The sequence below is a fragment of the Callorhinchus milii genome, unplaced genomic scaffold (assembly GCF_018977255.1).
Source record: "Callorhinchus milii isolate IMCB2004 unplaced genomic scaffold, IMCB_Cmil_1.0 Scaffold1, whole genome shotgun sequence".
Lineage (NCBI taxonomy): Eukaryota > Metazoa > Chordata > Chondrichthyes > Chimaeriformes > Callorhinchidae > Callorhinchus > Callorhinchus milii.
The window spans coordinates 94285092-94346039 of record NW_024704742.1 but is presented as its reverse complement, the minus strand read 5'-3'; the positions used below and the strand labels follow the sequence as shown (position 1 = coordinate 94346039).

Genomic DNA, 60948 nt, shown 5'->3' with positions numbered 1-60948 from the left:
AGATGGAATTTAATGTGGGGAAGTGTGAAGTTATTCACCTAGGTAGAAAAAATAGAAAAACAGATTATTTTCTAGAGGGGGAGAGATTAGATAGTGTTAGTGTGCAGAGGGATTTGGGTGTCCTTGTACACCAGTCTCAAAAAGTTAGTTTGCAGGTGCAGCAAGCAACTAAGAAGGCGAACGGCATGTTAGCGTTCATTGCAAAAGGTTTAGAGTACAAGAGTAGGGAAGTCTTGCTGCAACTGTATAGGGCCTTGGTGAGACCGCACCTAGAGTATTGTGTGCAGTTTTGGTCTCCTTATTTAAAAAAGGACATACTTGCCCTAGAGGGGGTGCAGCGTAGATTCACTCGGTTAGTTCCTGGGATGAGGGGACTGACCTATGAGGATAGGCTGAATAAACTAGGGCTATATTCTCTAGAGTACAGAAGAATTAGGGGAGATCTTATTGAAACATATAAGATTCTTAAAGGGCTGGATAAAGTAGACACTGAGGGTCTGTTTCCCCTGGTAGGAGAATCTATAACCAGGGGTCACAGTCTTAAAATTAAGGGTCAGCCTTTTAGAACAGAGTTGAGGAAACATTTCTTCACTCAGAGGGAAGTGAATTTATGGAATTCACTACCCCAGAAGGCTGTAGATGTTCAGTCCTTGAACATCTTTGAGGCTGAGACTGATAGATTTTTAAAAAACAGGGATTAGGGGATGTGGGGATAGGGCAGGTAATTAGAGTTAGGTTTGAAGATCAGCCATGATCTTATCGAATGGCGCGGCAGGCTCGAGGGGCCAAATGGCCTACTCCTGCTCCTAATTCTTATGTTCTTATGTTCTTACATAGCGCTTCTCATGTCTTCTCGACATCTCAAAGTGCTTCACAAAATATACTGTGAAGTGAATTGACCGTATATTTGTGGGCAAAACACGGCAGCCAATTGCGCACAGCAATGGCCCACAAACAGTCGTGGATTGAAATGACCAATTTATTATGGTTTTTTGTTTTTGGAGGGATTATTATTAGGAGTGTGGAGTAAGAAAACTTGCCCAAAGTTTCACCCTGCCTGGAATTGAACCCAGGTGTCTCGCTTGCAAGGCTCTCTCCAGTGTTTCTCTCCAGTATCCCACCCACAACAATACATAGAATGGAAATCAATAAATGGAACTTCAAGTGCAAACCCTGCATCCTGCACACATTCCTCACCACAGCACTACTCTAGTATATTTCGTCTGAACCTACCAGCAAGTCGCAGCCTGATGTCACTTCCTGGTTGTCCATTCTTCTTGTTCAGATGTGAGCTGTTCTCATGTTTGATCAGATCTTTTTCTGTCTTAGGGAAGAAAAGACTCACACCTCATGGACGATGAGCTTCACCGTGATTTATTCCATCAAGCTGCGAGAAGACAAGCAAGGAGGTTGCAATGTGAAATTCTTTGCCACAAACCATCGTTGAAGTACTGTTGAAGTCTATAAATTCTGTTAAAAGGTAATGAGATAGATGTGTGAATAAGAGGAATGTTAAAGGTTGAAAGGGAAGTGAGCAGGAGAGTAGGAAAGCTAGATGGGACATATACAACAACAACTTGCATTTATATAGCACCCTTCACATGGGCTAGTGTCCCAGAGTGCTTAATATAGAGAAAAACACCAATGCAGATTTAATAATAATTTAATAATAATCTTTGATATAATGGCTTATTGTTCTTCAGAATGTAATAAAGTGCTCCACAGGGATGTTACAATAAAGTGTAGTGCTTGTGTATTTACAGATGAACAAAATGGCCAATTTGCGCACATCAATGTCCCACAAACAATCATGAAGTGAAATAACCAATTTCATCTGGAGGATTATGATCGGTCAGAATGTCGGAGAAACTGCCTTCTCTTTTCAAATAGATCTGTGGTTTCTTTCATGGTTCCCCTGAACATGCAGATGTTCATTTTAACATCTCATCCAAAGGAGAGAAATGAAGCAAATGGTCTATTCTGTGCTGTATCATTCTATGATTCTATAAATGTGAAACTTCTTCAACGCTGCTTTAGTATGAGCCAGGAATTTGCCTTATAATCTAATGTTAAAAAGCCAATCTTACGTGCTTATTCGTGGCAAAAATCTCCAAGAGCACGTAATGGACACAAGCAGTCAGCCAGCTGATCTGATTTATTCAGGACAATAACATAATCAGTATTCAAAAGAACAGTTACGCAACTCTAAAATACAGTGGGCAGGTGACTTCACCATTAAAAACAGCTTCACAAAGGTGCTTTTCAAAAGATTTAACTGGTGACTCTCTCAAACTGTGACTTGTGCCTGGGTCAGACTGTCCCCACCATTCCCAGCAAGTCATCCAGAAGCAAGCCAATAACAACAACAAATTACATTTACATAGCACTCCTCATGCAGGGTGAGGGCTGTGTTGGAGAGAGTGAGGGCTATGTTGGAGAGGGTGAGGGCTATGTTGGAGAGGGTGAGAGCTAATGTTGGAGCGGGTGTGGGCTATGTTGGAGAGGGTGAGGGCTATGTTGGAGAAGGTGGGCTATGTTGGAGAGGGTGAGGGCTATGTTGGAGAAGGTGAGGTCTATGTTGTAGAGGGTGAGGGCTATGTTGGAGCGGGCTATGTTGGAGAAGGTAAGGGCTATGTTGGAGAGGGTGAGGGCTATGTTGGAGAGGGTGAGGGCTATGTTGGAGAGGGTGAGGGCTATGTTGGAGAGGGTGAGGGCTAAGTTGGAGAAGGTGAGGACTATGTTGGAGATGGTGAGGGCTATGTTGGAGAGGGTGAGGGCTATGTTGGAGAGGGTGAGGGCTAAGTTGGAGAAGGTGAGGACTATGTTGGAGATGGTGAGGGCTATGTTGGAGAGGGTGAGGGCTATGTTGGAGAGGGTGAGGGCTATGTTGGAGAGGGTGAGGGCTATGTTGGAGAGGTGAGGCCTATGTTGGAGCGGGTGAGGGCTATGTTGAAGAAGGTGAGGGCTATGTTATGGAGGGTGAGGGCTATGTTGGAGAAGTTGAGGGCTAAGTTAGAGAAGTTGAGGGCTAAGTTAGAGATGGTGAGGGCTATGTTGGAGAAGGTGAGGGCTATGTTGGAGATGGTGAGGGCTATGTTGGAGAGGGTGAGGGCTATGTTGGAGAGGGTGAGAGCTATGTTGGAGAGGGTGAGGGCTATGTTGGAGCAGGTGAGGGCTATGTTGGAGAGGGTGAGGGCTATGTTGGAGAGGGTGAGGGGTATGTTGGAGAGGGTGAGGGCTATGTTGGAGAGGGTGAGGGCTATGTTGGAGAAGGTGAGGGCTATGTTGGAGAGGGTGAGAGCTAATGTTGGAGCGGGTGTGGGCTATGTTGGAGAGGGTGAGGGCTATGTTGGAGCGGGTGAGGGCTATGTTGGAGCGGGTGAGGGCTATGTTGGAGAGGGTGAGGGCTATGTTGGAGAGGGTGAGGGTTATGTTGGAGAGGGTAAGGGCTATGTTGGAGAGGGTGAGGGCTATGTTGGAGAGGGTGAGGGCTATGTTGGAGAGGGTGAGGGCTAAGTTGGAGATGTTGAGGGGTATGTTGGAGAGGGTGAGGGCTATGTTGGAGCGGGTGAGGGCTATGTTGGCGAGAGTGCAGATATTTTGCAGGCTATGTGGAGGGAACAAGCAGCAGAAAAGTTTGCAAGACGAGGGGAGGAGAGGAGGAGGAATAAGAGGAAGGGTGGGGATGTGGATGAAAGAAGAGAGGTTTGCCCCCGGTGGCTGGGAGCAGTGCGCTTTGTTATGGAAATTGGGGATTGGTCGGCAGGATGGCTGCTGTCTCAAACCCGGCAACATGTGTCATGTTGAGCCCATCAGAAGATTCCCAGGCTGGAACAGAGGGAGGCTGTGGGATGGTTCAGGAGGTGAGGGGTGCGGGTGTGGGGGGGCCTGGGGGTAAGAAAGGAGTACCAGGTGAGAGTAATGGAACATGGGGGACAGAAACGGGGAACTGGGGGGCGGGGGGTAGGTGACAGCTCGGGTCAAGGGTTCAGCCGGGCATGGTCAGCCCAATGGTAATGGGGGGAGGGGGTTAGGAGAGCATTGCAGGAGGGTGAAATAAACTGCATCCTTGGGAACTCATTATTCAAAACAAACCAAACAAAAAACTTGTGGTTAGTGGGATTGTGGACAAGTTAGCAACCAACATACAAACATTAGAATAAAAAATTATTAAAAATTAGTGCTTATGTCCTGGTTTGAGATTGCGAGGCATGAAAAAATCAAAGTCATTCCAACAGAGGTAATGACAGCAGAACTATTCACAACAGCCTTACCACCTTCATAGGAATAAGGAGTATTAGACTGAGGCTATTAATAATAGTAATAATAATCCTTGCATTTGATATAGCACCTTATCACTTTGTTGAGATGTCTTAAAGCGCTTCACAGAATATACTGTAAAGTGAATTGACCGTCTATTTTGTGGACGAGACGTGGCAGCTAATTGCACACAGAAGTGTCCCACGAACAGTCGTGGATTGAGTGACATTGAAGTGGATTAATATACATTTAATTAATTAATTAATTAATTAATTAATTAGTTTGTTTGTTTGTTTGTTTGTTTATTTACTTATTTGAAGAGATTATTATCCCCCGGGAAAAGCAATCCGTCAATCGACTAACAACTGTGTTCCCTCTTAAAGTCAATTCACTTTACAATTTATTCTGTGAAGCGCTTTGAGACGTCTTGAAGAAGTGAAAAAGCACTATATCAAATGCAAGGATTATTATTATTATTATAATTATTACTGCTAGGCTGTAAGTGGGTTGGCGGATTGCTTTTCCGAGGGGTAATAATTTCTTTAAATAAAATAAATAATTTATAATAATTTGTTTATTAATCCACTTAATGTCCACGACTTTAAGGAAAATTGCCCAACATTCCGCTCTCCTGGGAATCAAACCCAGATCCTCTTGCTTGCAAGATGAGTGCTCTAACTACTATGCGACAGGGCTCCACAACAAATGTGATGGAAATCATTGTAGAAACAACACTAAAAAGTATTTTTAAGTTCTGATTTTCACACCATTTCAGATTCTCTGCCTAGTTCCAAACTCTAAGAACAATTTACATTTATATAGCGCTTTTATATCCGACGGATCACAAGAGGTCACAAAGGCCTCGGAGGCATTTCAAAGCGAGGGCAAAATGTTGGATTCAGTCTGTTAAGGGGTGGGAAGTCAGTGAGGCTGAGCGAGGGTGGGGGGTAACGGGGAATGGGGAGGCTGGAGCGAGGGAACAGAACACCCCGCATATAGGCTAAAAAATGAAGAAAGTGACCCGTGTTAGGTTTAAAATGTATTCGAAAGTCACAACTTGACAAATGCGTAGCACTGATCTAGACATGAGTCTTTGAACAGTTCCTGGCAGCGTTTACTGCAATGAGAAAAAAGCATGTGACCTGTTAATCAATGCCAGCTCACACGACCAGCTCTGCGGTTGCATCATATCTGACAGACTGAGGAAACCTGCCCATTGTTTCCGTCATTAGTTGCAAATTCCTTGTTTCGTCTCCGTAAGCTATAAATGAAATCTGCCCCAAATCAAATATTGTAGCTTTCATGCAACTTAATACTAAAACTAATTACTTGAACACTCAAATGTAGATTTGTCACAAACGGGGCAGCCTGTTGTTTCTCATTTTCTCTGCTGCAAGGATTATTCTTTTATTCCCTCCAACAACAACAACAAGATTACATTTGTATAGCGCCGTTCACGTTGGGAGGACGTCCCAAGGCGCTGGACAGTGTACAGCATTTCAGACCCTAGCTGGGGTCAGAGGGGAGAAGGGAGGGGAGGGGAATGGGGGTGGCCAATGGAATGGTCAAAGAGGAGGGTTTTGAGGTGGGACTTGAAGGAGGCTAAGGAGGGGGTGAGGTGGAGTGATTGTCGGATGGAATTCCAGAGATTGGGGGAAGAGTGGCTGAAGGCTCACCCGCCAATGGTGGGGAGGGTGGGTCGGGGGACATGGAGCAGGCCAGAGCCGGCTGAGTGGAGGGAGCAGGCGGGTTGATAGCGGGTTAGGAGGTCGCAGAGGTAGGGTGGGGCGAAGCCATGGAGGGCTTTGTATGTGAGGACCAGGATCTTGAACTGGATCCTCTGAAGGATAGTGAGCCAATGGAGAATGGGGGAGATGGGATCACGGATTTTGGTGCGGGAGAGGGCACAGGCTGCAGAGTTCTGGATTATCTGCAGCCCTGTAGAGAGAGGAATTGGGAAGGCCGACAAGAAGGTTATTTGCATATTTGAGCCTGGAGGTGATGAAGGCATGAACAAGAGTTTCAGTGGCCTGAGGCAGTGGCGGAGTCCGGCGATGTTATGGAGGTGAGGGAAGGCAGAGTGGGTCATGGCTTGGATGTGGGGAAGAAAAGACAGTTGAGGGTCGAACAAGACACCTGGGTTCCTGACTGGTTTGGTGAGTTGAAGTGTGCAACCATGGAGGCTGATGCTGCCAGAGCCTGAGGTGCTGAGGCGCTGGTGTGAGCCAATCAGGAGGGCCTCAGTCTTGTTCACATTCAACTGTAGGACATTTGCCCTCATCCAGGACTTGATGTCCGACAGGCAGTCTGTCAGGACACAGTGGTCCTGGAGTTAGGGTGGAGGCAGAAAGATAGAGTTGGGTGTCATCTGCGTACATATGGAAGTTGACCCCATGTCTGCGGATGATGTCACCAAGGGGGAGCATGTAGATATTAAAGAGGAGAGGGCCAAGGACAGAGCCCTGGGGGACACTGGACATGACAGTGCAGGGGCTGGAGGAGAAACCGTTAGAGGCAACAAAGTGGAGACGGTGAGAGAGATAGGATTGAATCCAGGCAAGAGCAGCCACCTTCAACGCATTTTCCATTACTTTGTCTCATCTTTACACCCCTGTATCACACACAGTTCCAAAGACAAAAGATAACTTGTCACCAAGCCTCTTCCAATGCTGCTATTCATCCAAATGCTAGGATTTCTGTAGGAAAGTCACTTGGCCTTTGCCTTCTCATTGCTACATCTGAAATCAAAATGTTCCAGCGTGCACAGTGAAGGGCTCACAAGTACATGTTGTTTGAATATTCAACTATGATCTCTTAAGAGACAGGGAGCAGGTGAGTTTACGATTTAATATTTGTGAGCAGTTTTTACTAGTTTTATGTTGAGCACGAGACAAAGTGCAATAAGGAGGAAAAACTCCAATAGTCAGCCGGCCCAGTTGAAAGGGTGTTTCCTGTTGACTAATTTTGGAAAGACTTGCCTACAGTCATGGGACTCAGCATTCTATTATTCTGCTCACCTTCCTGAAGCAAATAGTCATGTGGTAACAAGTATTTTAACAAGAGGAAAAAGCTGAAGAGGCACATTTTCGAATGTTATTTTGAATTTAAGTTCAAAATTGTTCAAGAAAAATATTATTCAATATGCCAGGTTTCATTTGGTCTGTGTAGTAACACAATTATAGAATTTGCTTGGGTTTGGAAAATTAATGGGTTTGGACAGTTTGTTAGACCAAAATTCTCCACTTTGATAAGTTTTGTAAAATGAAAAATATTCTGATAAACTGAATATATTCTGGGTTTCTGAATATGTCAGAAAGCACGCTGAACAAAAAGCATAATCCTTCATTGGAAACAAATAATCTGAAACTTCATGCCAAGAAGGTATAATTTATGACATCTCATGAATATGAAGCATTGTGATGTAACTAAAATCAGTAGGTGTTTACAGTGAAAGCATTCCTATTTTAAACCATGTCAGGAATTATTGCAAATACTGTTTTAGCACATTGTAAAAGCTGTAAATGTTTCAACTAGGTTTTCTTAGGTCAGAAAATGCTCTACAAAATAAATAAATTTGAATCATTTGTTTACAATAAACTTGCAAAATTGCATTAAGCATTCGTTGTGCACCATCCACAAGTGAAAAGACAAATTGCAGAAGGATTTGAGAACCCCTGGCAAAGGTGCTATCCAATGTAGAACTCAGACATTCTCTATAAGTAAGTGTTACAAAAAACTCAGTGAAAAAAAACGGTTTGATTCATTTGCTATTTCCTATGAATCGTAGACTAACTTGTTTGATAAATTTATCATTCATGATGTAGCACTTTTTTGTTGAAAAGAACATGATTGATCTTGTAACAAACCTTTTAGAGCCATAGAAAAATATATATTTAAGAATCAATGCTAGTATAATGTTGTCTTTACTTATTTCAGATCTAGGTTTGTTACTGTTCAAGTTTGAAAAGGATGTAGCTTCAGATATTGCAAATGAAGGAATGGAGTCCCAATGCATCAACTGTGCAACCTGTACATATGTATTGATTATTTGTGTTTTGGTTATGAACTTAATAACAATTTCATACTTTTACACAAATATTCATTTCAATTAGTTCAGTCGAGAGTAAAAACAATTCAGCAGACTGAGACTGAAGCATATTGTGCAACTCTAATCTGAGACAATGTCTTTGTGAAAAATGGCAACCTTTTACGTTTATATACATATACACAATAGGGTCAAATTTATAGCATTTATGAAGTATTTCTTAATAGATTTCCTGAATAAGAAATCCAAGTTACCCAAATGGGGGCTCCCACTGGTATCTATTGACCCACAGAGGTCATTGAATAATGATTAAGAGTGGGGACACTGGATGATTGCTTCATCTCCCTGGCTCAGAGACACTTAATAATAATAATCCTTGAATTTGATATAGTGCCTTATCACGTCTTTGAGATGTCTCAAAGTGCTTCACAGAAAATAATGTAAAGTGAATTGACTGTATATTTTGTGGGCGAAACGCAGCAGCCAATTGCATGCAGCAGTGTCTCACAAATAGTCGTGGATTGAGTGACTAAATTATTATCACTTGACTAATTATGGCACCGCATTTGCTATCCCAACTACTGAGGTCATTTAACTTAATACAGATTGGAAATCAAATCTTGAACCTTCTGGGCTTCATGGTTTGATGTTGCAGCACAGTCTTTATTCAATAGATCATTAAGAAAAGATGATAAATGCTTTTAATTGGCCCTCCTTTAATGTGAATTACCAACAATTCATTGATTAATTGAAACTTGTTGTTGGAACCTGTGGTTGAAAAAGAAAGCACCAATGCATACAAGAGGAAACATGAAGTGTATGTGAGGGAGAAGGGAATAGAGGGGTCTGGCAAAGAAATTAGGAGGGGTAAAGAAACAATGGTATGGTCTACGTGGCTGAATGGCCTCTTTCTGTACTGTAATTACGTCTTTTATGTAACCGCAATAAAGCAATCAGCAATTGTTATTTGAAACACAATTTACTTAGTAAATGGATACTTATATTGTATCTAATAGGATAATATCAACTCTGCCAATGGCTGACTAAATAACCTAGTGTGGTACATAGCCTCACATAGCCTTAGAAGGTCCCAGTTTCCATTCCTGTTCTGCATTGAATCAGTTAATCTCTTCTTCAGGCAGCAGTAGAGCATTGCAATTCACAATGACCCCTTATGAAAAGTAAAAATAGTCATAGCTCCACCTCTATCAACTTTTACACATGGACTGGAAAGTAGGTGAATAATGGACACTCATTCCATTATCTGTTCAAGGACAAATTTGGGTTTGGCTGTGATGCCCCTAACTTGGAGACGCTCAGTGTCTGGATTCACACAAGAACATTGACTGAAATGGTGTAGCAGAGATGTAAGCTCCTGTCCCTCCGTTAGAAAAATGGGAAAAAAGGAGATGGTAAAGTAATGCCCAATTTGTTTTCTTTCATATAAAGCTAATAATTGGTGTCAGCCTGGTTCAGTTGATAGTACTCTGGCTCTAAGAAAAAGGGCTATTAACAAATCTGCAGCTTTGCTTTGCTGAAAATTTGCTACTTTATTTTCTTCTGCAGACTGGCAGGTATGCGTCCTTCAGATGTGATGTTAAACCGAAGTCCTTCTGCCTGTTCAGGTGGAAGTTAAAAATCCCACGGCACAATTTGAAAAGAGAAGGTTGTCCTGACCAGGAAACCCCAGATAAAATTGCTCGCTCACTTCACGGCTGTATGTAAACTTTGTGACTGTAATGCGTATTTACTTACATGCAATTTGCATAGGACATCGCTGTGTGCAAATTGCGTGTAAGTAATCCCTACAAGTACTTTTGAGATATCTTGGTGATGTGATTTATGAAACGCAAAGTCAATTAATCAATGAATTAATTTACGACGTATTTCCTTGAGCGCTGGGGTACAAAATGGAAGCATCTCAGTCGAAAATGTTCTTGGGGTGGGGCAAAACACACCGGTGACATGAATTGATTAATTGCTGAATTGATTATTCGCCCAACGGTGGGTGATTCATTACATTGGTCAATTAACAAATTGAATTATCACCTAAATTCATTGCATTTTGGGGGTCCGGGTAAACAAAAGCAGTGGGAAATATTAAATCTTAAAAAAAAAAGAGAAACACATTGACTCTGAAGAAGACTCTTATCCGTATGTTAATCATTATTAGGAGGAGGGGGAGGGGGTGGGGTGGGGGTGGTCAGGGGGGTCGCAATGCAACCTTTGGGAGTCTGGATGGTATGTCAGTCACTCTCACGGGAGGGGACTGTCAGCTGAGCGCCGGTCACGTGCGGGAGGGCGGGACGGGGGGAGGGACGGGGGAGGGACGGGGGAGGGACGGGGGGGCGGTGGCAAACCAATGGGAAGAGGCGAGAGGCGCTGTTGCCTATAAAGGCAGTGGGTGTGCGGGTCCGCACAGAGCTCAGTCCAGAGCCCGGACAGCGGAGTGAGTGGCACTGACCAATACTGACCCACAGGACAGCGGAGTGAGTGGCACTGACCAATACTGACCCACAGGGCAGCGGAGTGAGTGGCACTGACCAATACTGACCCACAGGGCAGCGGCGCTTTGTTTACTGCGGTATAGAGCTGAGACAGGTGAGGAGAGCCTTCAGTCACCCACTCCCCCCCACACCCCCCGGGAAGGTCCTGTATCTGTGGGCGGCTGTGCCGGGCTCCCCCCCGGGGAGGGGAGGGGGAGGGGGGGAGGGGGGGAATTGCATACCACCGCGACCAGCGGCATCGTGAATGTTGTTTTATTTTGGGGCGGAATTGTAATCCTCGTTTTCCTCACTTCTGTTTTCCTATTGTGTGTATATATATATATATATATATATATATCTCTGTATTAGTAAAGTGGGTTAGAAATGCTTCGGCTTTCTTTGCATTATGCAAAGGATCTGTTTTTCTCCTCTCTCTCTCTCTCTCTCTCTCCCTCTCTCTCTCTCTCTCCCTCTCTCTCTCTCTCTCCCTCTCTTCTCTCTCTCCCTCTCTTCTCTCTCTCCTCTCTCTCCTCTCTGTCCCTCTCTCCCTCCTTCTCCTCTCTCTCTCCCTCTCCTCTCTCTCTCTCCCTCTCTCCTCTCTCCTCTCTCTTCTCTCCCTCTCCTCTCTCTCTCTCTCTCTCTCCCTCTCCTCTCTCTCTCCCTCTCTCCCTCTCTCCTCTCTCTCCCTCTCTTCTCTCTCTCTCTCTCTCCTCTCTCTCCTCTCTGTCCCTCTCTCCCTCCTTCTCCTCTCTCTCTCCCTCTCTCTCCCTCTCTCCTCTCTCTTCTCTCCTCCCTCTCTCTCTCTCTCTCTCCTCTCCTCTCTCTCTCCCTCTCTCTCTCTCTCTCTCTCCCTCTCTCTCTCTCTTCTCTCTCCCTCTCTCTCCTCTCTCTCTCTCTCTCTCCTCTCTCTCTCCTCTCTCTCTCTCTCTCCTCTCTCTCCTCCTCCTCTCTCTCTCTCCTCCTCTCTCTCTCTCTCCTCTCTCTCTCCCTCTCCTCTCTCTCTCCCTCTCTCCTCTCTCTCCCTCTCTCCTCTCCTCTCTCTCTCCCTCTCTCTCTCTCTCTCTCTCTCTCTCTCCTCTCTCTCTCCCTCTCTCCTCTCTCTCCTCCTCTCTCTCTCTCCCTCCCTCTCTCTCTCTCTCTCTCTCCCTCTCCTCTCTCTCTCCTCTCTCTCCTCTCTCTCTCTCTCTCTCCTCTCCTCTCTCTCTCCTCTCTCTCTCTCCTCTCTCTCTCTCTCCTCTCTCTCTCTCTCTCTCCCTCTCCCTCTCTCTCTCTCCCTCTCCTGGTAACTCGGTCGTTAGGAAAACCAGGATGTTGTTGTTGAGGGTGTGGGGACAATTCTCTCGTTTGCGGGAATCGGGGAGTGTGTGTGTGTGTGTGGTGTGTGTGTGTGTGTCCGGGAATGATATGCCATGGCTTGTGGTCAGCCCCGGGGCCGCTTTAGTTGGTGGTGGTGATGGGGAAAAAATGATGTAAACTTAAAACATTCCAATCAATGGGACTCCTACTCCACGTCTGTGGCACTGACTCAGCAAAGCCCGGGACCCGACAGCCTGATCTCTGATCCGACCTCGCGGGGACCCCCCCCAAACCCCCCCACACACACACACCCACACGCACCCCCACACACAGCCCACCCCCCCACACAGCCCCCCCCACACACCACCCCCCCCCCACACCCCCCCACACACACGCCCACACACCCCCCCCCCCCCCCACACCACCCCCCCCCACACCCCCCCACACCCACACCCCCCCCACAACCCCCCCCCACACCCACACCCCCCCACCCACACCCACACCCCCCCCACACCCCCCCCCACCCCCCCACACCCCCACACACACTGCCCACACAGCCCCCCCCCACACACACCCCCCACACACCCCACCCCCCCCCACACACACACACCACACACTCACACACCCCACACCCCCCCACACACACCACACTCACACACTCACACCACCCCACACCCCCCCACACACACTCACACTCACACACACCCCCACACAGCCCCACACACACCCCCCCCACACCCCCACCCCCCCACACACACCACCCCCACACACCCCACACCCCCACACACACCCACACACACACCCCCCACCCCCCCCACACACACTCACACTCACACACACACCCCCCCACCCCCCCACCACACACACACCCCCACACACACACTCACACTCACACAGCAATGCAACTTCATCGATCCTCCGAAACACTTCATTCTTTTCTTCTTCTTCTTCTTCTTCAAAAGATGCGACTGTCTGATTCCGGACCGCCTTTTGAGTTTTGCTGTGGGTTTTGACGTGGGGGGTGGGGGGGAGTGTGGGGGGTGGGGGGGGTGTGGGGGGTGGGGGGGGTGTGGGGGGTGTTGGGGGGTGGGGGGGAGTGTGGGGGGTTGCGAGACTGTCCCATGTTTACAGTCAGTGGTGAGTCAGCTCTGCTCTCGGTGCCCTCCCACTGCTGCTCTCTCCTACAGCTGTTTTGTTTTCCTTACGACTGTTCAGCGGGATGTGGGGGCGCCAGTGGGAAAGAAACCCTTTCGCTCCCCGATTGAAGTTGCTTAAGACGTTTGCTTTGACGCGAGAGCCGCCTTGTCTTCCGCAGGTTCACCACCGCCATGAGGCTGCCCTTCGTGGTGTTGTCTTTGTGCCTGGCTGGAGGCCTGGCGGCACCAAGCTTGGATCCCGGTTTAGATACGCACTGGGAGCAGTGGAAGAGCTGGCACGGCAAGAGTTACGAGCAGGTAACGAACTGGATAAGCCGCTATCGTTTAGAATCGGTCCTCGCCTGAAGGAGATTTTCATGTTCAGCAGCTGTGTGGAACCTGAAGGCTGCCTTCTCTTTTCAGAAGGAAGAAACCTGGCGGAGGATGGTTTGGGAGAAGCATCTCCGCGTAATCGAAATTCACAATTTGGAACATTCCCTCGGGAAGCATTCTTTCAGACTGGGAATGAACCACTTTGGAGACATGGTGAGGATGGATAACTTTTGAGGTCATAACACTTTGAAATTTGTTCCTTCAAAGTGTAGACTTGTCAACAATAGCGATGTACTGTAAACAGCAATGCGATGAATATGGCCTTTTTATCTGTTTGTGAATTTCTGAATAAGAATGGTGTCCCCGGATGATGTGGAGTTTGCTTGACTGACAGCTGCCGTTCTGTATAGTTTGGTACTGACACGCTTTTGTCATGTCTGCCCTGTTTGCCAGACTCTTCCCTAACCAAGCTGTAAACTATCCCCTGCCAGCCTCTGTGAGCCTATCGCCCCATCCTCCCTCGACTTCACTGGCTCCCCATCCCCAGGGGATCGAGTTCAGGATTCTTGCTTTTGTGTTCAAATTCTTCCATGGTCCCACCCTATTCCATATGTGACTCACTTCAGCCACAGTGACTGGCCATTCCCTTGGTTCAGCAACCACTGGCCTAGGTCAAGTCCCCTGCCATGTCTACCTCACCAGTGGCAGATGGGCATTTTGCCATTCTCCGTTGGCCTCTGGAACTCCATCCCAATGTCCCTCTATCTTGCTCTCTCCCTTGCCCAAAGCATCAGGAACCCACTGCAAAGGGACTTTGGCAAATAGATGTGCTTGTTGTGAAGCCAATTCTGCCTCCAGGGTGCTCAGCTATAGGTCAGTGCAAGTCGGCACCCTCCCTCCCTGCAGCTGTTTCCCATGTTTGCCACAAATCCAAATCGTTATTTGATCCTAGACTTTGCAAATGGGCTGGAGGAAACCTTTCTTTCCAGTGCATCTCCAGAACTCAGATCCATGAAGAAGAACTGCACCTTGGTCTTGTAAATCACAAGCTTGACCTGCATTGGGACCTTGCTGGCCTAGAAGAGAGATGAGCAGAATGCCCCATGTCCCTTCTCTGGGTAGGCTTTTTGAAGTCTACCAACATTTTACAAGAAATGTTCCTGTCCCTCATGGTAAATAATGACTTGCACTGGTGGAGATATGGTTTTACTGTTAAAAGGAAAGTAACTGAGATATCCCAATCTGGTTTGAAATTTATATTCTGAGGTGAGAACAATGAAGTTACTAATGTCATGATGCACCTGGCAATCCTGGTGTAAAATAGCTGTTCTTGTGAGTGTCATCAAGATCTCTCCATGACTTGATTGCTATTGGAAAATGTAGACTTTGATGTTTGCGAAAACAGCATCAACTTGCATTATACATTGCTCTTCATGTGGGTAGTATCTACCTAAGTAACAGGGTCCTGGAAATTAATGGATTTGCAAGAATTATTGAAGACTGAGCAAAATCCTTGATTCTGGCATGTATCCTAGGCTTCAGTCATCTTTCTGTTTCCAACCCTACCTTGAGTGTTAAGTCCTTTGGTCCTCCTGATGTGAAAGGTGCAAAATAAATATAAATTGTATTCTTTGCTGCTGTTATTGTGGCATGCTCTAAACCTGAGGGAAATGAAGGATATAATGGTTGACTAATGTAATTTCTATTTGACAACTCAAGTAATGTATTTGTTCATGCTTGTGAATGTCTGTCTAGTGATCTGAAAGTTGAGACTAACAATCTGCAGAGATCAGTGGCATATCTTACTTGGAGGTATGACGAAAAGGCTGGTAAATGGGACTGAATGGATTACTCTTTCAAAGAGCCAGCACACGTGATGGGCCAAATGACTGCCATTTGTGCTGTACATTGTTATAGTTTCTAAAAGTACTGCAAACGTGTAAAACAAAGCTTGTGTTTAACTTGCAGCCAAATGAAGAATTCCGTCAATTGATGAACGGGTACAAGTACAAACAAACACACAAGAAACTTCAAGGCTCTCATTTCCTGGAGCCTAACTTTCTAGAAGTGCCCAAACATGTAGATTGGCGTGATGAGGGATATGTCACTCCAGTTAAAGACCAGGTATGCTTTTGTTTTACGAAGAGTAAATTGGAACTAATTTGCGGTAAGTGCTCAGTGTAATGCTCAACCCTTTTTATTTCCAGGGACAATGTGGTTCATGCTGGGCATTTAGTACTACTGGAGCCCTGGAAGGTCAACACTTCAGGAGAACTGGCCAACTTGTCTCGCTCAGTGAACAGAACCTTGTGGAATGCTCTAAGCCTGAGGGAAATGAAGGATGTAATGGTGGACTAATGGACCAAGCATTCCAGTATGTGAAGGATAACGGTGGCATTGATTCAGAAGATTCATATCCATATGTTGGAACGGTAACTGTTCAATTTAAAACTTATTTTAAACACTCGAGGTATAAAGAGTAAGAACAATGCCAGAATGAACATTCGAGCAATGTTCACTAACAATAATAATTTTAATAATAAAGCCCGAAATGCTTAATAGTCATATTTTTTATGCAGTTTGCTTGTGAACTTGCACGTTTAATGATTAAGCATTATTTTGTCAAATAACTTTCCTAAACAACAACAACAAGATTCCATTTATAAAGCGCCTTTCACGTCAGGAGGACGTCCCAAGGCGCTGCACAGTTGGGTCATGACCCGAGCAGGGGGGAAATGGTCAGGGTGAGGGGAGGGAGCGAGGAGGGGGGAAATGGTCAGGGTGAGGGGAGGGATGGGAGGGAGCGAGAAGGGGGAAGAGAGTCGAGAGGGGAGCTGAAGGCTCGGTCAAAGAGAACTAAGTATTGTTAAGAGTAAATTATTGGCTTGATGACTATCGGTAAGTAAACCTCCCTGGTTGGTGGTGCCTTTTTTTCAGATGGGGAGAGACTGGCTTATGCAATCCATTGTGCAGACTACTACATCAGGTCTAATGTAACCAAGATGTCTGTTGCATGCTTGTTGCTTTATTAAAGTAAATGGTTGCCACAACAGTTGTAGTTTAGCATGTGTGACATTTGTATCCCATCCCTCCTTGTGGAGATGTTTTGGGTGTGGCTTCGATACCATGAGGTAAGCAGTCATTTGTCTCCTTTAGTTGGATATGGAATAGTGGTGAGCTGGTTGGTTGACTGGAGGAGTTGCGTCTGAACTAAACCTGATGTCCAATTGCCTTTCCAGCAGGGATTCAGTAGGGGTTAATTGAGTTGCCCAGGGATAGGGAGATTTTGTTGCTTGGTGTATAAATGTCTGTCTGATGTTAACTTAAAAACATCTAGTCATTTAGGGAGGGATTCAGTTTATTTATTTTGTAGTTCCTGTGACTCAAGTTAGTGTTGTATGAGGAAAGATGAGTCACATTCTATAGGCCATGTAATCTAGAAATAGTTGGTGGTCGTACTCTTGGAATTGGTTCAAATTTGAGGTGGGCTTGAATGTTTTTGGCACTTAGATTGTGTTCCTTACACTTTTGGATACTTTTTTCCAGGATGATACCCCCTGTCATTATAATCCCCAATACAATGCTGCGAATGACACTGGGTTTGTGGATATTCCCAGTGGGAAGGAAAGAGCCCTGATGAAAGCTATTGCTGCTGTTGGACCAGTTTCTGTTGCAATTGATGCTGGCCATACCTCATTTCAATTCTACCAATCAGGTAAGATACATTGAATATTCATTGCCTTGAATCATTATAGACTGTTGCCACGCATTTGTTTTCCTGTGTCATGCTGCGGAAGCAATAGGCAAATATTTTTTCACAAAGCAGTAAGATTCCAGGATTTCTTTTCACTCCCAAGAGGATAACCAAACCGACCATGTGACCTGGTCCAGTACATTTTCATCACTTGTTAGCGGGGAACCAAATTTGCTTGCAGATTGCCAGTTCTTAAGTCCCTAGCAGCACTAAGTCTTAAAAGATGAGCAAGATTGTGTATCTGAAGTGAAGAATGTATTGAATGAAGAAATCTGTGGTTCTGCTCACCACAGGCTGAGGGCTCTAATGTATTCTCTAAAATGGGGTACCAAAACATGATTACTTTATAATAGTCACTTTCCCAACATCTTGTAAAATATCCGTTCCTTGCTTTATTTCTCATTGAGGGGGAGGGAGTTTGGAATTATAAGAAGGGTGTCCAGTCTGCCCAAGTTATGAGCGATAGAATTAAATATTTCAACCATCTTGTGTCAATTTGTTGACTTGTACTTTTACTGCTTAATGCAGGGCAATATTCAAAGCATTTTTTATTGTGAATTAAACCAGGAATCTGCCAGTTACTTCAATTCTCTGAGGTCAAATATTCCTTGTGAATTTCACTGTCCTCGCTATTGATGTTCTGTTTAGCCTTTCTGTGGAAAAGGATTTTGCACCCTTTTGCTGGGAAGTGTGGTGAACTATCTTTACGAAAAGGGAACTTGTGGTTCCTGTCTATCTTGGGCTCTATGTGGTCAAATGCGTGCACACAAGTGAAAGGCGTATTCCGGTTTCCTTTGGTCTCATTTGCAAAGCAATATGAAATCTGGTCTGCTGTAGCAACTTGATGCCATCTTGCCTTCCAGGTATTTATTTTGAAGCAGAATGCAGCTCCACGGACCTGGACCATGGTGTTCTCGTTGTTGGTTATGGTGTTGAAAAGCGAGACACAGATGGAAAGAAATACTGGATTGTTAAGAACAGGTACTTTCAGCTTTGACATATTCTAAGCCTCTCAATTTAAGTTACCAGTATTTGACCAGTTTTCATGTTTTTTACTTTTTGTTTTACAGCTGGAGTGAAAAGTGGGGTCAGAACGGATACATCTTGATGGCCAAAGACAAAGACAATCACTGTGGAATTGCCACTGCAGCAAGCTACCCTCTAGAATAAATGGTGAACTGCCTTAACCACTGAGAACTTAGAGGTGGGCCAAGGCAAAGTGGTCGATGGTTTTCATTAAAAGTGACTGTCGGGAGTGGAGGTCTTCTTAAATGGGCTCAACTGTTTATCGAGAACCTATTCTGTTTGGTGCAAAATGCATGTCAAGCAACACTGGCTAGTCATTGTTAAACCTGAATACTGTGAGGTGGAAAGGTTCATTTGTAAATCTTTTGTGATCCCAAATATTAATATAAAAAGTCATTAGCATTTTGCTAAGGTACTGTAACCATGTCAATAGATCATAGAAACACATTTTGTGTTTTAAATGTTTTGAACTGAATTATCTTCAATGTTAGGAAATATGTTTTCCACTTGCTCAATAAGCCCTGCTTGACCAAATTAACTGTTTAATTGCTGTGCAATGCACAACAGTGTTATTTTATCGGCTTCTGTTTTGTAATGAGTTTGTTCAATAAAGTTTTGCCTCTTAAACATGGGTCTCCATTGTGAGTAATGTGTTGGCTGACACCAGAAAAGGTGGCGTTAAATATACAAACCTGGTTTGCTTTCTGGTGTAGCAGTTAGGTGACCACCATAGTTATGGGATGCTATAATTGGTATCTACTGCTGAATGTGGGAAATTGCAACCTTTCTTAGGTTGCTGGCACTTCCTGCATTCCTGTGAAGCCCATTGCACCAACACACTAATTTATCTCCCAAGTAATTTTTTCTGTGTTGAGTGTCTAGGTTGAATAAGTGGTCTTTCACCAGGGAAATCAATGAAGATGCTACAATTCACCTTGGAATACTCAGGCAACTCGAAAGGGAAATGTGCGGTTTTATCTTAGTCAGTCAAATGTCTGACCTACAGAAACCTGTGCTCATCACCTTGCTAAATAAACCAGACAGAATTTTACATTTGCATGCCGGCTACACATAGAAATTTTCCTGTATGGAATAGAATGTGCATTCTCTCTGAGGAGAAAATGCACCCTTTTTACCTAATTTACCCCATTCTGGAGGATAGTCAGTATGTATTTTTTGTGTATTTTACTAGCTTTCAGTTAATTAAATTGGAGCATTGTAAACTAAATAAACATATGCATTATTGTTGCCTCCCTTTTCTCTGGTCAACAACATGCACTTCATGTCTTTCACTGGAATAAGTATCTGGGATGATGTGGAGCTATAAATATTGAAAAGGGGCAGCAGAATTGAGATGGTGAATTGGCAGATTTTTGTGAAAAAGTTCCAAAGGATACCTTGACTTAGTGAGTTAAATAAATAAGCAAAAGCTCATGATTTTCCCATTGATGCGTGTTAAGTTCATTTCTGTGGGTGTGTAGTGAATAATAATCCTTGCATTTGATGTAGTATCTGATCACATCTTCAAGATGTCTCAAAGCGCTTCAATGAATATACTGTAAAGTGAATTGACTATATTTTGTGGGCAAACACAGCAGCCAATTGTGCACAGTAGTGTCCCACAAACAGTCGTGGACTGAGTGACTATTTTTTAAAAATTTGGAAGAATTATTACCATGTTTGTATTACTGGCATGGATATACAGAATTCATCTGAAGTCCCTTTGAGTTCCCCACCAACATGTACAGAGAGGTGAGGAAGAGTGAGGGTGGTAAGTGTGGCAGCACTGTGATGCTCCTTCAGGTTTTCACATGTCACATCTGGCTGACCAAATCCTAATACCTAATAACATCACTTTGTCCCCCCAAATGACTGAGGAAGTGAGAAAATTGAGGGTAAAACTATAACAAGCTTTTACAATGTATTGAATTTGAAACTTTTCAATGTTTTTGTATGTTGTGCTCTTCATGAATATATTGTGTGAGGGAGGGGAAGCTACTTTTTTTTTGAAACCCTGCCACACAATGTTGAAACAGCACTTTATTGTGCTGTGGGTTCTGTCAAATAAACTAGCAGTTGTGTAGACTACTGCACCAAGGGAGTTGAATGCACAATTAAGCTTCATTTTATTACTGCTTGAAGTTGTATTCTGTAAGATTTAGAACATTTCTTTACACTTGACTGAACAACTGTTACCATTATTACAAAATCCTGCATGGCATGCTTGTTGTTGTTATGGGTGGGTGATCTCTAGACTTTTGCAAAAAGCAAGGTGCACCCTTAGCAGTAGTGAGTGTCAAAGAAGTTCATTGTTAATTGTTCACCATTCATTCTGTTGAGTGTATGCCTTGGATTCCTTGGTTAAAGAGTTTTATTGTTTGACATTCTGTATCTGCAGCCTTAATACCCAGTCTTTACCAACTAGAAGCTGCATTAATGTTTAGTTTTACTGGAATATCATTATAAATACACATGTAGAAATAAACTTGGAGAAATAAGCAATTGATGCATCTCTTAAGGCTTATGTGGTCCAGGCAGTATTCAAACATCACTTTGAACCCTGCTGAACTGATTTTCTATTCTGTTGAACCAATGTAAACAAACCAAAGTACAATCAAATCATAACTACAAAGAATATTATGGTACATATTGCTGCTGTTGAGCTGATTTTTGTGCTCTTTATACTATTTTTTGAGCAACAGGCACTGTATATTCATTTTTGTTTCAATCCTTTATTGCTTTCTGAACATTGCTTTCTGAAACCCAAATTTTACAAGGCTAACATAGTGGGGTCGGCCCTGTGAGAATTCAGGCCCCAGTTTGGTGTTTCTTTACAATGGCAATGAATTCCTGAACATCATCGTGGGATCCCATGATGAGGGGAACTCGCTGGTGGATTGATTCTGGCTGTACATCGAGGATAGACTGGGTTCCTGTGGTAGACAGTCCGCCAGCCTGCTCAATGATGAAGGCCATTGGGTTGCACTCGTACAGAAGACGAAGCTATGTTTAAAAGAAAATATATATATATATATACACACAACACAAATTTAAGGCAATATCTGGGTTTTGTTCGATCGACCTGCAGACTGATTCATATCACTTGAGAACTAGCAGCGAGATTGTTTCTAAGACCTTCCTGGTCCATTTGCCACTCACGTACATCATTTCTGATAACTATCTGACAGTGGTAGCAACTGTAGTTTTTTGCAAAGTAACAACAAGCTTTACACTTTTTATTACACCAGAAGTAGTTGTTATCTGTTTAACCTCACTTGACTGTCATTGTGGTCCATGGAAGAACATTGGGGATTTCAGGCTTTTTTTTCAATGATTCCTGTCAGCCAACTGACAGAAGCTGCACTAACCAGGCGACAATGGGAGACTAATAGATGATACAGTAATCACAAGCTGGATTTGTTGCATTTGTTCCAATTTCCAGTTCACAAATATCAGATGTTGTTTGATGTGCTAGATTTGCAAGTCAGAGAGTCCCAGTGAATGTGCCATTTCTGTTTGTTTAGTTTGTAATAACTGCTAGCGTTCAACTCTGAGTAAACCACACAGTCTCATGAGTGTCTGCCAGTTAATAGGTGAGGAAAACATACCTTTCCCTTTGGATTTTTCTTGTTGGCAGGATACATGAAGATTCCTCCATACATCAATGTACGATGAATATCTGCCACCATAGAGCCAACGTATCTTGAACCATATGGAGCGGAGCCATCCTGAATACAGAAATAGGTATAATATGGAAACACTGGGTTTGACATAAGCTGCTAATTCCATATTAGTGAATGCCTGTCCTCTAAATACTCCTTTCCGTTCCAATCTCTCCCTCGTCTCTCGAAGGCAGTGACCTCTAGAGGGCAATAATCATACTTGCGTTTAATATAGCGCCTTATCAAGTCGTTGAGACGTCTCAAAGCGTTTCACAGAATATACTGTAAAGTGAATTGATTGTATCTTTTGTGGGTGGGTGAAATGCAGCAGCCAATCGCTCATAAACAGTCATGTCCAAATTATTTTGTGGGATTATATAATAAAGGCATAGCTCATTGTTCCCAGCAACTCTCCAGTGTCTTAACCAGGTGATCAGCAGCCTATGTTAGTCCAGGCTGAACATCCCAGCAGGTTATTCAGCTGTAGGTCTTTCACAGCTAAGCCTGCTTCTGTCCTCATTTGGGCTTCAGTCATGTACATTTCCCATTGCCGAAGAGCAGCACATTTGCATTTTCCCTTCTACAGCAAAGATCAGTCCTGTAGCTGGAGTCCTGTAGCTCAGTGGTTAGAGCACTCGTTTTGCAAGTGAGAGACCTGAGTTCAATTCCAGGCAGGGTGAAACCTTGGGCAAGTTTCCTTACTCCACACGACTAATAATAATCCCTCTAAAACCAAAAACAATAATAAAAATTGGTCATTTTCAATCTATGACTGTTTGTGGGACATTGCTGTGCGCAATTGGCTGCCGAGTTCGCCCACAAATATACAGTCAATTCATTTTACAGTGTGTTCTGTGAAGCACTTTGGGACGTCCTCCCGACGTGAAAAATGCTATATCAAATGCAAGGATTATTATTATTATCAGCTAACGTGTGGCACAAATCCTGGTTTTAACCTGAGGATTCCCTAGAACACTTTGTGTTGCTCATTACTTATAAATAATTTCCCAGAATATGACCCACCTACACTTTCAACCTTAGAAAGTCACAATCAACTCCAAATACACATGTCTGTCTGGTAAAGTACGGGATATGTGGCAGGCTGCTGGTTATTAATACTGTTCGGTAAGTGACCCAAACCACATGAATGCTGTAGTTATTCAGGTGTCAAGTTTTTTGTAAGTTAGTGACTCCAGGAAATTACTGCTGAATGTCACATTTTTTATTCCTTAATAATTTCCCTCCTGTCTCCTGAAGGCAATGACACCTGATTGGAGATGGGAGAGAAATTATTAAGGAATGAAAAATGTGACATTCAGCTGTAATTTCTTGGAGTCACTAACTTACAAAAATTCAACAACTTGAATTTATATAGTGTCCTTCACACAAAGTAGCATCTCGGAGCGCTTAGAACAGATTCACAGATGTCAGTTATTTCCCCTGTACCTTGTCCAAATTGCTTATTAACTAATTATATGTTAACGTAGCCAGTTGAAGGATATGACATCCAAACTTGATCCTATCCTGACCTGACATCACAAACATACCTACACTTTTTAACAGGGTTTACCAGATAGTGATGAGAAGAAGGAACCTTGATAGGCTTTCCTCTCTTTTGCACGTGCTGCACCATCCCTGGTACCTACTGCAAGTACAATGTAATGTCCATCTAATTGTTTCACCATAAAACAAATCAACAACAAATTGCATTTGTATAAATGCAAAATTATGGACTGAAGTTGCATTATGCTTAGACTTGTACAACAACTTATACAATAACATACTTATACAACAACAAAATTACATTTGTAAAGCGCCTTTCATGTCAGGAGCACATCCCAAGGAATTGAACAGTCGGGGATCAGGACCCGAGCATGGGGGGCAGGATTGGGGTGAGGGAGGGCAGAGAGGTAGGAAGGCACTGAAGGCACAGTCGAAAAGGAGGGTCTTGAATCGTGCCTTGAAGGAGGTAAGGGAGGGAGCAAGGCAAAGGGATTGTGGGATGGAGTTCCAGAGGGTGGCATTCTGTATCAAAGTTTATCTGTTAAAAACACTGTAGCTACAGCAGAATGGTAACCACATTATTGTGCTTATTGGCTTGGAAAATAACAAATGCTGTTAGCACACAACCGAAATGTGACCTGTTTATAATGTCGTGGAACATCTGTGTTAGCACATAAATCTTTAAACTGCTTATCAGCCTTGTTTGCCTACACTACATGTGACAGTAATTACTTTAAGGTGCTATGAGATATTTTGACAATGATAAGCAAGTTGTTTCTTTACTAGTGTGAATAGCAGTTCACTTCTATAATTATAACATTGGATAATAAAAACATTCATTGTATTTTCACATCAGGAAGATGTATCAAAGCATATTACAGGTTTTACTCTGAAGTTTAATGATTGTGTATTTTGTTAGCGAATGTGGCAGCTAATTTGTGCACAGCAATGTCCCACAAACAGCCATGAAGTTACTTTTACACTTCCATTGCTGCTTCGGATTTGTTCTCCATAAACCCCTCAAGTTCCTCAAAGGGAATGTAGTTAATCTTGAAGAAGACTGTAAGCAGCTTCAGGAAATTGTTTTCTGAAATGATTCACTCTAGGTTGCTCATTATTATTTCTGTAAAAATTAACTTGTATTTTACTCAATCTAAGCTTGTTGCAACCTGTTGTGAAGAATTAAACTGTAGAAGCTTTAGGGTCTTGTTATTTAGCTATATATCAGGGCCACGTGGTCATAGAACACAAGTGATTTCCTTTCTCAGCATGTCTCATCAATCCTCAATAGCAACGTGACAGCAGCATCTCGATAGAAACCACCCATCTCGGATCACCTGACTGGGGATCACCTAGAGAGCATCTTCCCAGAGAGTAGCTCGTATTTAGACTGATTTAAAGTACACTAAAGTGTAATTCCTAAACACTTTTATGGTGGAAACAACAACAGTTACATTTGTAAAGCACATTTCACATCAGGAGGACTTCCCAAGGCGCTGGACAGTCAGTATTTCGGGGTCGGGATTGGGGAGGGTGGAGGGCAGGGGGAGGAAGCAGGGTGATAGAAAACACGGTCAAAGAGGAGGGTCTTGAGGAGGTAAGGGAGGGGGCGAGGTGGAGGGACTGCGGGATGGAATTCCAGAGGTTGGGGACAGAGTGGCAGAAGGCCTGCCCGCCAATGGTGAATGAATGAAGTTGACAGTGTTGGTGGGGGGTGGGTTCCTGATGTCAACAACTGGGATATACAGTGTTAGGAACAGAATGTTGCACCATGGAATAATTATTTGGAAGTTTCTCCCAGTGTTCTGGTCAGCAAACTTCCAAGTAAAATTGATCATTCACTTTATCCCTGTTTGTGGGACATTGCTGTATACAAATTGGCTGTCGGCCTTGCCTACAAAATACTCAGCCCCTTCCCTTGACAACAATTACCTGTGTTGTACTCTGTGTCATTTGGATGTTACAAGCGCTATATCAAATGCAAAGATTATTATTATCCAATCACTAATCAGTTTGACCTCCCACAAAGTGCCAAGTGTGTTTAAACAGGATCCTAGAGTGGGTTTTTAATACCCAAATATTTTCTCCCCACAACAAGAGAATTGAGCCTGGCTTTGTAATGTATTGTAGCCAATAAGATGTCTCAGTCGTGTTGTAGAAATATCTGGAGATCTATTAGACACTCGCCAGTCACTTGTTTAAACATTACTGCAAGCAAAAGTGACAGTATGGTTAGAACATCAATAATATGAAAAGTTTGACTAGAAGCTAGCTGTCAGCATACAGAAAGACTGAGCAATTTTACTGGTTGGCTGAGGTGTGCTGTTATCTTTTTGGAAATTTTCTTGTTGACATGTCTGTAATACGTTATTTAATAGCAGTTCAATATTTGCTTAACAAATGCTTGGTGGGGAATGTCAGAGGTACTATGAAGCTCTTATGAAGCTGTTAGTTATATTATCACGATGGTCTGTTTTGTTTTGGTAGGGAACAGATGTCAACTGTGGCATTAAATTATAAAGGAAATTAGTCTGCACTTTGTATGGAACCAGCCTAGTCAACAATTTTACTGTGACATAGGAAGTAGTGCTATACCCGTAAACCAATCATCCCCCTAGATTATGGAACAACCTAGCAGTTTCAGTACTTAGACGGCATGTGTCTTATGCTGCGGTGGCATTTATGTATTCAGTTGTTATTCAATTAAGTAGCTTGTCAGACATATGTATATACGCAATACCTTCTTAAAAGTAACGTGAAACAAAACATTGACTAATACACAGATGACTTATCGGAAGAACACAATTTCTAGAAAAGCTCTTATGATGCATATTCCATTGCTTGTGGGTGTACTTGCTCTTGTGATAAATTTCCCCTGTGTCTAGATTTACTCCATATAACATTTATAAGTGTCCATAATTTGTCAAATTGCTGAATTTAACATGAACTTTGAAGCTGGCTTCTCTGTGGAATTCTTACAAGAACTAACAGAAAGTCAGCTTCAAAATTAAGGCTGTGTTTCGTTATTTGCCAACATTTGAACAGTATCTGAAATGTACACAAATGGAGTAAATCCCTGGTGGCATTTCTCCCAAAAATTCCTGTGAGGAGGAAGGTGATTTAATATTTATGAAAAAATATATTGCAGTATATATAAATGTATAAATTTTAAAAAGTACTCTTGGTTTCTGCTATTATATGAATGTGAATAATGTAAAGCCCCTGAAATTATTTCTCCCTGTCACTTGCATACATTCCTGGATGAGTGTAAACTTCCTGCAGCTGAATATGGACAAGACAGAAACCATACTCCTTGGCTCCAGTCAACACCTTCATTCCTGCATATCTAAACTCTTCCAACCTCCCTTGGCTCTTCCTCACACTCACCGAATCAGTGCGCAATCTAGGCATCTGGTTCAACCCCCAGTTATCCTTCTTCCCCCACATCGGGTCCCTGACCTGGACTGCCTTCCTCCACCTACCACATTGCCCGCCTCCAACTGTACCTTACTCCAAACGCAACCTAAACCCTCGTGCATGCGTTTGTCACCTCTCGCCTGGATTACTCCAACACACTCCTCGTCGGTCTCCCCAGCGCCACTGTTCAAAAGATCCAGCTCATTCAGAACTCTGTCACCTACATACTGACCTGGACCAAACACCGTACCCCCATCTCACCAGTTCTGGCCAGGCTCCACTGGCTCCCCATCATGAAACGGATCGACTTCAAGATTCTCACACTCATGTTCAAATCCATTCACTCTCTGGCACCTCCCTACCTCTCCAACCTCCTCTTTCCCCAATCCACCACCCGGTGCGTCCGTTTAACTGGCACCGGCCTCCTACTCATCCATCGCACCCTCCGCCCCACCGTCGAAGGTCGCGCTTTCAGCCACTACACCCCAAAACTTAGGAACACTCTCCCTCAATCTCTCCGCCTTGCCCTCTCGCTCCCCTTTTTCAAGTCCCGCCTGAAAACCTTCCCCTTCGACCGTACTTCACACTGGGAACACTTCCTCTCAAAGCACTTCCCAGGATTTATTGTAAAGTGCAGTAACTGTATATTTTGTAGGCGAAGGTAGAGGCAAAGGGTGGAGTTTTGCAACCAATTGGGGCTCACATCTAAGCTAACAATCATATTATCTTCCTTAAGATTCTAGCAGGACAACAACAACTTACATTTGTAGAGAGTCTTTCATGTCAGGAGGAGTTGGACAGTCAAGGATGTGCACCTGAACTGGGGTTGGAATCAGGAGGGATGGAGGGCAGGGGGGGTAGGGGTCAGAGGGTAATCAAAGGCGCGGTCAAAAAGGGAAGTTTTGAGAAGGGCCTTGAAGGAGATAAGGGAGGGAGGACAGAATGGGGAAGATTCCACCCCTCCTAGTGAAACGGACAGCAACAATTCAAAGAATCCTAGAAATAATTAGTATAGTGCTGCATATCTTATTCATACATATGCATAGATTAGATTGTATCAAGGCAATTTATATGAATTTTAGGTGGAGAGTTTCGCAAGAACAAAAAATAACTCATGTGGCAGATGTCTGCCCTAGATTTCTCACCATATTATACCGGAAACAAATATTTGCAACACAAACAAATTCACGAGACAAAGTCAGCATCATTCTTGAAAAATTACACCGGTTTGAAAAACGCTGTTAAATTAGAACACTCTGTGCAGTGCTCGAAGCTCCTGGTGGGGTGGAATCTGCTCTTTTATTTTTGGAGGGTGGAATGCAAAGCAATGGCAGCAACACTAGCACCTGAGACTGAGAGAGTATAAAGAGTAGGGAACTGACATTAGGGTGGATGATTTGATTGGAGGAACTAAACCAAAGACTAATATATTGTGGCCTCTTCCTGGGATGTAGATTTCTACGTTTCTGTGGTAACTACACTCACACCAATTCACCCACGACCTTTGTTTCCAAATTATAGTGTCAGCATTCTGATCCTGGACCTTGACTGCTGACTGTATTGTACCATTTGCCCTACTGTCTCAGGGAGGTGGGTTGGGGATCCACTTACACACACAATGGTAAGTAGTTTGAAGAGGTAACAGCAGCAAACTGCACCGGGAGGTGATAGTGAGTTGAGCGGGCTCCAAGATAATAATAATCCTTACGTTTCATACAGTGCCTTTCACATCAGGAGGTCATCTCAAAACGCTTCACAGGATTTACTATAAAGAGCAGTGACTGTGTATACTGTTGGTGCATGTATGCCTGACAAAGGGAGAGTGGAGTTGAGCTACTCCCTGTGGCGGACTTGTTCATCTGTAAGTTGAGACAGACAAGTCCTCAGTAGTTCAGGGCATCACTGATGCTTGGCTCATGGGTCTGAGATGAGCAAACAAATTATTAAATTGCTAGTTAGGGGGATGCTAGCTGTTATCACACTAACATTTCGATGCTGTGATCGCAAAGCTGAAAGTTTAATGATAGCTAGCTGGCTTCTTAATGGGACTATTGAGCAGTGTGTATGTGTGTATGTGTGGTGTGTGTATGTGAATTACTTCACATTTCTCTAGATTCAATTTTATCTTTCACATATCCTCACATCCTGTTTGCCTGTTCACATCTTCCTGCATCGTCTTAGAGTAGTTGCTACTCCATGAAGAGCCCTATATAAATGCAAGTTATTTTTGTTATTGTTCCTGCATCCTTTTACAATTCATATCAAAAGGCCACAGAAGTCAATGCCAGCGTTAATTAGCAAAACAGGTATCCCATCATAAAATGGCAGATTTTCACCACAGACTTTATGCTAATGGAAATGTTAGTTGTTAAATGATAGGCAACGATTTGGTGTCTTCTGTTTGTGAATGAAATTTTAAGCTTCATTGTATATTCTCCCTTTAGTGGCAGTGAAATAACTAGGCCAACTAGGCTGAGAGAGTTCAGCAGGCAGCTCATAAACATTCAAATATTGATGACGCACTCTAATACAGTAGATCAAAGGTCATATTGTGCACTGAATGTTCCAATGAAGTTTATCTGGGCTTGTTTGTTTCCAGGCTGTGTTTAAATAAAACTATACTGAGGGGAAGGCTGCAAATGCATTTTAACTCTTGGACGAACAGAAACATTTGTCATGGTCAGCTTGTCTGCCTCTTGCTTAAGATCTAGTGCTTTCCGCACTTGATAACGGATGTTGAGTCAATGTAAAGATCACTGCCTGGTCTTTCAATATGAATTACAGCATTGTTAATGACTTAAGAACCTGCGCTTGGACCACCACGTGGCCTTTTGGCAGAAAAGTTGGTTTGAGGCACCAAAATACATAATCAAACTCCTTGCTAAGTGTGTCCTGTGGACAAAAAAGCCCAGGAATTTCTGTATCCAACCCCTTTCCGCCAGCCCCCCTCACACACAACAATAATAATAATATTCCTTGCATTTGATATAGCGCCTTATCATGTCTTTGAGACATCTCAAAGCGCTTCACAGAATATTCTGTAAAGTGTAGTGACTGTGTATTTTGTGAGAGAAACACAGCAGCCAACTGCTGATAAATAATTTTTTTTACCAAGATGAGTAGAACTCAACAAATTCAACAGCAGTCTACCCTTTCAAGGCACGGTTTGTAGATTGTGGTTACACTATAATAATCCTTCCATTTGATATAGCGCATGTCAAAACATCTCAAAGTACTTCACAAGGTTTTCTGTAAAGTGTATGTTATTGTGGGTCTATAGGCCATTTTGCACACAGCAAAGTCCAACAAATAACAAACAAAACAATTTATATTTTTATAACCCCTTTGACATCGGGAGCACTTCATAAAGTGCTTTGCACAACTGACTGGAGCTGAGCTGGGGGGAGGAGTTGAGAGGGGACAGAAAGGTGGCTGAAATCACAGTTGATGCAGTGAGCATCTGAGGTGAGAAGGTGCTGCCTGGATCCAAGCAGGAGAGCCTTCCCCTTGTTGATACTGAGCTGTAGAATAGGGAACTCGTTCCCCACCTGATGTCTGCTGGTAATCAGTCAGAGCAGGATTGATCCTAGAATCGAGAGTAGAGGCAAAGAGATAGAATTGAGTGTCATCCAAGTGGATCCAGTGCCTTCAGATGATATCGCCAAGGGGGAACATGTAGATGGTGAAATGGGCTGGACCAAGAATAGCCCTGAAGAACACCTCAAAGTGACTGAGCTGGAGAGAGGTAAGAAGGAGCCATTGGAGGAAACAAGAAAAGACACTGGGACAGGTAATAATGAGTGAAATCAGGAAAGGGCAGAGCCATGAATGTGGCTTAGGAACACGTGCTTGGACCTTCCTTGTTTGCCTTCAGCCACAGGTAGTGGAAAGGTATATGGATGTGCAGAATGAGTGATGTCACCACAAGGCTGCCTGGTTCGCTATAAATTCCTTGAAATCATTGCCGAAGATAAGCAGTGGCTACCACCTTGGCTACATTATCAAAGCACGTGAATGGCAAGGCCGCTGTGGGTGTGACTACAGTGATCTGAATCAGATTTGAAAAGTACTGCTGTACCTGCCCACATTTATTAATTTCTCACTCTTTTGGCCTGAGGAGTGTTAATAGTGGGGAGTACACATCATGTGCTATCATGTGATTTAAAAACAGCTATTGCTTTAAATAACTTTGGAGCAGAACTTGTCTGATCAAGAAGAGCGAGCAGCAACAATAATCTCCTTATTATTGCCTTACAAAACCTATGGCACCACCCAGTTCTCCCCAAATACATCGGTTACATTTTACAACTGAATGAGTTGCCCATTTGATGCACTATATCAAAAATATAGTCTCGTGTCCACCCCAACAGTGATATTCCCTTCACTTATTTTGTAGCCTTTATATATTTATACCTGATAGCACTGACCCAATGTTGCCCTAATATCAGCCGCAGGCTATGACACAAAACATATTGTGATATAAATATAACACGTTGTGATATAATCAAGATGCGATCATGATATATATAAGACATGTTGTGATATGCACCAGACATGCCATAATATAGACAAGACACATTGTGAAGTACACAAACCTGGGGGAGGAGGAATGCAACCAGACAAATGCTAATTTTTCTCACGAGGATGTCCTCCTTGCTTTTGGTATCAGAGGTAAAGATGGAGAGATATGGTTGGATGTGACAGTGAAGTGAGACATGCAAACCAGTTTGTTTTTCCAATCACCTGATTCAAAGTCATGGCATCACCTTGGCTGTTGTAAGTTAAACTGGGTGTGTAATGCACGTAGGCGTCTCTCCTAACAATGTTCTAGAAATTAGATCTGCGTCTTGTTTTAACTGAACTAATGTACCACATCTTAGCCTTTCACTAACTGCAGAGATGCAGCTGCGACAAATTGTACCAAACTCCAGCTGTTCGATTGCGCTCTACTCCCCCACCCCTGGCAGCACCACACAGCATGCTGACACTTGCTGACACTATTTATTTTTTAAGTTGCATTTTGGTATCTTCCCCATTTTTTTCTCCCATCTCAAAATTCTTAAATTCAGCTTTGATCTGGAAGCCAATTTAAAAAAATCTTGTAGGAACTGGCTTCCAAATTGAGACAGCATTTAAGACTTTTTCACAATTCTGGACGATCTTGTTTTAAGGCAAAATGATCTTAAAGGTTAAGAATATACAACATTTGAGATCTCATATGATTTGGAATCCTGGCTCATTTCACCCTCCGTAAAGGAGGGCACACTTGTATGGGTGAGTCATCATAGCAAACCACCTGTAATGAAGGCCACGGTAGTCATGGCTTTAATATGCTGTTTGTCTAAGTGCTCAAAATAACTACTGAGTGGTCAGGAGCGAAGTCCCTGGCTGATAAACCCACTCCCTCACTTTAGCCTGGATATGCTGCCTGCAAACATGAATTGTATCTGGGGCCTCCTTATTCTGCCTGGCTCAGTGCAACACATTTACATCCATATTTGTTTTGGTAATGAGTTCTCAGTGTAAACAGCAACCAAGGACTTGGTCTTATTCTGCTTGAAACGAAGGCCCAGAGCAACTGAAGTCATTTTCTATCATTAGGAAACTGCTGCCTGTGTGTAGGTGGGGTGAAATTGTGACATGCGGTGTGAAAAATCAGGGTGTGACTATCACAATATAGATAATTCAATCGGGTTGTCGTGTCTGACCATTAGTGTGAACCCCTTCCCCTGAGTTTTTTCAAAATGGTTGGACCCGATGCATGGCTTGAGTGGTGGTTCATGGTTTCTGGCTTAACTCAAGTGAGATAACAACAGCAACAACTTTCAATTATATAGCACCCTCCACGCAAGGTAGCATCTCAGCACACTTAGATAAATGAATATCATGGGAACTGGCACTCAAACCCTGCATTCTGCAGTTGACTAGTCCAGTAGCAGCTGTAAACAGCTTCAAGCCCAACCGTTTCAATGAAATATAATACAAAATAATATTTGTAAAGCGCCTTTCACGTTGGGAGGATGTCCCAAGGCGCTGAATAGTCAGGGATTAGGACCCAAGTGGGGAACATGGAGCAGGCCAGAGCCTGCTGAGCAGAGAGAGCAGACAGATTGATAAGGGGTTAGCAGGTCGGAGAGATAGTAGGGGGCAAAGCCATGGAGGGCCTTGAAGGTGAGGACGAGAATTTTGAACTTGATCCTCTGAGGGATGGGGAGCCAGTGGAGTCGGATGAGGGTGGTTGTGATGGGGTCACAGATCCTGGTGCGGGAGAGAACATGAGCTGCAGAGTTCTGGATGATCTGTAGCTTATGGAGGGAAGAATTGGGAAGCAGGGTATTCACATAGCCGAGCTTGGATGTAATGAAGGCAGACTGAGGGGTGAGGCAGTGGTGGAGTTGGGCAATGTTGCGGAGGTGGGGGAAGGCAGAGCGAGTCATAGCACGGAGGTTGAACAAGACGCCCAGGTTCATGACTGGCTCAGTGAGGTGGAGTGTGCATCCATGGATGCTGATGTGTTGCCATTTAACCTAATCCAGTGATCAACAATGGAAGCTTGATGAGTCGTATCCAATAAGCTTAAATTTTTGGTACCATTTCTGGAGCTCCCCTTTAAAATGGTGAAAGTCATACCTCAGGGAACTTTTTCTTATGAATGTATTCAGTGACTGCAGGGTCAAAGTATTTGGCGTAGCCTTCATTCACACTGTAGATCTTCCCTTTCTTCTTTATTCTCACATCTTTGTCCACAAGAATAAACTCCCCCAAGGCCTAGAAACAGAGCGAGAAGCATCATTTGTTGGGGGTTGGTGGGTTTGGGAGGTGGTGGAAGCCAGGGGTCAAACATGGCTAGTGGTAGTATCACAGCACCACAGGTAAGTGCTGCTCGGTACTCAGCACAAACTAACTTATTGGTTTAAGGTGAGATAAAATATCTGTAATTAATTGGAACCTAAGGTAAATAATTTTATTATAATAATCCTTATATTTGGTATCATGCCTTTCATGTCAGTAAGACATCCCAAAGCGCTTCATAGGATATCACTATAAAGTGTAGTGACTGCCTGTTTTGCAAATTTTAGAATTGATTAAAATGCAGTAATAGTTAATTAATATCAAATAAAAAACTATATTGTTCTACCCAGAAGTCAGACCATTTTAGCATGGGAAGCTGGCTGGTCAGTGATCAGGGAGGGTGGCGCACAGAGAGAGTAGGAGGGTTGCCGAAGGCAACACTCTATCTGACTACACCATCATGGGGTTCCTCTGAATGTGAAATTGACTCTGTGGAGAAGTGGTGGAAGTAGATTATCAGCAAATTCAAGAGCGTATTGGATAGATATTTATCAAATAAATTGGGTAGGAGAGATTGACCATTTACAATTTTTAATTGAATTTGGGGCAAGCACTCATGAGGGTGAGAAATACCAGCACCAATAAGAATTTATCTGAATTTATGTTTTATTAATATTTTCAATTATACCATTATTGCATTAATGGTACAAGGCTCAGTTTGAAAGAGATCCATGTAATAATGTACAGTAGGAATTGGATTTATTAATAGGTATAGAGTCAGAATGATTCTGATACTTAGAGTTGCCGAAAAACAGATTGGCAAGAGGAGGAAGTGTCATTTCACTATCCTAAATTAAATGGGTTCACTCATGTCATGGCTGTTTGTGGGCCATTGCTGTGCGCAAATTAGCTGCTGCATTCACCCACAAATGCAGACACTACACTATGAAATAAATCCAGCAAAATAAATGTGGCCGGGATATTGAGAGCATGATGACTTAAGTGATAGTGACAAGTTAAGCCAGAGTTGAGATATCAGGAGTTTACTATATATAATTACTCCTGTTTATTCATTATTTCTTATTTTCACTCTCCTCCCTCTCCTCCTCTCCATATTTCACCAGCACTGACCACTTGTAGGAAGGATGTTTTAGAGTTTCTATCGTGCGGTGAAAATATTTTCAATATAAAGCATCAAGCTGGAGGCCGTGATATACCAGTGGTTAACGTTCATTACGTACTGGATCCAACATGAAGCAGTCGACTCCCTGTCCAGTGGAGAGAGCTACCAGAGTGGCACTGCCGTACAGGGCATACCCAGCAGCCACTATGTCCCGGCCAGGCTGAAGAGCGTCTTTTTCACTCGGCGGCTCTTCAGATACCTGCCAAAGAAATAATAGGGTCAATTACTGTGGAGTCTACTTTCAGGCCAATGGTGATCACCGCCACAGAAAGCTAAGCAGATAAGGGCAAGGTGTGTTTGCAAACTGATCATGACTCAGGCATCATGCACATCCCCAACTCACATGTTAATGAATCATTGGTATCGCATATCAAAATTGGACCATTTTAACAAATTGCCTTATAAGGGATCTGTTTGAGGCACTTCCAGAAGGAAGTGGTTTTCAGTGCTTATGTGAATTGAAATATAGAAGTGTTTGGCTAACTGCATTTACAGATGTGAGCAGCTGTAGAGTGACGATCCGCCTTGAGAGGGAAGGAAGGTAGTCAGGGCCTCTTTGGGGCTGGGCTGGTTCCAAGTTGACATGCCTGCAATGGATTATTGGCACTGAATAGATCCTCTGTGGCTTTCTCAGCACTCCGCTTCCTCAGCCAGTCAGGTTTATGGTACTACTTTTAACAGACCAGCCGGCCTGGAGAATTACCAGGACTTGAAGGAGCAGAACAGTCACTGGGGCCATGGATTCTTCCCACTTGGCTCCTGTTACCCCAGCATGTCAAAGGTTTAAGGGGTAGTGCTGTCCCAGCTGGAGAAACAGGGCCAGTTAGTGTTCAAAATATCAAGCTAATTATCTGAACACAGATTATCCAGAGGTAATACTGGATAATTTTAATCAAAGTTTAATGGAATTAAGCTAATGCATTCTCTGGCAAAGGTGAGGAGGAATTTGCGATATGTGATGTGCTAATTATCACTGATGTATGACCTCCTTTGCCACCAACCATTAAAAAGCACCTTTGACCCATCCTGCCTCACACATATCTTCTGTGCTCAGAGTATCGAATCATCCTGTACTACTCAAAGATCCTGAGACCAAGGAAATAACGACACAGGAATGGAATGCTAATTGCAACTGTATTTTTTTTACTTTATAAGTTGTTTTGCCTTTCCCTAGGCTTTCAGGCTGGAGAGGGAAGGGTGGCTGGGAAATTCCCAGTCCTCTCCAACACAAGTGGGAAGTGCTTGGGAGAATTAACATTCTACATCTCCCAAATTAACTCTCATACCCCTTAGAGTTTGATCTTACTTGCTTGTTACAACAACAACAACAACAAGATTCCATTTATAAAGCGCCTTTCACCTCAGGAGGACGTCCCAAGATGCTGCACAGTTGGGTCATGACCCGAGCAGGGGGGAAATGGTCAGGGTGAGGGGAGGGAAGGGAGGGAGCGAGGAGTGGGGAAATGGTCAGGGTGAGGGGAGGGAAGGGAGGGAGCGAGGAGGGGGGAAATGGTCAGGGTGAGGGGAGGGAAGGGAGGGAGCGAGGAGGGGGAAATGGTCAGGGTGAGGGGAGGGAAGTGAGGGAGCGAGGAAGGGGGAAATGGTCAGGGTGAGGGGAGGGAAGGGAGGGAGCGAGGAGGGGGAAGAGAGTCGAAAGGGGAGCTGAAGGCTTGGTCAAAGAGAAAGGTTTTGAGACCGGCCTTGAAGGAGGAAAGGGAGGAAGCAAGGCGAAGGCACTGGGGGATGGAGTTCCAGAGCCTGGGGGCTGAGAGGCTGAAGGCCCGACCACCGATGGTAGGGCGGTTGGGGCGGGGGACGTGGAGCAGACCGGAGCCAGAGGAACGGAGGGTACGGGCAGGTAGGTAGGGGGATAGTAGGTTGGAGAGGTAGGAGGGAGCAAGGCCGTGAATGGCCTTGTAGGTGAGGATGAGGATCTTGAAATCAATCCTCTGGGGGATGGGAGCCAGTGGAGGCGAGCGAGGGTGGGAGTGATGTGGTCCTGGTGTGGGACAGTACACGAGCTGCAGAGTTCTGAATGACCTGCAGCTTGTGGAGGGAGGTGGCGGGAAGGCCGGCGAGGAGAGAGTTCCCATAGTCCAGCCTTGAGGTGACAAAGGCGTGAACCAGGGTTTCAGCCGCGTGAGGGTGAGGTAGTGCCGTAGTCTGGCGATGTTCCGGAGGTGATGGAAGGCGGTGCCAGTTGTGGTGCGGATGTGAGGGAGAAAGGACAGCTCAGGGTCGAACAAAACGCCGAGGTTCCTGACTGGCTTTGAGAGGTGGAGAGTGCAGCCTTAGATGCTGATGGTGTCAGCGCCTGAGGTGCGGAGGCGCTGACGTGAGCCAATCAGGAGGGCCTCGGTTTTTCGCACGTTGAGCTGAAGAAAGTTGTCTCTCGTCCAGGACTCGATGTCGGACAGGCAGACTGTCAGGACATCAGTGGTCGTGGAGTTGAGAGTAGAGGAGGAAAGGTAGAGTTACCCCAAGTAAAGTGAAGCCTGGCTAAGTTGGTAACACTTTTGCCTCTCTGAAATTCAAAAACTTGTGGGTTGAAGCCTTACATTGGGACTTGATCTTACAACCTATAGTTAACACCAGTGCAATATTGAGCAAGAGCTGCATTATTTGTGGTGCCATCCTTCAGATGAGACACTAAAACTGAAACTCCATCTGGCTATTAGGGTGGACATTAAACATCCAAGGTCTTTAAAGGTAGGGAAGGAGGGAACAAGGTGGATGGATTCAAGGATATAGTTCCAGAGAGTGGATGAAAATAGTGGAACTGTTGTTGAGGTAGAATAGGAGGGGCATAAAGGGTAGTGGAACCAGTGGAAATACGAGAGGAGTCTCCGCTAACTGTGCACTTCATACATACACAGCTCGGTGATGTTAGGGGAGAGATGTTATCCACAAGCTCATGACCCAGAAGTGCTGACCAGAAATTACACTGTAATGTAAGACCCATAATAATATGGTGCTTTAGTTTTAGGGATACAAACCACTGCACTATAATAGGGTCTAACTACGTTCTTTTAACCCAAACTTGGCATCAAATGTCCAATGCAAAGCAGCAAACGCATAGCAGGTTGCAATGAAAGCTGTGTCTGTCTGGTCAAGTGGACATTAAAGATTCTTTATAGCACTGCTCCAAAAGAGAAGGGAGTTTCTCCCAGTGTCCTGATCAACAATCCTCCAAGTAACACTGATCATTCACTTCATGGCTGTTTGTGGGACATTGCTGTGAGCAAAATGCCTGCTGTGTTCACCTACAAAATACACAATCACTACGCATTACACTAAATCCTGGGAAGCGCTTTGAGACATCTTCTTGATGTGAAAGGAGTTGTATCAAATACAAGGATTATTTGTCATATTATCAAGCTTGTTGTTGAAAAGAACAGTAGAAATAGCAGGAAATGTGGTTGGAAATGTGATCATTTACACCCAAGGGACCATGAACTGTTTTGAAAAAAAGTTGTGCTTTGTATGTGTCCATGGTAGCTGGTATGTGATGACACATCTGCTGGTTTATTGTTATTGGGTTATGCCCCTTCCCCCAGGCCTCCCTCACCACTTGTCTCGTGAAGGCTCTTGCTCTGGCTTGTATGGTTCCACAGGAATCAGGCCCCATGTTGTCATTCACCCACTCCCCTCCGCCTGGAACTCATCGAAGTGGCCTCCATTAGCAAGGACAGGAGTCCCAACTGGGTGAAAAATATAATAATCCTGGTATTTGGTATAACGCCTTTCACATGGATAGGACGTCCCAAAGTGTTTCACAGGATTTTCTGCTATTTATAATGACTGTGTAATTATAGGTCATGATGGAAGCTGAGCATAAGTAATCCTGCCTATCCACCTCTCCCCCATTCTCTCCCCTCCCCCCAGCAGAGATCTCTTTGACCGTGCCTTCAGCTCCCCTCTCGACTCTCTACCCCCTCCTCGCTCCCTCCCTTCCCTCCCCTTACCCTGACCATTTCCCCCCTGCTCGGGTCCTGACCCAACTGTACAGCGCCTTGGGACATCCTCCCGACGTGAAAGGCGCTCTATAAATGGAATCTTGTTGTTGTTGTTGTAGAGATCAGGAACAAGAACTAAGATATGCAAATAGGGATTCCTTCCTGTACCGAATCTATGACACAGACCCCCTGGGGACTCTGCTGTGATGTGGTCTGGGAATGCCTTACGTATCTAAGATTAGAGAATTCCACATTCCAACCACCCTCTGTGTAAAATAATTTATTTTAACTTCCTTTAATTCTTTTCTTGATCGTATTTAAATTTCTGCCCTATCATTACTGATTCCTTATTAAGAAATACCACAAATTATTTCTGCAAGATTAAGATTAGTGGAATGTAATCAGTGAGCAGCAAACTAGTAACATCCCTGGCCTTATAATTGGAATTCGGATTGCGTGCCTTTATTTTATGGCAATGGCCTTTTAGTTTTTCAGCACTGCAAGAAGTGTGGAGTTGCATGTCAACAGGGTGCGGATGACACAGTAGAAAGATAACACTGTCCTTCCACGTGACAAATTGGTATGTGGAAGAGCGGGCGCTTGAGTCTCTGCTGTCAGAATGAATTATGCTTTCAAGTGTTTGGCTTGGAGGCCTCTCAAGTAATGTAGCTCACTAGAGGAGTCACTTTAATTCAAGTCAACCAGCTTACTCTTTAACCAGATCTGATCCCACCCCTATAAGTAAACAAGGACAGAGTGATGTTCTGGGCATGTGCACCCAGTAGATCACTGATCTCAGCAATTGTTTTGCTATAGAAAATTTAGAAGGTAGGGGATCGCCATCTTGTGGCCACATGCACATACAGCTTGCTATCCATTGACCTACTTTCAGTAAGTCTGTGGTGGAGTGAAATGCGGTTACAGATTCCAACAATTACAGTGACCTAACATGGTTGCTATTGGGTCAGCCCTGGCAGATAATGTATGTGGATTCCTGTAGCTCAGTGATTAGAGCACTCGCCTCAAAAGAGAGAGAATCAAACCCAACCTTGGTTCAATTCCCGGCAGGGCGAAATGTTGGGCAAGTTTCCTTACTCCACACGCTTCTGTTGACCTAGCAGTAAGTAGGAACCTGGTTGTTAGTCGATTGGTGGATCACTTTTCCAGGGATAATAATCCTTCAAAAAAACAATAATAAATTGGTCATTCAATCCGTGACTGTTTATGGGACAATGCTGTGCGCAATTGGCTGCCGTGTTTCACCATTCTGTGAAGCACTTTAAGATGTCTAGAAGACATGAAAAGTGCTATATCAAATGCAAGGATTGCTATTTATTATTATGTGTAAACGCTGGGGAAGCTATCGTTGAATTGCCAGTGTTCAGGCTCGTGTGAAATGAAGATGATCGACTAGGGAATCTCTGCTACCTCTGGAACCATGCTCCAACATTGTAGAGCAGAGCAAAGAGACAGAGTTTTTGGATGGGAAACATTATTGTCAGGTCAGGAAGATTTGGGTTGTTGCTCGACCAAAAACTATGAAGATCTTATCATGTTACGTAGCAGAAATTGCAAGAGCAATTAACATGTTTCAATGAACAAGTAGATGGTGGCAATAATCCTTATAATAATCCTTGCATTTGATAATAATGCCTTATGTCTTTGAGATGTCTCCAAGCGCTTCACAGAATATACTGTAAAATGAATTGACTCTATATTTGATTTCCAAGCAGGAATAAACTCAGAAAAACAGGCATGGGAAGAGACCACTCAATCTAACCAGACTATTCCTCCTAGACGTTCCTGGTTCAGGCCACTCCTGGTGTGACTCCTGATAGGCAATTACATAATAGCAGTGGTTCATGCCCTGGAGCTGGCTGGCTGCCTGTCAGTTTTACTGGACAAAGGGTATAAGAGAGATAATAAAATAAGCTTCTTTAGTTTGTGCTAGTTTGGGGTTTAGCACTGAACACTGATTGAATCTCTAATAAGAAAAGAAATGTTTTACCTTCTTGTAAATAGCAAAAATGGTTCCTATGGATGCCAGGCAATCAATGTTGGAAGAACCATCCAACGGATCGAAGCAGACCACGTATTTACCCTAGAAAGAAAGAAACACAGATTGATCTTGTTAATGGGATTATAATGTCACACATCAGAGCTGATAATAATAATAATAATTAAATAATAATTAGATAATAATAAAACATTACTGAGGAAAGGAGTAATCTTACTGGTGCCTCTCCCTGTAAAAACAATTACAATGTAAAACCCACCATACAACGTAAAGCCCACCACAAAACGTAAAGCCCACCATACAACGTAAACTAATTTCAACAGGGAAAGTCCTCTGATTCATACCCACTCACTAGACCCTGGATACAGGGTGACCTGAGGACTTAACCAAAGGCTTGTGAATGAGCATGAAGTAAATGTTGTACTCTAATTGTGTTAGACTGGTATCTGTCTGGTATTGAAGTGCGTTAGACTGATGTTTGAGTGTGTTAGACTGATTTGTGAGAGGGTTAGAATGGTGTGTGAGTGGGTTAGACTGGTGTGTGAGAGGGTTAGACTGCTGTGTGAGAGGGTTAGACTGGTATCCTGTGAAATGAAACTAAAATGACATTGTGATCAATTACATAGAATTACAATAGGATGATACAGCATGGAAACAGGCCATTCGACTCAACTTGTCCACACTGGTGTTTATACTTTCTTCAAAAAAAAGTAATAAATTGGTCACTCAATCCACGACTGTTTGTGGGACACTGCTTTGCGCAATTGACTGCTGTGCTTCGCCCACAAAATATACTGTCAATTCACTTTACAGTATATTCTGTGAAGCGCTTTGAGATGTCTCGAAGACGTGATAATGTGTATCAAATGCGAGGATTATTATTATACTATACATGAGCCTGCACCCTTCCTAATCCCTTCTACTAGACTCCTTTATTCTCTTCTCCCACTCGTATATACAATCTCTTCAGGAATACAATGATGCTTTTTGTTTCAACCAGTTGCAGTGAGTTCCACCCTCTGCATAAAGTTCTTCCTAAACTCCTGTTCAGATCTGCTACTAACTATCTGTATCAGTCTGGCTCAGTTATTAGTACTCTTGCCTCTGAGTCAGAAGGTTGTGTGTTTGTGGTTGGGGGTGTGGGGAGGAGGTGAGTGTTCACACTTAAATCAGTCGATAGTTATTGACTGTTCTGGACTCTAATTTTCAGCGATGTGATAATTATCATCTTATCACGTTACATAATCACATTTTCCATCCCTTGTAACAGTGGGCCTGATTATCAGCCTATCCATCCAATGTCCCTGAAGATTCCTTCAAAGTATCTTTTACCCAATACAATCTGAATCCTTTCAATAATAGTAACATAATTACAGATGTAACTGTGCTCAGAAGATATCATCAGTGATTGATGTTTCCCCTCTTTCGAGCACCTCACCCTCTCCCACCCCTCCAATCTCTCACTCAAAATTCTCCTCCTCTACCGGCCCCCTAAAACCTCTCTGATATTTCTACCCTCCTAACATCCCTCTGCCTCTGCTCTGATCGCCTCATCATCCTGGGCGACTTCAACCTGCACTTCACCCCCTCCGGCTCCATCTCCTCGGACTTCTCCTCCATCCTCTCCTCGCTCAACCTCTCCCTCCACACCAACTCCGCCACTCACATTCACGGCCACCCACTCGATTTGGTGATCACCTGGGGCCTCAGTGTCTCGGATGTCACCATTACCAACAAGGCCATCTCCGATCACCACTTCATCTCCTTCACCACGTCCACCCCTCTCCCTACCTCTACCAGACCCACCAGCATCTTCTACCACCCCTGGAAGAAGTTGCCCCCACAATCCCTAACCACTGCCTTGGAGTCCTCTGAACTCCTCTCCCTCTGGCCTTCATCCCTCACTGACCCCTCTTCTGCTCTCACCCTCCTCCACAACACCCTCTAACGGTCCACCGGCAAATCTGGCTGGACCTCCTCAAAATCTACCGCTCCGCTCTAGCCTCGGCCAAGTCATCCTTCTACCCCAGGATAATCCTGGAGGCGAAGAACAACCCCAGGCTTCTATTCTCTACCACATTGCGACTCCTCTGTCCCCCCCGCCACCCCGCGCAGGTCATCTCCTCCAACCTTCACTGCGAGGAGATGCTGGATTTCCTTGAATCCCAAATCAAGGGAATCCACTCCGCGGTCACTGCCCCTCCAAATTCCACCCACCCCCCACCCCTTCCCTCCCACACTCTGACTCCTACCCATCCTCCCCTACACACTTTCGAACCCATTTCCCCAACCTCTGTCACCAAACTCATCCTGCCCTTGAAACCCACCACCTGCTCCCTGGACCCCATCCCCACTCCTTATCTCTCAGCTCCACCTCCTTGCCCAACTTCTCACAGACACTATTAACCTGTCCCTTTCCTCTGGCTCTGTTCCCATTCCCCTCAAAACTGCCACCATCACTCCCACGTTGAAAAATCCCTCCCTTGATGCGTCACAGTTATCAAGCTACTGGCCCATCTCCAACCTCCCCTTCCTGTCCAAGGTTCTCGAAAGAGTCGTCGCCTCGCAGCTGCGCTCTTTCCTCTTCACCCACTCACTTTTTGAACCCCTCCAGTCGGGTTTCCGTGCTGCCCATAGCACGGAAACCGCCCTGGTCAAGGTCACCAATGACATCTTGACCATCTGCGACCAGGGATCCCTCTGCCTCTTCGTCCTCCTCGACCTATCGGCCGCATTCGATACGGTCGACCACTCTATCCTCCTCCACCGCTTGTCCTCCCACATCAACCTTCAAGGCCCTGTCCTTGAGTGGTTTAGGTCCTACCTCTCCCACCATCTTCATTTTGTCTCTGCAAATGCCTTTTCCTGCAGCCCCCGCACTGTCTCGTGTGGTGTCCCTCAGGGCTCTGTACTAGGTCCCCTCCTCCTCACCCTCTATATGCTCCCCCTTGGTGACATCATCCGCAGACATGGGGTTAACTTCCACATGTATGCGGATGACACCCAACTCTACCTTTCTTCTTCTACCCTCAACTCCACGACCACCGTTGCTTGACAGTCTGCCTGTCCGACATCGAGTCCTGGACGAGAGACAACTTTCTTCAGCTCAATGTGCGCAAAACTGAGGCCCTCCCGATTGGCTCACGTCAGCGCCTCCGAACCTCAGGCGCTGACACCATCAGCATCCAAGGCTGCACTCTCCACCTCTCAAAACTAGTCAGGAACTTCGTTGTTCTGTTCGACCCTGAGCTGTCCTTTCTTCCCCACATCTGCGCCACAGCTGGCACTGCCTTCCACCATCTCCAGAACATCGCCAGACTACGGCACTACCTCACCCCTCACGCTGCTGAAACTCTGGTCCACGCCTTTATCACCTCAAGGCTGGACTATGGGAACTCTCTCCTCGCCGGCCTTCCCGGCACCTCCCTCCACAAGCTGCAGGTCATTCAGAACTCTGCAGCTCGTGTACTGTCCCGCACCAGGCTTCGGGACCACATCACTCCCACCCTCGCTCGCCTCCACTGGCTCCCCATCCCCCAGAGGATCGAATTCAAGATCCTCATCCTCACCTACAAGGCCATTCACGGCCTTGCTCCCTCCTACCTCTCCGACCTACTATCCCCCTACTTACCTGCTCATACCCTCCGTTCCTCTGGCTCCAGTCTGTTCCACATCCCCCGCCCTAACCGCCCTACCATCGGTGGCCGGGCCTTCAGCCTCTCAGCCGCTAGGCTCTGGAACTCCATCCCCCAGTGCCTTCGCCGCCTCCTCCCTTTCCTCCTTCAAGGCCGGTCTCAAGACCTTTCTCTTCAACTGTGCCTTTAGCTCCCCTCTCGACTCTCTACCCCCTCCTCGCTCCCTCCCTTCCCTCCCCTCACCCTGATTATTTCCCCCCTGCTCGAGTCCCGACCCAACTGTCCAGCGCCTTGGGACGTCCTCCCGACGTGAAAGGCGCTCTATAAATGAAATGTTGTTGTTGTTGCGCCACCAACCTGCTTATCAGGCTCTACAATCACTGCATCTGCATTCTCCTCCGTCACCAGCACACATGTGCTGTAGGATGATCTTAACATGTTAATGACAAGATTGTTGGACAGCACATCCAGCTTCTTCACTTCATCTCCAGTCACATTCACAGTCCCCGCAATTCCATACCTAAATAAAATAAAAATGGGTGTGATAACTATTTTAGCGATTTAATAATAATAAAATTCCTTGAAGTTGATACAGCACCTATAACGTTGAAACCCTTTCAAAGCACTGCACAGCTAATTGCTGGCAAGTGTAGTGCCTGTGAATTTGTAGGCAAACGTGGTACCGCTTTGCTGGGTCACGCAAACAGCCATGGAGTTTAAAACAAAATGTCAAAGATTGTTGGCCGTGACACCTGGAGAAGCTTGTTTCTCTTTTCAAATAGTGAATAGGATCTTTAATCTTCACCTGAACAGCCAGACAGGACCTCAGTTTACTTTCTCAACCAAAGGATGGCACCTCTGCCCTGGTAGCTATTCAACCAATGATATCTCTTTAACAACATAGTGTGACTTTCAATGTTAACAGTTTAGATGAGAGATAGTTTTCATTCCTCTGAAACAATGATCTGACCTGACAAAACCCTTTTCAATAGCAATAGATTTACGACTTTTAAACATGCTTGTTTGCTGAGAGACAAGCTTCATTCCTTCTGTAATCCAACAATTTGTGTAAATCTTAAGAGTATAATTGTCAAGAAGTCTGCACACTGGCATTTCTCCCCACATCTCCCCGGTGACTCAATTCACTGACTGATGTCATGGTGTGCCTATGAATGCTCCTCCCAAGCCAACCTTCAATTACTCAGGATCTGCTTGTCTGTTTCCCTCATATCTTTAGAAATGCCCTTTGTTAACAATAACCAATGATTGGGTAAAATGTTCTCATCGTTTGGAACTCCATTCTACAGTCCCTTCTATCATCCTCTCATTTGCCTAAAGTACAGGGGTATGGGGAAAGGACAGGATAATGGGACCGAAAGGATTGCTCTTAAAAGTGCCAGCACAGACACAATGGGTCGAATGGCCTTCTGTGCTGTAAATCTCTGTGGTTTTATGTTTCTAATGTGCCTCGCTATTATGTGAGTTTAGATACAACATGGTTGTCCATTAGACTTGTGAGCACAGTAGCCAGCTTTCCTAAATTCTGCACTCCGGACACCTGGAAACACTGCGTGTTGCAGGAATGAGAAAGTACACTGCTGTCCCTGCTAATCCCAAAGGTTGGCTGTTTTGTACAGTTTAATGAAGACCTCTTGTTTGTTTTCTCTAGCGTTTGATACCGCCAGCAGTACATCTGTATAAACGGCTTCTTCTCCCGCTCTCACCCGGTCACCTGTGGGGTACCCCAAGGATCCATCCTTGACCCCCTCCTCTTTCTGATCTATATGCTCCCTTTTAGGGATGTCATCCGCAGACATGGGGTACATTTCCACATGTATGCAGATGACACCCAACTCTACTCTTCCACCTCTCTTTGCGATTCCCAGTTCTGTCAGTCTGCCTGTCATACCTCAGGGGCTGGATGAGCGCAAACTTCCTTCAGCTGAACGTCTCTTGTCAACATCTAAAATCTCATGGTTATCATCTCCTCCACCTACCCGACCTCCCACTAAAATTCTCCGAACCCGTACGCAACTTAGGCGTCAGATTCGACCTCCAATTATGCTTCCTCCCCCACATTGTCCCTCACCAGCACCGCCTTTTTTCACCTCCGTTGCATCGCCCATCTCTGCCAATACTTCTCTCCAAAAGCCGCTGAAACCCTGGTCCATGCCTTTGTCAGCTCTCGGCTGGACTACTCCAATGCCATCCTCGCCGGTCTCCCATCCACTACCATCCATAAAATCCAGATCATTCAAAACTCTGCCGCCCGCATTCTCACCCACACAAAACTCCATTCCCCGATCACTCCAGTCCTTGCCAAACTGCACTGGCTGCCTATCCCAGAGAGGATCGACTTCAAGTTCCTCACCCTTGTATTCAAGTCCCTCCATTCCTCTGCACCCCCCTACCTCTCTAACCTCCTCTCTCCTCTAAACAGCACCCATTGCCTTTGTTCCTCCGGGTCTGGCCTCCTCCTCGTCCCCCGAGTCCTCCGCTCCACCCTAGGCGGCCGTGCCTTCAGCCACTATGCCCCAAGGCTCTGGAACTGCCTTCCTCACTCCCTTCGCCTCGCTCCCTCCCTTCCCATTTTCAGGTCTCTGCTGAAGACCTTTCTTTTCGACCGCGCCTTTGGTCACCTTCCTCCCCCTCCCCATGGCTCTGTTCCGGGATCCGAAACTGTGAAGTGCTCTGAGACGTCACCCGGCGTGGAGGGTGCTATATAAATCCAAGTTGTTGTTGTTGTTGATATAGCACTTTATTCTGTCATTGCGATGTCTCAAAGGGCTTCACAGAATATATTGTAAAGAGGATCGACTGTGTATTTTGTGGGTGAAACATGGCAGCCAATTGCACACAGCAGTGTCCCACAAACAGTAATAGATTGAGTGATCAAATTTATTACACAAATGCCTCATTTTGGTCCATCTCCCCTGTAACAACATCTGATGTATAGAAGGGAGCAACCAAATCATAATCACTTTCTTTCCTTCAAGTCACCAGTAACCATAGCAACTCGCACTTAAGAACTGCTTTCTGTGATCTCAGTAAACAAAACATAAGCATTCTTATTCTTGACACAAAATAAAAATCAACACAATCGCAAAACAACTTATGAACAATATTAATACTAATAAATACTATAATCAGTTTTATTATTATAACTAATGAATAAAAGTAAACAAATTGCAATATTAAAATATGTCTATAGGTTCTGTTAAAGCCCTTTCAAAGGTTAAATAATAACAAAATTAGAAAAAAAAACTTTCAATATGTTTGGTCCTCCTGATGTGAAAGGCACTATACAAATGTAATTTGATGTTTCGGTTGTTAATTGGGTAGACATTTTGGTTGTCCTTTTAAGAACTACAGAAAATGGGCTTCAAGGCCTATTGTCCTGCCCAACCTGAATTAAACAAACTGATAAATTCTATCCACTGTGAAATGCTACATGAATAGTGTCCATCTAAACCCAGGTGGAATATCTACCCATGTCAACCTTTGAAGCAAAAAATAGAATTACTGATATGATCCAATCTCACCTTGAAGAGTTGGATAACAATTAGCAGACAAATATTACAGAAAAGTCATCAACCTGAAATGTTAACTCACTTTCTTCTTTCCATACATGCTATCTGACCTGCTGAGTGTTCCCAGCGACTTCTATTTTTATTTACAATATAAATGCAAGTTGTTGTTAAACATATGCTAATTTCAATTCTAAATGATTTCCTCTGAACTCTTTATTACAATATTTCTCTTTTAAATGTTATTATGGTCTTAGTGTCAATATCCATTCATAATCGATGTTAGCCTGGCTCAGTTGGAAGCACTTTGCCTCTGAGTCAGAAGCCCCACATAGTCCTTTGAACTCATTCAGCTAGCCTGGCAGTTCATTGCAGTGCTGGGGTGCCAGAGATGTCAGAGGTGCCATTCTTTGGATGAGATGTTAAACCGAGGTCCTGTCTGCCTGTTCAGGTGTACATTAAAAATCCCATTGCTCTATTCAAAACGAGAATGACTTGGTCCTGCTGTCCTGTGAACAATCCTCCTAATAAAATTAGCCTTTCGCTTCATGGCTGTTTGTGGGACAATGCTGCACACAAATTGGTTGTTGTGTTCCCCTACAACAATAAATTACAAATTACAAATAACAAATTACAATTATATAGCGCCCTTCATGTCGGAAACATGAAATAAAATCCTTTGAGGTGTTTCAACGGTGTGATAAGGTGCTATATCAAATATAAGGATTATTATTATAAAGTTTCTGTGTTCAAATAACTCTTTGTATGAAAACAATTTTTTAACTTCCCTCTTAATTTTCTCAGTAATAGTTTAAGGTCTTACTGGTTTACTGATTTACAAATAATGGTAATAATCTGATACTATTAATCTTTTCAAAACTTTTTAAAAATTGTGAAGATTTCTCTTTTATTAATAGCATTTATTTAAAGAACAAACAAACTTCCCACAAAAAAGGTCACTGTTAGTGTTTACGGTGTGGTTAAAGTTTGTTAAAGAAAAAAACAATCCTTATCTACATTCACACAATAATAATTATTTCAATAAGTAAGTAAATACATGAATAAACAAATAGATAGAGCGAGAGAGAAAAACAAATAATTTGGTCACTCAATCCATGACTATGGCAATTGGCTCCCTTGTTTCGCCCATAAAATATACAGTCAATTCACTTTACAGTATATTCTGTGAAGCACTTTGAGGAGTCTTAATAATGTGATAAGGCGCTATATCAAATACAAAGATTATTATAACCACTGTCTAATCTGTTACACACAGCTAGTTTCTTTAAGGTTGTATTCTCTGCAGCACAAGGCACTTGTGGAGCACAAGGAGGCCGAAGGATGTGGACTCACAGATGGGCGAGGCCTGCCTTTCTCACAACAGAAGAGATAGCTTTGATGGCAGTGAGAAGGGAGTTCAGGAGTTGAGTGAATTCGCCAGTTCCTTTCGCTTTCCTTCCCTTATCCATGACAAATCGGGTTATGGTCTGCACATCGGTATCGAAAGCCGACTGGTCCGTCATTGTGGCTGGATTCCTCTTTCTTTCACACAGACCGAGTCAGTGAAGTTACAAGTGGAGCTACCCAGACCAGGCTAGCTATTTAAAGCACAAGCCGGGGTGGGGGGGGGCAAATGAATGGAACAGCTGCGAACGAGAAGGCTAAAGTCTACAAGAGGTCACTAACGGGACTTCCTATAATATTACCAGTGACTGATGAAAGAGCAATTTTTTTGACCAATTTGACTTTGACTTCACTAACATTCCCCGAAATCCATCAGTCACTGTCTGCCCTATAGACAGATCTTGAACAGGTGAACTGCACATTCACAGAAATACATACATGTATTTGATCCCATGTGACAGAAGGGTATGACTAGGTCAGACTGTAACATGGTGCTCGTTCATACCACACTGAGCTTCAAAACTAAAGTAAAAATCTCAATAAGGATAATTGTTCAAGAGATCAAAACAGCAGAAACCAAACACTGAATTATGTGCAACCACAAACATTTTATAGGACATGCTTATATTACCCACATCAAAAAGGTCATAGCTGCAGTCAAATGTGATCTGGCATATACAGCAGACACCCTCACTGAAATGACACAAAGTTCATCACTGACAGACCTCAAAGTTGTTTGGCTATAATTAAATCTGTCCCTGGTAACTGGGTAAGTGAAATGTGCCAGATATAAAAGGCAAGGCTGAAAGGAATTAAATGCACACATGTTTTGAGAACAAAACTTTTGAGGTGGAAGCCTTACAATTTGGTCAGATTTCTTTTTCAACTAAGCAATACCCCAATATGGGCCAAACCTGATAGAACACAATCCATTATAGTGCAAGACCGTATATAGGTCGTGTGCACTGTAACCCCTCCGGCTTCTGGCGCAGACTGAGTGGCTTCCCGTCTATATGCACAGCATTCAGGAAATTGACTGTTCAGCACCAAAAGCTAGAAGTGACGTTGGCAATGATTGGACGATCCGGGAGGCTGGTAGCCAGTTTTATTTCACTTGCCCATTATAACATGGGTCTCATTTTATGGACCTAAAGCATTGCATTATAACAGGGTCAGAATGTATTACAAAAGTAGTATGAAAGCATAATAGCTTTATGGACTACAGATTGGGAGTCAAATGTAGGAGCTCCTTTTTTTGATTGCCTCAAAGCCACTCCAGGCAATGTGGATGGAATTGAACTCCTGGGGATGCAGTAGAAAGACTTCCTCAGGCCCACTTGCAAAGTCCAGGATAAAGTAGGCAGGATTTTTGGCAACCATGGGAAGTGGCAACAGGGAGGGAGGGCTTCGGCCTACACTAACTTGTCATTGAGCGCCTTAGAGGTGGAGCCGGCTTCACAGCGGCCATGTCTATTTGCCAAACCCTCTCACATGAGGACCCACCCTGATTGAGCAGCTGGTGCTGTGTAAACCTGGTACACGGCATTGGACGTGGACTTCAAGAACATTAAAGTGGCTGATAAATCACAAGGTGTCCTTTAAAGGTCCTCCCACCACACTGAAAGCAGATGCCCGCCAGATAGCTGATAAGGAAACTGAGGCTTGGGTCCACAGCTGCTGTAAGGCATTACCTGGACTCTGAGTTCATGAACATGTGTTCGTAAATCCAGAGTTTGGAACTCACCTTGATTGGTTTTCTAAAGAGGTAAGCAGCTGCTTCTCAAGCTCCACACCTCTACCTAGTGGAACCATCACTCAATGGGAAGGAATGTATGTTTGAGCTGTGGACAAGAGGATGGTAGCAATGTTCTCACACATTTCATGCTGAGCTGAGTTGCCCACCAGGAAGCTTGCAGGGAGTTCCTGGTACCAACCATCCACCTAGAGAGAGCTCAAACCATACTTGACACCTGTCAAATGATCAACTAGTTGCTCTTTTCCTTTGGTGGGAAGTAAACAGGGTCTCCTTGGAGTTGAACTGGCTCTGCAATATTCCAGGGCACTGCTGATGATAGCCCAGCTCATCAGCAGGACTTGGAAGGGCAGACCAGTCACTGGACGCAGGGACTCTTCTCACTCAGCTCCTGTTAACTCTGTAAGCCAAAGTCCTAACAAATAGGTTGGTCCTAGATGGACAAACAGGGGGAAAGCTGCCAGATAGTGCTCTCAATGGCAAACTATGCAATTTCACCAGTACCCCAACACACACTCTGGGGTCCCCAAGCCTTGACTCTTGGCAACCTGTACCTAATACTCTTTGGAGTTAAGTAAACAGGATGCATCCCTCCATAGAGAGAGTACGCATTCCATTCCAATAAATTTCTCTGGAATCTCCATGTATATGTCACAACTCTTGTTTTCTCTTCATTACATAAAATACACTGTCACATTCCTCTTCCCCCTCGCTCGTTGCTCAACCAGCCTTGTGTAGTGCTCCAAGTTGTCTTCATGTCTGAAGAGAACTGTATAAATGGAAGTTGTTGCTATTTTCTTTTCACTTTCACAACAAAGGCTTATCCAAATTTTAGAAATATAAAGTCAAGACTCTCTGAAGTACTCAATGATAGAGAAAAAAGGGACTGGTTCAAGTATTTATTTTTACACTTTCAGTGATATCTATTTGTACAGGCATCACATACTGATAGTTCAAGCAAAGATAGTTACACCCCCAAACTGATCCCATATTACTTGGCTTGGTGCTTCTTTACAATATCAATGTATTCTTGAACATCACTTGGGGATCCCAGTACGATTGGGATCCGCTGGTGAATGGTGCATGGAACGATATCGAGCACTGGTTTAGTACCTGTTGTGGCCATGCCTCCCGCTTGCTCCATAATGTAAGCCAAGGGGTTGCATTCATATAGGAGTCGAAGCTAAGAGGAGACAAACGGAGATCAGTCTTGCATGCAAATCTTTTCACCAATCTCCTTTCTTAAGTCAGGCTATTATGCTGGGATATGAATCTAAAAATGTGACTATATTCCCTTTCTGAACCTCGATAGTTAATTGCTAGCTGGATATTTTACATTCAAGGTCATCAGACTGCAGCCTCATCCCAGCTTTCTTCTCATGCATACAAATGAGGACTGAACACTGTCTAAAATCATTTCCCCTCTCTCTCTCGCTCCTCTCTCCACTTTTAAAGCCTATATTATGACTTACCTCTTCAATTATGCTTTTGGTCATCTTCCTCCCTCCTCCCCAACCAGCCGTGTGAAGTGCTTTAAGATACAATGTTATTTCCTAAAAGAAAACTATCTAATCTGTGTTTGAAAGAATCAACACTTCCTGCTTCATATGTCTCCCTAGGGAGCCTGTTCCACAGGTTCACTATTTGCTCATTGAAATAGTGTTTGCGTAGATTTGTTCTGATTTTGCCCGGTTTTACTATTCTGGATAAGTTGAAACAGCCTGTCATGATCTATATTGTTTTGTCCCTTTAGAATCTTAAAGGCAGCAATCATGTCACCTCTCAATCTTCTCTCTTCCAGCGTGAACATGCCTAATTTACTTAGTCGCTCCTCATAGTCCAATCCCTCCATTCCCTCAATCATTTTGGTTGCCCTCCTCTGTATCTTCTCAATTTCTCCAATATCCTTTTTGCACTGCGGCAACCAGAACTGTACACAGTACTCTATCTATGGTCTCACCAATGATTTATACAGTGGCAAGATTACCCCACTATTTTGGTTTGCTATTGATCTTTTGATACATCCCAACATCTGATTTGCTTTACTCACTGCCACAGAGCATTGTTGGGAGAGCTTCGATTTATTATCAATCAGGACCCCTAGGTCCTTTTCCATGCATATTATTTTCCTTCTGTTCAAATAATAGTCCCTTTCAGGATTTTTTGTCCTCATGTGAAGTACTTTACATTTCTCCACATTGAATTTCATCTGCCACCGATCTGCCCAATTCCCAAGTATGTTCAAATTCTCCTGTAACCTATCTTTTTCAGGTTCGGAATCTACTACCTTCATTAGCTTGGTGTCATCTGCAAACTTAGCCACTGTGCTTGCGTCTCTTAGTTCCAGGCGCAATATAAATGTAAATTGTATTGTATGATCCGTAAATGTCAGTGCTTCATTCACATACTCTTACCTTTCCTTTGGGGTTTTTCTCATTAGCAGGGTACATGAAGATGCCACCATACATCAACGTCCGATGCACATCAGCAACCATTGACCCAACATACCGGGCGCCATAGGGGGAGCTACTGCACTGCAGATTAAAGATAAATGGATTAATATTCCTGAAAATTGGAAGTTGTTCACTCTGTGTAGGCAAAACCCATGGATTAATGTTACTCCAATGTGTGAATAGTGGCAGGGGAAATTTAGAACTTCATTTGCATGTACCATTTGTGAGTTGCAATTTTCTCCCTTGTGATACAACAACAACAACAACAAGATTTCATTTATAAAGCGCCTTTCACGTCAGGAGGACGTCCCAAGGCGCTGCACAGTTGGGTCATGACCCGAGCAGGGGGGAAATGGTCAGGGGGGAAGGGGGGGAGGGAAGGGAGGGAGCGAGGAGGGGAAGAGAGTCGAGAGGGGAGCTGAAGGCACGGTCAAAGAGAAAGGTTTTGAGACCGGCCTTGAAGGAGGAAAGGGAGGAAGCGGCGAAGGCACTGGGGGATGGAGTTCCAGAGCCTGGGGCTGAGAGGCTGAAGGCCCGACCACCGATGGTAGGGCGGTTGGGGCGGGGGACGTGGAGCAGACCGGAGCCAGAGGAACGGAGGGTACGGGCAGGTAGGTAGGGGGATAGTAGGTTGGAGAGGTAGGAGGGAGCAAGGCCGTGAATGGCCTTGTAGGTGAGGATGAGGATCTTGAAATCAATCCTCTGGGGGATGGGGAGCCAGTGGAGGCGAGCGAGGGTGGGAGTGATGTGGTCCTGGTGCGGGACAGTACACGAGCTGCAGAGTTCTGAATGACCTGCAGCTTGTGGAGGGAGGTGGCGGGAAGGCCGGCGAGGAGAGAGTTCCCATAGTCCAGCCTTGAGGTGACAAAGGCGTGAACCAGGGTTTCAGCAGCGTGAGGGGTGAGGTAATGCCGTAGTCTGGCGATGTTCCGGAGGTGATGGAAGGCGGTGCCAGTTGTGGTGCGGATGTGAGGGAGAAAGGACAGCTCAGGGTCGAACAAAACGCCGAGGTTCCTGACTGGCTTTGAGAGGTGGAGAGTGCAGCCTTGGATGCTGATGGTGTCAGCGCCTGAGGTGCGGAGGCGCTGACGTGAGCCAATCAGGAGGGCCTCGGTTTTTCGCACGTTGAGCTGAAGAAAGTTGTCTCTCGTCCAGGACTCGATGTCGGACAGGCAGGCTGTCAGGACATCGGTGGTCGTGGAGTTGAGAGTAGAGGAGGAAAGGTAGAGTTGGGTGTCATCCGCATACATGTGGAAGTTAACTCCATGTCTGCGGATGATGTCACCAAGGGGGAGCATATAGAGGGTGAAGAGGAGGGGACCGAGGACAGAGCCCTGAGGGACACCACATGAGACAGTACGGGGGGTGGAGGAGAAGCCATTCGTCGAGACAAAGTGAAGACGGTGAGAAAGGTACGACCTAAACCATTCAAGGACAGTGCCTTGAAGGTTGAGGTGGGAGGACAAGCGGTGGAGTAGGATAGCGTGGTCGACCGTATCGAATGCTGCCGATAGGTCGAGGAGGACGAGGAGACAGAGGGAGCCCTGGTCACAGATGGTCAGGATATCATTGGTGACCTTGACCAGGGCAGTTTCTGTGCTATGGGCAGCACGGAAACCTGACTGAAGGGGTTCGAAAAGAGAATGGGTGGAAAGGAAAGAGCGCAGTTGGGAGGCGACAACTCTTTCCAAGACCTTGGAGAGAAAGGGGAGGTTGGAGATGGGCCGGTAGCTTGATAGCTGCGACGCATCAAGGGAGGGTTTTTTCAGGGTGGGCGTGATGATGGCAGTTTTTAATGGAATGGGGACAGAGCCAGAGGAGAGGGACAGGTTGATGATGTCAGTGATATGTGGGGCAAGAAAGTGGAGCTGGGAGATAAGGAGTGGAGTGGGGATGGGGTCAAGGGAGCAGGTGGTTGGTTTTAGGGATAGGATGAGTTCAGTGACAGAGGGTGGGGAAACGGGTACGAAGGTGTGTAGGGGAGGATGGGTAGGAGTCGGAGTGTGGGAGGGAAGGGGTGGGTGGTGGGTGGAAGTTGGAGGGGAAGTGACCGCGGAGCGGATTCCCTTGATCTTGGATTCAAGGAAATCCAGCATCTCCTCGCAGTGAAGGTTGGAGGAGATGACCTGCGCGGGGTGGCGGGGGGGACGGAGGAGTCGGGTTGTGGTGGAAAACAGTAGCCTGGGGTTGTTCTTCGCCTCCAGGATTATCCTGGAGTAGAAGGACGACTTGGCCGAGGCTAGAGTGGAGCGGTAAATTTTGAGGAGGTCCAGCCAGATTTGTCGGTGGACCGTTAGGCCAGATTTGACACAGGTGCGTTCAGCAGCCCGCACCTGGCTTTTCAGTGAGCGGAGGTGGGTGGTGTACCAGGGGGAGGAGCGGGAGTAGGAGACAGTGCGGGAAGTGATGGGGGCAAGAGTATCGAGTGTGGAGGAGAGGGTATTGTGGAGGAGGGAGAGAGGAGAAGAGGGGTCGGTGAGGGTTGAAGGCCAGAGGGAGAGGAGTTCAGAGGACTCCAAGGCATCGGTTAGGGATTGTGGGGGTAACTTCTTCCAAGGGCGGTAGAAGATGGTGGTGGGTCTGGTGGAGGTGGGGAGGGGGGTGGAGGTGGTGAAGGAGATGAAGTAGTGGTCAGAGATGGCCTTGTCGGTAATAGTGACATCCGAGACACTGAGGCCCCGGGTGATCACCAAATCGAGTGGGTGGCCGTGACTGTGAGTGGGGGAGTTTATGTGTAAGGAGAGGTTGAGTGAGGAGAGCAGGGAAGAGAAGTCTGTGGAGATGGAGCAGGAGGGGGTGAAGTGTAGGTTAAAGTCGCCCAGGATGATGAGGCGATCGGAGCAGAGGCAAAGAGATGTGAGGAGTGTTGAAATGTCAGAGATGAAGGTGGGAGAGGTTTTAGGGGGCCGGTAGAGGAGGAGGATTTTAAGGGAGAGGAATGAGGGGTGGGAGAGGGTGAGGTGCTCAAAGGAGGGGAAAGAGCCAGTGGAGTAGGGGGATAGGGCAAGTGGTGTCCTTGAGATAAGGGCAACACCACCGCCACGGCGGTTGGGGCGGGGGATGTGGTGGGAGGTGTAGCCGGGTGGCGTGGCCTCCGTGAGGGGGAAGGTGTCGCCTGGGGTGAGCCAGGTTTCTGTTAAGGCCATGATATCAACGTTCTCATCAAGGATGAGATCGTTGATGACCAGGGCCTTGTTGCAGAGGGAGCGGACATTTTGCAGTCCGATGTGGAGGGAGCGGTTGACAGAAGGGTGTGTGGGAGGGGAGGGGGGTCCAGGTTGTGAGGCAGGGGTGGGGGGAATGGGGATGAGGGAGGAGAGGTTGACTCCCCGGGTCTGTGTCCGGGGTGGGTGGCGAGTGTGGTGGGGAATGGGGCAGTCGGTGTGGCTGCTGCTGGACAGCCAACGCCGAGTGCCACGGTGAGCCCGGCGGAGGATTCCCAGGCTGGAACAGAGGGAGGTTGTGGGAGGGTCAAGTGGGGATAGAAGACGAGAGGGACGGAGAGAGAGGAGGAGAGAGCGGGAGAGATGCAGAGGGGGGAGGTTTGGGGGGAGAGAGGAGGGGGGTGGGAGGGAGGGGGTGAGGGGGCTCGGGTCAAAGCGGCAGCCATAGTGCGCACGCGGGGACCGGGAGCGAGCGGTCAGGTGGATGGCATTATCCCGTAGATTGGGGCAGCCAATGACACTGGGCACTGATACCCAGTGACTAAGAGCAGCTTCTAAATATATTGGCATCTAAAGACATACCCATTGGTCAGGGCATTGAGATCCAGCCTATGTGACCCTCCCTTGGCAGTGATCTGATAAAATTAATCCTGAGAATATTGATGTCAGGTTATAAAATCAACATTTCAGCAATGAGAAGCAAGAGTGGAATTAAGTATGATGTAAATACATGGTTATATAAAAATGAAATGTTATGAATGAACCCTTGAGATTGAAAGAACAATTTTAGAATACCCCACAGGTAGATCTCATTCTTTGAATGTTTCTGAATAAAAAAAGTTCTGATCCAAACTTTACTTCGACCACCTCGTCTCCCACAAATTTGTTTGAGGTGAAACACAAAATGAGAACAGTGGTAAGCATTTGAAAGGAACAACATAAAGAAAGGAAAGTTAAAGTTGGCATTTATTTTACTCTACTTTCTTCAAGATCACCCTCAGTATGATTCAGTGACCAGGAGAGTGGGCAGACAGGGTAGGACTCTGCCAAAGTCATTCATTCCTCTTTAGTGATTAGCTTGGAGGCTTGGTGCCTAGCCTGCCTGGTTGCTGAAAGTTAACTTTTGGTCTTTGGGAAGATTTGGGGACTCCAAGGCAGAAAAACCATGGGAAACCAATATTAAAACAAAATAGAAAAAGGACTCAAAAACAATATATAGCCTAAAATATACAAACATAAAAGAGTTTGCTTCAGGATCACACAAAATGGCACCGTTAAGACTCCTAGAGGAGAAAGCACTTACCTAGAGAGAGAAGCCGCTTGCTTTTATTCCTTCAATAAGTTAAGGGATACTTTAAGAAATTCCACAAAACAAATGATGTTTGTAGGTTTTTGTAATATTCACGGTCCAGATAATAATACCAGAATTGTGATAAAAGTCTAAATGGCCCTAATAATAAATATCAAGAAAGTCTCCTATGTCCTTTACTTACCTTGGGGAATTTCTTCTTGTGTAGGTACTCTGTGATTGCAGGATCAAAGTACTTTGCATAACCTTCATTAATACTGTAGATGTTTCCCTTCTGCTTAATCTTTATGTCTTTGTTCACCAAGATGAATTCCCCAATGGCCTAAAAACACACAGATTTAGCAAGAATGCATCAACATTGGAGAAACTGCACACTATTTAATTTCTTCACTTTTTCTCCCTCTAATTTGCTCCCCTCATTTACTGTGTGTGCTAACAGCAGCTTTTGGATACACTGGTATCTAAAAGTGCTCTTCCTCCCCTCCTAGGGAGGATAGGTACGGGTTGGACACTGAAGAGGAAAGGAATGAAAAGGTAGATGAGGCCACAAACAGAAGATTTTCCATGTGAGAGATACCCATTGGTCAAGGCATTCAGACCCAGCCAAATCTGATCCTCCCCTGGTAGTGATCTGATAAGATTAATACTAGTGATACTAGTGTATAGATCAGAAGAACTCTACTGGACCATATGTCTATTATAATTCTGACTTTGAAGATTGCAAGTGCAACACTTTTGTTGCTGCTGGTTCTTGTAAACTAAAACCTTGAATGAAAGTGGCCATTACCGACAAATTACATACTTACAGGAGGTTTTTTGGGGTATGCCAAAAGGGTGAGGCATTGGGTTTAAAAGATCAGCTGAGATCTAATAAACTGGTGGAAAAGCCCTCCTTTTCCTTTTTATAATAATAATAATCATTTGCATTTGATATAATGCCTTAACAAGTTTGCAGGGCTGTGCGGAGAGCACGGGGGAGTGGGATTGATTTGGGCAGCTCTTTTCAAAGGACCGAATGATCTCCTAATAATAATCCTTGCATTTGATTTCACATTGGGAGGACATCTCAAAGCACTTCACATTATTAAGATTAGTGTTTTATTTTGCTATATTTTCTAGGTGAATACAGCAGGCAATTTATACACAGCAAAGTCCCACAAACAGCCATGAAGCGAATGACCAATTTTAACTAGGGGATGGTTTGTCAGGACACTAGGAAAAACTCCCTTCTGTTTTCAAATTGGGCCATGGGATCTTTTTCGTCCACTGAACAGGCAGACAGGCCCTCGGTTCAATGTCTCATCTGAAGAATGGCAACTCCAACAAGCACTATATTGAAGTGTCAGGCTACCAACTGAGCCAGCCTAACATCTAAGGATGAAAGAGAAATTAGTCTGGAATTGTGCACACATCCAGTTTACATTCAATTAGATTTGAAAGCCGTAATGTATACTAAAGGTCAATGGTCATATATTAAATACATTTAGCACCCTGGCTTTAGAGCAGACAAGTAAACAAACATTTGTAAGAACTTACTGGATCCAGCATGAAGCCGTTCACCCCACTTCCTGACGACAATACAATCATTGTGGCACTGCCGTACAAGGCATAACCAGCCGCTACAATGTTACGGCCTGACTGCAAGGCATCCTTTTCACTTGGCTCGTCAGTTGAAGTCTTAATACAGAGTATATGGCAAAATCAGTTACTGAGCTCTTATTCATTGAAAAGAAGATCAAACAGATAGTTAACATTTGCACAAAACTTAGTTCATATCCATTTAAGATGGATTTTTCTAATAACCAATTTTACACAGGATCATTAATGACAAAGACAGCTATGTTGTTCTTTTGTGATTTAAGTTTTACAGTCACAACCTCAAATACTTGATGCCTGCATGAGGAAGAAGGGAAAAGAGGGTACAGGAGAGGGGTTTATGAAGGGTGAAGGCTCCTGTGGAATACAGACACTGGGACAAGTTGAGCCAATGGCCATTCCATGCTGTAACAGTATATGTAATTCTGAAACAGGATTGAAAAGCTGAATTTCCTCATCACGAGACCCACAGGAAAATACAACAGAAAGTCAGGGGCATTCTTTAGGATAGATATTGAAAGAATATCATATTACGATAGTTGAATACTCTAAAAATGTAAATGTCCTTCATGATAGATCAGTGGGGTAACAAGCAACAGACTAGAATCACTAAATAAAGCAACTAGGATCCAGTGAGGGTTTGAAAAGAGCATTACACCAGATGTTTGACAAAAAGGATCACATTGAAATGAGTGGCAGAGTCTGAATGACCGATTTGCTGTTTGGAAAGAGCAAGAGTAGTCTAGCTAGTCCAGCAGGTGATACATGAACCAGAAACTAACAATACATGCTATGCAACCTAATGAAAGCTGTCCTAATGACTCGTAACACTTTATATCTCATCTATTTAAGTAGTGTTTCTACTGTAGTTCCACATCGATGTAGCTATGCCTATGACTACACATGTTGCAACACTTGTCGATACAATTCAGACAGGATTTTCATACATGTAAACTATGTGTGGAATGTAAATTGCTCTAGTAGAAATGTTGTCTTGCAACTAACTAAACGTTAAACACGCATGGCAGGCTCGGAGGAGTGCTTGATAACATAACAAATAATAAATTAGTCATTTTCAATCCACGACTGTTTGTGGGCACTGCTGTGCGCAATTGGCTGTCGCGTTTTGCCCACAAATATACGGTCAATTCACTTTACAGTCCAATCTGTGAAGCGTTTTGAGACGTCGAGAAGACGTGAACAGCGCTATATCAAATGCAAGGATTATTATTATTATTATT

General features: G+C 44.5%; 3 protein-coding genes across 3 annotated transcripts in view; 1 reads left to right on the top strand and 2 right to left on the bottom strand.

The window, feature by feature from the left end:
* The first annotated feature begins 10725 nt into the window (after positions 1-10725).
* ctsla (cathepsin La) lies at positions 10726-18960 on the top strand. Its single transcript, NM_001292876.1, is given in 8 exon segments — positions 10726-10906; positions 13403-13541; positions 13647-13769; positions 15525-15680; positions 15764-15988; positions 17103-17271; positions 18174-18291; positions 18381-18960. Coding segments are annotated over 7 exon segments (1017 nt in total). The 5' UTR covers positions 10726-10906; positions 13403-13415; the 3' UTR covers positions 18481-18960.
* A 1729-nt stretch (positions 18961-20689) lies between these two features.
* Positions 20690-49634, bottom strand: LOC103188177 (fructose-1,6-bisphosphatase isozyme 2). Its single transcript, XM_007908061.2, has 7 exons — positions 49382-49634; positions 44859-45021; positions 40858-40950; positions 34952-35092; positions 33549-33686; positions 21945-22064; positions 20690-21339 (listed from the first exon to the last, which is right to left on the bottom strand). Exons 1-7 carry the CDS (start codon positions 49549-49551, stop codon positions 21145-21147), a joined length of 1020 nt encoding a protein of 339 aa, XP_007906252.1. The 5' UTR covers positions 49552-49634; the 3' UTR covers positions 20690-21144.
* Positions 49635-52070: 2436 nt separating this feature from the next.
* The window catches only part of LOC103188178 (fructose-1,6-bisphosphatase 1-like), a 16606-nt gene continuing 7728 nt past the window's right edge, over positions 52071-60948 (bottom strand). The window contains 4 exon segments of the mRNA NM_001292882.1: positions 52071-52368; positions 53600-53719; positions 58296-58433; positions 59648-59788. Coding sequence (NP_001279811.1) covers positions 52177-52368; positions 53600-53719; positions 58296-58433; positions 59648-59788 — 591 coding nt within the window. The 3' untranslated portion in view covers positions 52071-52176.

Excerpts from the sequence above, each read along its gene's own strand:
- LOC103188177 (XM_007908061.2), bottom strand. The coding sequence starts at position 49,551 with ATGACGGACCAGTCGGCTTTCGATACCGATGTGCAGACCATAACCCGA. Across the intron at positions 45,022-49,381 it reads AAGGCAGGCCTCGCCCATCT|GTATGGAATTGCGGGGACTG; the intron begins GTGAGTCCACAT and ends TATTTTATTTAG. Across the intron at positions 33,687-34,951 it reads ACTGCTTCATGTTGGATCCA|GCCTTGGGGGAGTTTATTCT; the intron begins GTACGTAATGAA and ends CTCTGTTTCTAG.